The following is a 60,948-nucleotide window of genomic DNA, read 5'->3' on the forward strand; positions in this document are numbered from 1 at the left end:
TTTATTAACCAAACCCACCACAGCGTCCTCGCCTGTACCCGGGGGCTTGCAGCTCTTCGCCTGTCTCAAGGCTGCTGTGAGGGGCACGTGCTTGTGCTGTCCTGGCCCTGGGGCACGGCCCTGGAACTCCCCACTCAGGCCCTGGTGCTGCTCTTTCCTATGGGATGGGCTCAAGGCAGGAGGTGTTGTTTTGTTTAGCTTACCACTCCACGGTGTCTCTCTCCATGTTTGGGCTTCCACATCCTCAAGGCTGGTTTCATCCACTTGGATGGCCTCTGCCTTTTCATTGTTACATTTAGACCATTCATATAGGGGTGATTCTTGATGTTATAGAAAGAATTCATATCCACCCTGCTTTCTTTTAACTATAATTATTCTGTTTCTTTTTTCTTCTACTTTTCCTACCTTCCCAGGACTGCATTGAACATTTTATATGACTCTGTTTTATCTCCTCTCAGCATATCAATAATTCTTTTAAACCACTTTTGGGGTTGCCACAGGGTTTGCAGTGTGAATGTGTAACTAAGTTCACCTTTAATCAACCACTTGACACACAGTACTTTTACCTCAAGTAAAGTATACTCACAAGTACGGGCAATGCACAGGAAGCTTGCTTGACCTGAATCCAAGGCCTGAGCAGGGCAGAGTGTGTGTGGTTCCTAAGAACAGAGCGTGGAGTTAGGAGACTCATCACCAGAGCCAGGCCACCCAGGACACGCACACGCAGAGTATGCACATGCAGTGCATGTACATACAGAACACACACACGGCTCACACAGAGTATCTGCATGTCTTGCATGCACATACAGAGCATACACATTGAGAACACACATGCATGACATGCACACACAGTGCATGTGCACACAGGGCATGTACAAGATCACAAGACACACATAGAGCATGCACATGCAGAATACACGTGCAGGGCATGCACAGACAGTGCATGTGCATGCGGGCATGCACAAGAGAGCTCACAAACAGAAACACATGCATGGCACACACAGGGCATACACAAGAGAGCATGCACACACAGAAGACATATGCATGGCACACAGAGGAAGCATGTACATGCAGGGCATGCACACAGTGTATGTATACACAGGACATGCACAAAAGATCACACACAGGACACAGCACACACATGCAGAACACATGTGCAGGGCATGCACAGACAGTGCATGTGCACGCGGGCATGCACAAGAGAGCTCACAAACAGAAACACATGCATGGCACACACAGGGCATACACAAGAGAGCATGCACACACAGAAGACATATGCATGGCACACAGAGGAAGCATGTACATGCAGGGCATGCACACACAGTGTATGTATACACAGGACATGCACAAAAGATCACACACAGGACACAGCACGCACATGCAGAACACATGTGCAGGGCATGCACACACAGTACAGCACACACAGGGTATACACAAAAGAGCTCACAAACAACACACATGCATGGCACACACAGGGCATGCACAAGAGAACACACACACAAAGACACATGCAAGAGTCAGAGCATGCACACAGACATATGTGCATGACACACACAGAGCATGCACACACAGAGCATACAATGCAGAACACATGGAGGGCATGCACAGGGCATATATATGCAGAATACACACATGTAGAGGCACATATATGCAGAGCAAGAACTGGAGAGATGCAGGGGTCACGTGATCCCAGGTGGGAAGTGTTAATGTTGTTAGAAATCTCCATGTTTCTTTATGAAAGTGTGAATGCAATGTCACCTAAATGGAATCGTAAAGAAATCTTTCCTATCTCCTCTTTTGAAATTAGCAGGCATGTTTAAGCTCACAGAGAGAATAGCGTCTGAAGAGGGTTGAGATTTACTTCGTGTTTTTCTCTGAGAGTTCCGCTATGTAACCCAGGCTGGCCTTAGCCTTGTGACCCTCCTGCCCTGCCCCTGTGCCAGAAGTGACCTGCATCCAAGGGGCACTCAAGGCAGGTCAGCAGGGCCTGGCCACGGGTTTGACACGGTAGCTACCAGAACTTGCTCTGAACAGAGAAATGCAGTTCCTGTCAAAACTCCAATGGACAGAAGACTGAATGTAAAAATGTTAAGAGACAACACACGTGACCCCAGGGTACTGCCGATCACACAGTGAGGCCTGGGGACGCAGCACCTGGTAGGCAGAATGGGACCACGCCGTGCGGGTATAGACAAGGTTTATTACAACATCATACACGCATATACAGGATAGGGGCATCGAAAGTAAGTCTGTAGTCACGGGACAATCACAGGACAGAAAGTCAACCTTAAACAATAAAAGTTAACAACCTTTCATCAGTGAGCAGGAAAACTTGTCAACAAAAGTGGAGCAGTTCTATGTGATCAAAGGTAATAAAGAGAAAGCAAGGGGCAGGTGGACCCCATTAGGAAACACGAAAGGAATCTTGAGGTGTTGTTCTACGGAATTACTTGGAGGAGCACGAAGGGCACTTTCCCCATGTCCTCCACCAAGGTCGTGGCCAGGTATCCAGACCTTTGTCCAGATAGAGAAAGAGCTTCTGGAGGTTGCAGCTGGGTACCCTGACCTCTGGGAGGGTTATGGAGAAGCGTTCTCCTCGTTCACCAGCATACATAAGCCTCACTCACACAGCACACAAATCCTTGGGCGGGGTCACGTGGGTCTGTGTCTCCAACACCAGAGGACATGCGGGAGACACATGTGACCCTAGAGGACATGTCGGAGACACGGTATCTTTCTGGCTAATGATAAGTTTTCAGCTAAAGCAAAGAACATGGACTTCATTCAAGTTGAAATGCTCTGCTCTGTGGAAAACACTGCAAAGAGCAATGCTCACTTTCCTCACACTGAGATGGCAAGAGCTGAGCCATCAAGTCATGAAAGATGTGGAAGGATTTAAACGCGTAGACCTCCATTCCCGCGGCATCCTGGGCTAACGGCGGTAGCTGTCGGGTGTGGAAGCTGCGGCGTCCCGGCTCTTCCTCTGGGAACTTCCCAGCATGGAGCCAGCCCCTGCTCCTCCAGGAAGCTGGAGGCCGGTTCCCACCCCGGATGGCTTCCGTGGGGCCCAGGCGCTCCACCCCTGCGGCACTGGGCTCCACTCTGTGCCTGGGGGTTTCACCTGCCGTGGGCCTCTGGGAGCTGACCCCAGGACCATCCCCACCTTAGGGGAGGGTGGGGTGACCTCACCCAGCTCCTGCCGGTTTCTGTGCCGAGAGACCGCAGGCGCGCGTCTGGCTGGCTGCCTCACCGACCGGCACCTACACAGTGAGCGCCGTGCTTCCTATCCAGGGTGAAGGGAGGAGTCCTGGAAGTGGAGGGAATACACCAGTACGGAGAAGCAGGCTGCGGGAATGGTAGTGAGCACCGGGCAAGGACGGCTCCATGGCCGCCAGACCCTGACAGACACGGCCTTCGAGATGCAGCACACACACGCGTCCACAGCACCGACGCCAGGCTCTGAGGGCAGAATCCAGGCTTCCACACCGTGGGCACCAGGGGAACTCGGGGCACAGAGACATAAAGGGTCCCTGATGCCTAACAAAAGCTCCCTCCTTGAGACAAGAACCAGACGGCCTCATCTGACCTCTTCTGTACACTCAGCGCCACGTGGCCGTCCCCAGCCAACACCCAGCTCCTCCCCAGTCCCAGAGTGGAAACCTGGGTGGACGGGGCGGCACTCACCAGTGCCAGCATGGACCCCCCTCCCCCGGGGTCTCGGTGCCTCTGGCCTTCGCTGTGTCGAGAGCACGCAGGGCCTGCTCTCCAGTCTTCTGGTGCTAACTATGGAAGATGCCGGGCTCTGCTCTGTGTCTTGGGTTTAGTGCAAGAGTCACGACCTGCAGTTTTCCAAGAAAGCTGTGTGTTCCACTAGCATACTCGGCCCAGTACTCTGTACTGTGTCATCACAGCCCCTGGGCACTGGGGATCACTTCCTGCTCCCACTCCACAATGAACAAATCCCTAACACCACGCACCCCGCACCGGCCAGGCTCTGATCCAGGCGAGGTTTCTTCCTGTGCTCTGAGGTCTGAGCAGACAGAACCTAAGGGCTGTCCACTGCAGAGAGGAACCGCCCCCATCAGACTGGACCGGGAGCCTGGGGAGTCCGGGGAGCCTGGGGAGTCCGGGGAGCCTGGGGAGTCTGGGGAGCCCCAGCAGCACCCACCAGCTGCAGAGGCCACGCCGGTCACCCCTGGCTGCCTGAATTCCACATGGAACTGGTGTCCGGAAGGTTCATCCTGCTACCAAAACAACTGGACTCATATTTGAATTAAAACTGCAATCAGAGCACACGTCAGGTTTGGGATAGAATGGCATCTCTAGGGCTCATGGGAGCCCAGTGACACAAGGCTTGACCAAATCCCTGGGGCCTTCTGTCCCCAGCTCAGTGGCTAGCTATCTGCTTTGGGTCCTGGCTGTGCCAAGGATAGGACAGAAATCCAAAGTGGAAGTCAAGCTCATGAAGACATGGGATGTAGAAAGAGAAAACATGGCTAGGAGAGAGGATCCGCAGCTGAGAGCTGGTGGCTCACGCCCAGAGCCTATAACCCCAGCTAATCAAGAGTCTGAAATCTGAAGGAACATGGTTCAAAGCTGGCCTAGGCAGAAAAGCCCATGAGACTCTATCTCCAACCAACCAGCAAAAAATAGGCATGGTGGAATCAAGCATGAGCAAGAAAGCCAAGTGAGCATGCAGCCCTGAGTTCAAGCCTCATTCCCAGCAAAAATAAAAAAGGGGGATCTGTCCTACTTTTTCTTGGCCACGTGGAGCTGTATGTTAAGGTGGGCACAGAACTACCTCAGGCCACTCACCGCGTGAGGCTTCCAACACCAGACAGGTCATTCTGCAGTCTAACGTGCTCCCAGCATCTGCCACAGATGAGAAGCTGCTGTCAGATTTGGGGGTACAGAGCACATCCTGGCCAGGAGACTGTGGGACACCAAAGACCAGTGACAGAGACCTTGGCCAGGCAGGCAGGGCGGGCCTCCTCTCCAGGGCTCAGTGCCGTTGGCCTGGCTTCTCCGTCTCTGCCTTCCAGACGCGAGGCCAGCCACGAGCCCTGGGAGTGGGCCTCCCAGCGCCCCTGCCAGCAGACAGCCCGGCTGCGAGGAGGCAGACGCTGGGCTCCAGCAGGATGACTGCTGGTGCCCGGGACGAACCGCAGAGCTAACAGCCAGGCAGTGGCCCGAGCCCCTGCCCCGGAAGGCAGAGGCCAGCCCGGAACCCCGCACGCCCACCCACTGCCCGGTTCTCCCGAGGCCTGGCACGGATGGGCAGGTACTGCCGGGTACCGCCAGGGGTACAGGTGGTGGCACCACCTGAGAAGGAGCCACGGTTCTGCCACCCACTCTGTAGGTCGCTCTGGGCAAGAACAAGCGTTTGCTCGGCCGTGTTGGTCGTGTGCTAGTGACACTGTGAGGCCGGGCAAAGGGCCGGGGGCCAGTGGTGGCCACTGGACAGGGAGGAAGGAGAGGGGGTCAAGGCGGCTGAGTGTGACTGCACACACAGGACTTAGGTCCTGGCTGGACTCCTCGGCCCATCCCAGGGGTTTGGCAAAGACCCAACCAAGGGGACTTCGTCAATCACCAGGAACTAAATAAATGCCGGGTCTGTTATTATTCCTTATCAAATTAAGTACCCAGAGTCTCTAATTGCAAAGTGCCCTGTGAGGAGCAGATCAGGACACAGGGGCTCATTAGAAATTCCAGGCAACTCTGCATCTTTTGCTGACCTTTGCATTAATTCTTGCCTTTTCTCTCCTCATTAAATCTTATTCCTACAGCTGTTATTAGCTCCCCAGTCTCTCCCCTGGTTTAATAATGACCCAGGATCCCTCTCTGAGGCCTTCCCATTTTCACTGACTGCCAGCCCGCGGCACCTCCACTTTGGATGTGTCTTCCCTTGCTGGGGGCGCTGGCTCTCTGTGTGCTCCGAGTATGCCTCGCTCACCTCTTATTAAAAGCTTGCAGTTTTCAGGGGGTGGGGATTTGCACTTTTACCAATAATTAGGTTGGGATTTGATCTTCCCTGCAGTCAAAAGGCACTAATGAATCCCTTTCTATTACTGGAATTCTCATCTCGAAGTTTGGGGCAAGGCAAGGTGTTCTCCCTGCTGGCAGAGGGGGTCTCTCTCCCGGTATCTTCCTTAAACTGGCTGAGGCCACCTCATCCGCCCACAGCAGTCTCCACGCTAGTCTTTAACACAGCCCAAGAAGCGCTGCGCTCCACAGCCTCTGGCCCAGGCTTCGCATCTCTCCTGACCAAAATTACAAAGCAGGTGCAGATTTCTCGCGGGTGCTGCGCTGCTGAGCGTGTCTCAGAGCGAGCCTGAGCCTCAAAGTGGGTCAGCAAAAAATAAATAATAAAAACCCAACCAGTATGGGCCAAGGAGCTGGATGGAGCTGCTGCCAAAGGAGATAGGTGACAATACGACTCCCTGCCGAGGGTGATGAGCAGTGCGGTCCCCTGCGACTCCCTGCCGGGGGTGATGAGCAGTGCGGTCCCCTGCTGAGGGTGATGAGCAGTGCGGTCCCCTGCTGAGGGTGATGAGCAGTGCGGTCCCCTGCGACTCTCTGCCGAGGGGTGATGAGCAGTGCGGTCCCCTGCATCTCAGGTGAAAAGCCACCTCTCACCCCTCAAGCTGGCTACACCAAAGGGCAGAAAACAGCAACTGCTGGTGAGGATGTGGAAAAGCTGAAACCTCGGTGCTCGGCTGGTGGAAAAGCAAAATGATAAAGGCTCTGTGGAAAACCGTCGAGAAATGGAGGAGGAAGAGGAGGAGGACGAGGAGGAGGAGGAGGAGGAAGGAAGGAAGGAAGGAAGGAAGGAAGGAAGGAAGGAAGGAAGGAAGGAAGGAAGGAAGGAAGGATGGACATTACTATGTGATCCACCAGTTCCATTTCTGGGTGTACAGAATCCAGTTCTGACAAAGGAACTGGAGTCTGGATTTGGCCACATACTTGCAAACACAGGCTCATAACATCGTTATCCACAGAAGGTGGCATCCTGCACACGTCCTCTGACAGATGGATGTGTCACAAATGGATTACAAAGGGCAGAGATACCCTCAGGCTGTGGTAACAGAATGTCATAAATTAGGCAGCTCATAAGTAACCCATTTTTTACTCTCTGTTCCGGAGGCTGTGGAGTCCAAGATCAAGGTGTGTGATGGGGTCTGCGCTCTGCTCCTACCATGAGATCTGCCATGGCTGGAGCTTCGCTGGACTGGAGTGGGGGGAAAAGTCCTTCACCAGGCATGAGGGCAGGGACCTGCTAAACAAGATGGGCAACATCATTCTTTTTTTTTTTTTTTTTTGGTCCAGTCGTGGGGCCTGAACTCTGGGCCTGGGCGCTGTCCTTCAGCTCTTCAGCTCAAGGCTAGCGCTCTACCACTTGAGCCACAGTGCCACTTCCGGCTTTTTTCTTTGTGCTTATGTGGTGCTGAGGAATCGAACCCAGGGCCTCAGGCATGCAAGGCAAGTGCTCTACCACTGAGCCACCTTCCCAGCCCGGCCAACATCATTCTTAAACACTTGTTTCCAGGGCTGGGAAGGTGGCTCAGTGGTAGAGTGCTTGCCTTGCATGCATGAGGCCCTGGGTTCGATTCCTCAGCACCACATAAGCAAAAAGAAAAAAAGCCGGAAGTCGTGCTGTGGCTCAAGTGGTAGAGCGCTAGCCTTGAGGTGAAGAGCTGAGGGATAGCGCCCAGGCCCAGAGTTCAGGCCCCATGACCAGACCCCCCCCCAAAAAAAACAAACAAAAAAAAAAAAACACTTGTTTCCATGACCTGATCTCCTCCTAATGCCCCTCCTCTCAACACGATCGCACTGGGAGACATAAACACTCAATGTAACAGTGCTATACAATACACCAGGCTGTAACTCCACCATCATTAGGAATAAATTCCTTATCTGTCAGATTACCTACAATGTGAAGAAATGCAGAGGACATGGTGCCAGGCCCCAAAGGACAAATAGCGTGTGGTTCCACCTCTAAGAGGTCCCCAGAACACTGAGGTCCACAGAGACAGGAGGCAGAAAGGTGGAGAGAATGCTAAGAATGCTAGAACCCAAGACCATGAGAATTCTAGACATGATGGTGACAGTTGCACAACAGTGAAGCGCTGCTTAATACCAGGAGCTGAGGGCACGTAGCGATGTTCAATGTGCTCAGCTTCACGTCGTGTGTGCAACCATTGTTTTTAAAAGTGAAGATAAAAAGATGCACTGGGGGAAAACGTTCAAGGTGAGGCCTTGAATGTCTCTGGCCAGGCCCTGACTTGAGGCCCTTGAACACCCCTGGCCAAGCCTGGACATACGACAGCATAAGTGGCCAGACAAGGAGAACACGTGTCCCACCGCCCCCACCAGAGACTGGCCAAAGCGATGCTCCCTGTGCCAAAAGGCAAGAAGGTGAGCAAGGCCAGCTGAGGGCTCCATCAGGGCTTGAAGCTTTATATAATTTGTAGTTATATGAAATACACAAATGTAATACAAAATATAGTCATAGGGACTTGGGAGTGTGGCTTGGTAGAGTGCTTGCGTGCATGAAGCCCTGGGTTCCGTTCCTCAGTACCACATACACAGAAAAGGCTGGAAGTGGCGCTGTGGCTCAAGTGGTAGAGTGCTAGCCTTGAGCAAAAGAAACTCAAGGAACAGTGCCCAGTCCCTGAGTTCAAGCCCCAGGACTGGCTATATATATATATATATATATATACAGTTGTAATGTACAATTTAGTAACTTAGCTCTTAGTCTCAGAAGTTGCATTTCAAGCACTCAACAGGTGCATGTGGCTAGCAGACAAGGTATCTTAATAGGAAGATCTTTTCACGGAGCTCTCCTGAGTGCGATCATGAGTGCGATCACAGGGCCACGTGCTGTCCACATGGAGGTCAAGGTCATCTAGAAACCGGCAGTTTCAAGTTTTCTCAGTGGTCCCAAGCACGGGGCAGGCCCAGCAGCCAGAGGGGCAGGAAGAGCCCCTGCAGAGCTCACAGGCGCTGAGCGTGGGCACAGGGGTCCCTCTGTGTGTGCAGCAAAGCCAGCCCCCTGGGAGAATGGACGGCCAGCGGCAGAGGCTGTCCGGAAAGAATGCCACCATCCTCCGCTGGTGAGTGATCCCCCATGACATAAATCCACGCTCGCTAATTAAGCCTCCAGCATAAGTCACTGATGGCACAGAGCTGACTTTTCACCCCTGAAAGCCTTCATAATTGCCTTTATTATTGCACCAGAATTTTATCTCAATTGAAACTTCCTTTGTTGGACCTACATAAAAGTGCCAATAGGCAGTATTTAAGACCCTACCTCACAATTGTGTTGAGCAGACTAAATAAACACAAACTCTTGGCTCATATGAAGAGAAAAAAAAATCATCTGCTGTCTCTGGTGCTACAAGGATGTACAGGAAGGATTCTGAGGGAAGGCGCATTCAACCCACCACTGCCATAGCATAGGTAGGTAGGTAGATAGACATATTCCAGGGAAAGAGGGTAGGGTGTACACAAGAGCCACATTGCTGAATTTCCACCAACCAGAAATAAAACCTCAACGATGTGGTTTGGAGAAAAGGCAGCCACCAGTAAAAGGCTAGATAGACAGTGGCTAAGAAAAATTGGAAAAAATTAATACTGAGCCAAGCACCTGTGGCTCATACCTGTCATCCTAGCTACTCAGGAGGCTGAGATCTGAGGATGGCAGTTCAAAGCCAGCCTGGGCAGGAAAGTCCATGAAAGTCTTATCTCCAATTAAACACCAAAAAGCTAGACATAGAGCTATGGTTCAAGTGGTAGAGCACAAAAGCTCAGGGACAGTGCACAGACCCCGAGTTCAAGGCCCAAGACTAGTGCAAACACATGAGTGTGCATGTGCACACACACACACAATCAGCATAGGTACGTATGTATGCATACACACTGAACATTAGATACATAAAAGAAACAAGAGAAGCATCGCTCAAGCCCAGAACCACCTCACAGAAGTGAAACTGGATCTGCTCCATCTTTGCCACTGCAGAACAGTTTTGTTCTTGTTTTTGTTGTTTCTGACGCAAGCCGCCCACGTGCCACCCTGCAAGCTATACAGCTGAGCAGACGGCTGAGCACAGGCCGCTAGCCTTACCCCGTGCCCCAGTGCCAGAGCAAGGAGGCCCGGCAGACCTCCCTGTAACGGACCACACCTCTAGGAGCAGCACCCCCCAGCATGCGCGGTGCGTATGTGACCCCTCCTCCATGCGCGGTGCGTAGTGACCCCCCCTGCATGCGCGGTGCATAGTGACCCCCCCTCCCCTGCATGCGCGGTGCATAGTGACCCCCCCTGCATGCGCGGTGCATAGTGACCCCCCCTGCATGCGCGGTGCATAGTGACCCCCCCTGCATGCGCGGTGCGTAGTGACCCCCCCTGCATGCGCGGTGCATAGTGACCCCCCCTCCATGCGCGGTGCATAGTGACCCCCCCTGCATGCGCGGTGCATAGTGACCCCCCCTCCCCTGCATGCGCGGTGCATAGTGACCCCCCTGCATGCGCAGTGCGTAGTGACCCCCCCTGCATGCGCGGTGCATAGTGACCCCCCCTGCATGCGCGGTGCATAGTGACCCCCCCTGCATGCGCGGTGCATAGTGACCCCCCTGCATGCGCGGTGCATAGTGACCCCCCCTGCATGCGCGGTGCATAGTGACCCCCCCTCCATGCGCGGTGCATAGTGACCCCCCCTGCATGCGCGGTGCATAGTGACCCCCCTGCATGCGCAGTGCGTAGTGACCCCCCCGCATGTACGGTGCATAGTGACCCCCCCTCCATGCGCGGTGCATAGTGACCCCCCCGCATGTACGGTGCATAGTGACCCCCCCTGCATGCGCGGTGCATAGTGACCCCCCCTGCATGCGCGGTGCATAGTGACCCCCCCTGCATGCGCGGTGCATAGTGACCCCCCCGCATGTACGGTGCATAGTGACCCCCCCCGCATGTACGGTGCATAGTGACCCCCCCTCCATGCGCGGTGCATAGTGACCCCCCCTGCATGCACGGTGCATAGTGACCCCCCCTCCATGCGCGGTGCATAGTGACCCCCCCTGCATGTACGGTGGGTACAGTGACCCCCCCTCCCCTGCATGCGCGGTGCGTAGTGACCCCCCCTCCCCTGCATGCGCGGTGCATAGTGACCCCCCCTGCATGCGCGGTGCATAGTGACCCCCCCTGCATGCGCGGTGCATAGTGACCCCCCCTGCATGCGCGGTGCATAGTGACCCCCCCTGCATGCGCGGTGCATAGTGACCCCCCCTGCATGTGCGGTGCATAGTGACCCCCCCTCCCCTGCATGCGCGGTGCATAGTGACCCCCCCGCATGTACGGTGGGTACAGTGACCCCCCCTCCCCTGCATGCGCGGTGCATAGTGACCCCCCCTCCATGCGCGGTGCATAGTGACCCCCCCTGCATGCGCGGTGCATAGTGACCCCCCCTGCATGCGCGGTGCATAGTGACCCCCCCTGCATGCGCGGTGCATAGTGACCCCCCCTGCATGTGCGGTGCGTACAGTGACCCCCCCTGCATGCGCGGTGCATAGTGACCCCCCCTGCATGTGCGGTGCGTACAGTGACCCCCCCTGCATGTACGGTGGGTACAGTGATCCCTCCCAGCATGTGCGGTGCGTAGTGACCCCCCCAGCATGCGCGGTGCGTACAGTGACCCCGAGAGGCCCTCAGCAAGCAGGCCACACCGGGCTCCCACACCTGGCCCGCTCTGGCCGCCAGCTGAAGCCACCAGTGAATGCGACCTGGCCCAAGACCAGGGTAAGTGTGAAGTGAGCGATCTGTCTGGCTAACCTCTCTCCCCCAGGGGTCTATGTACACGCACAAGTGTCAAGAACGAGTCACCTTTCACTTTGCACATAAAACATTATACAAACACTGTCTGCAGACAAACCAGCGGAGGCCCTGCCTCCCTTGTGCAGGCGGGGCAGGCTTCAGAGTGGAGCACGTGGGCCAGTGCTCCCCGGCCCTTATCTGAGGTCAGAGGCCTCTCCACCCAGCAGCTGCTACTCCACCAGCCTGGAGCTCCCCCACCCCGATGAAAACCCAAGAAGAGCAGCTCCAGGCCTTGGGAATCCTGGCTAGTCCACAGGACGTGGCCTCCTCATTCTAGCAGCTGTCCCTGGTCCAGATCCTTAACTGTCCACAGAGCAACATATCCAGGGTGCACCCAGATAATAAAATGCATCCCAGAGGAGACACACAAGCAAACACTCAGAAAACTGCAGACCTCGAGCACTGAGGCCGGAGGCAGGAGGAGAGCACCAACTGTGCTGATGATAGCAAGAAATACTGACTCTTATTTTTTTTCTATTTCACTTTTATAAATCTTTCTCATGGTCATGTGACTTGTTTTAAAATAATTCTTAGTTTTTCTTATCCCTTGCAATCGATGGCATCACCCTTCTCAACCATAATTGAGCCACACTTCTGCACATTATTATTTTGTTTACCTTTAATCTATACACTTTACCTTCCTTTTTATTTTTTCCTCAGCACCCCCCTTATTTTTGCTAACTTTCCATTCTTGCACACATAATTTTTCTAGTCCTTAATGGTACCAGATAAGAATGTTAGTTGTTGTCATATGTAAAGAACATATACCTCCAGTGGTTTTCACTTCATACAAATATCTGTAGTGCTACGTGGATAAGTCTGTTACTGCTGAGTTGTAAGCCCAGCCCAGTGATGAAAAATACACACGGAAACCCTGCCACTCCCCGCCCACCAGAACACAGACACTTATCCAACTAAAAGATTTCAGGGGATTAAAACCTCCACCCAATTGCCCGAATTTGATTGGAAAATTTGAATGCAAAGGCACAAGAAGTATGAGAAGAAGTCACCAGGACACTCATTCAGTCAGAAACCACATGACAGAGAGAAGCAGATGAAATCTCAGATGTGAAGGGGTGACACTGACTAAAGGAAAATGTACTCATTAACTGACTTATGTAACTGTAATCCTTCTTTATATCACCTTTATAATAACAAAAATTGATTAAAAAAGACATCTCAGATACTGAGCTCAAAAGAAGGATGATAAGAATGACAAAGGAAAGGAAAGAGGAGGCGCATGCCATAGCCCACACCTGTAACCCTAACTACTCAGGAGGCAGAGATCTGAGGATCACGGTTCAAAGCCAGCCTGGGCAAGAAAGTCCGTGAGACTCTTATCTCCTATAAACTACTCAGAGAAAGCCAGAAGTGGTGTGGTGGCTCCAGTGGTAGAGCAGTAGCCTTGAACAAAAGAAGTTCAGGGATAGCACCAGGCCCAGAGTTCAAGCTCCAAGATCAACAACAACAACAAAAGAAAGCAGGCAGGAAAGCAGGCAGGCAGGCAGACAGACAGGAAGCAAGGAAGGTAGGAAGGTAGGAAGGAAGGGAGGGAGGGAGGGAGGGAGGGAGGGAGGGAGGGAGGGAGGAAGAAAGAGAAAGAAAGAAAGAAAGAAAGAAAGAAAGAAAGAAAGAAAGAAAGAAAGAAAGAAAGAAAGAAAGAAAGAAAGAAAGAAAGAGAAAGGGGGAAGGAAGGGAGGGAGGGAGGAAGGGAAGAAAAGAAGGAAAGAGAAAGGAGGGAAGGAAAGAAGAGAAAGGAAGGAAGGAAAGAAAGAAGGAAAAGGAAAAGGAAAGGAAAGAAATCAAGGAGACTACAAATAGTAAATAGCTAAATGAACTCATAGTATATACCAATAAATAGTGACATGAACTAAGGAAGACAAAGGCATGAAAAGGAAAATTCATACTGAAACTCTGGAAATGAAAAGCTCTGAAGGCAAATTTAAAATGGCAGTTCAAAGCTTCTCCAGCAGACTGGATCAAATGGAAGACAAACATTAGGGCTTGAAGGCAAGGTTGATCTAACAGAAAAGTTAGATGAACATGAAGGCACAATACTGAAGAAGTAAAACATAATATGCAAGGCTCTGGACTCCATGGCAAAGGGATGGACGCATGAATTCTGAGCATGGAAGAGGTGCAGACTAAATGTCTAGGAAGCATGTTTAGTAAAGTAATAGCAGGAAAGTACCTAGATCTTGAGAAAAAGGTGCCTAGCCAAATACAGGAGACGCCAAACACACTGGAAAATGACAGAACTACTCCTCACTCATCACATTATAGTTATACCATTAAGTAAAGGACAAGGAAAGAATATTGAAAGCAGTGAGTGAGAAGTGATTGTTGCTGATGTTTTAAGTGCTTGTGATCATCAGGTAATTTATTTGAAATTTCTCTGATTTTTTTTGCACTTTTGCCTATACTTTTCACTTGCCACCACCTTTGCCAGGCTCCAAAGGTTCTGGAAAGTTGTGTTTTCATTTCTCCTGGGAATTTTTTTACTTTGTCCCTTATTTCTACAATGACAGTCTAGTCTGATTCAGTCTTGCATGTTCTGCCTGTAAAGGCAGAACCATCAACAACACAGAAACCTTAACAAAACAACACAGAAACCTTAACAAAACAACATAGAAACCTTTAATGCAAGGAAGGCATGGAAGGAAACAGCCGACAACCTAAATCACTCTACCCAACAAATAACTGGAAAAAAAATTAAAACCAAAGTGATTCATGACCACTAAACCAGCACTGTAGAAAGCTCTCACAGAAACTCTAAACACAGAGCAGGATGATAAATGCAACCATGAAAATATGGGAAAAACTAACTTCACCATAATAGTAAGTATACAAATGAGAGTAGGGAAGAGCCAAGCACTATAAAGAATATTAGAAGAGAAGCAGTTACTACATGTCTTTCAATAGTAACTGAATGTTAGTGGTCTTGATTCTCCAAGCAAAAAAACAGATTGGTGACCAGATTGAAAAACAAGACCATTTGTTCCCTCTAAGAAACACACTCACTCACAAAGACAAATATAAGGGCAAAGTGAAAGGATAGGGAAAATAGTTCCCCCAAAATGCAGCTCCAAAACAAGCAAGCATAGTCATATTCATATCTGACTCATCTGATTTCAAACCAAAATTAGTCAGAAGACAGAGAGGTCATATTCTATTGATAAAGGGGACCTGTCTGTCAGAAAGACTTTTAACTACTGCAAATACACATGCACAGAATGCTGGTACACTCCGTTTTATAAAGGACACACTACTAGACATAAAAGCTCACACAGACTCTAACAAAATAATAGTACCTTTAATACTCCCTGTCACCAATACATAAGTCATCCTGAGCAAAAACAAAATGAACAAGGAAACATCACAATTAATTGACACTATAGACAAAATGGCTCAACATACATCTACAGAACAGCCAAAGCCTCCATATACACATGCTTCTCAGTGTTCTCCAAAACTGATCATATTTTAGGACATAAAGTCTTAACAAATTCAATAAAACTGAAATAATTGTTTTCCAGATCACAATGGGATAAAACTAAAAATCAGTAACAAGAGGAACTCTAGAAAATATTTTAACACATGCAAGACTGATCAGATTGTCATTGTAGAAATAAGGGACAAAGTAAAAAAACTTCCCAGAAGAAATGAAAACACAAGGAGCTGGGAATGTGGCTCAGTGGTAGAGCGCTTGCCTCGCATGCATGAGGCCCTGGGTCGATTCCTCAGCACCACATAAGCAGAAAAAGCTGGAAGTGGCGCTTTGGCTCAAGTGGTAGAGCGCTAGCCTTGAGCTGAAGAGCTGAGGGACAGTGCTCAGGCCCAGGGTTCAGGCCCCATGACCGACAAAAAAAAAAAAAAAGAAAGAAAGAAAACATGACTTTCCAGAACCTTTGGAGCCTAGCAAAGGTGGTGGCAAGTGAAAAGTATAGGCAAAAGTGCAAACACAAAAAATCAGAGAAATTTCAAATAAATTACCTGAGGATCACAAACACTTAAAAAATCAGCAACAAGCCAAACCTAAAGGCAGCAGATGGAAGAAATAATAAAGATCAAGGCAGAAATTAACAAAATGGGGCTGGGAAGGTGGCTCAGTGGTAGAGCGCTTGCCTTGGATGCCTGAGGCCCTGGGTTCGATTCCTCAGCACCACATAAGCAAAAAAAAAAAGCTGGAAGTGGCACTGTGGCTCAAGTGGTAGAGCGCTAGCCTTGAGCTGAAGAGCTGAGGGACAGCGCCCAGACCCAGAGTTCAGGCCCCCATGTCCGGACCCAAAAAAAAAAAAAAAAAAAAAAAAAAGAAATTAACAAAATGGAGGACAAAAGAATACAAAGAATCAATGAGACAAAGGGTTACTCCTATGAAAAAATAAACAAAATTGAAAACCTGTAGCCAAATTAACCAAAAGAAGAAACAGACAAGACTCATATTAGGAGCATTCAAGATGACAAAGAAGGAATACTTCTAATAAACTGGAAAATCTAGAATAAATGGCTACATTTCTAGATGAATATAACCTACCAAAATTGAGTCCAGGGTATACAGATAATGCAAGCACATCTGTAACAATGAAACAGAAGCAGTAATAATGACTTTCCCATCCAAGGAAAGCCCAGGACTACTAGGATCCATGCTGTACTTTATCAGACATTTGAAAAACCATCACCAACACTCCTCAAAACTAGTCCATGAAGTAGAAAAGGAGCACTACCAAACTCATTCTATGAAGCCATCATTCTCTTGATATCAACATTAATAAGAACAAGACAAAGAAGAGTATTATAGATCAATTTCCCTGATGAACACAGATGTAAAAATTATCAACAAATACTAGCAAATTGAATTCAAAAGCACATTAAAAAGAGCCTAGAGCCAGGCACCAGTGGCTCACATCCATAATCCTAGCTTCTCAGGAGGCTGAGATCTGAGGATCATGATTTCTGCTGAGGCAGGAAAATTCATGAGGCTCGTATCTCCAATTAACCACCAAAAAGTCTGGAATTGGCACTGTGGCTTAAGTGGTAGAGAGCTAGCCTTGAGCTAAAAAGCTCAGGGACAGTTGACAGGCCCTAAGTTCAAGGCCCAGGATTGGCACAAGAGAAAAAAAGACAGAAAAAAAAAAAAAAAACCTGGCGAAAGCTGTCATGGAGTAAGACAGATCAGTATTGCAGGAAGATGGGATGCTGGGAGTGAGGACAGTAGAGAGGAATGCGCATGCCGCGGGGTGGAGCCAGAGCTCTGAGCCAGTGAACACCTGGCCAAAAGCAAGGTTCCCCCAGCAGCCTCACTTCTCGCAGCCCAGCAGTGAGCTAGGGATGAGCGCTAGCAGCTTGGGCACACCCCCTCTGCCCTGTGTTTGTGCATCCGAAGTCAAACACCTCTGCTGCCAGCTGCCCTGCCTGAGGCCACGGGCGGGCCCCAGGCGACTCTTACACCCAGGCAGGCTGGAAACAGAGGGGCCACACACCAGGAACTCTGAAGTCCTGTGTTGAAGCTGGTGACAGAGAGTGGCTATACTCACAAAGATGTCTCCGCCCGAGGGGTGGCAGGGCCAGCACCGTGTGCATGTGTTCAGGGAGACCGGGCACTGATCAGTTCGCCTTCAGGCTACAAGCAGATGTGGACGTACAGAAATCTCTCAACTAAACAAAGTGACAGCAAGGGGGTTCAAGACCTAGGGAAGTTTTAAGACAGGAGTGACAGCCAGCCCCAGTGACTTACCCTGTAATCCTAGCTACTCGGGAGGCTGAGATCTGAGATGGAGATCAAAGCCAGCCCGGGAAGAAAACTCCGTGAGACTCTAATCTCCAATAACCACTCAGAAAACCAGAAGTGGTGCTGTGGGCCAAGTGGTAGAGCACCAGCCTTGAGCTGAAGAGCTAAGGGACAGTGCCCAGGCCAAGAGTTCAAGCCCCACAACCGACAAAAAAATAAAATAATATAATTTCTTTTTTTTTTTTTGGTTGGTCATGGGGCCTGAACGCTGGGCCTGGGCGCTGTCCCTCAGCTCTTCAGCTCAAGGCGAGTGCTCTACCACTTGAGCTACAGTGCCACTTCCGGCTTTCTGGTGGTTTATTGGAGATAGGAGTCTCATGGTCTTTCTTGCCCGGGCTGGCTTTGAACCGCGATCCTCAGATCTCAGCCTCCTGAGTAGCTAGGATTACAGGCGTGAGCCACCAGTGCCCGGCAAAATAATATAATTTCTTTAAAAAAAAAAAAAAAAAAAAAAACAGGAGTTGTAGCTCAACAATTTGCTCCAGGGATGTATTTTCTCTTTGGTCCCACACTTTTCCTTTATCTTGAAACTCTGTATGACCCTCGCTGTAAAACTGGGGTCAGAGAATGCCTCGGCATCTCCCTGTAGTGAGCCAACCGAGTGTACCCAGTGTATGCACATAGAATGCATGTTGGTATGGTCTACATGCACGCACACAGAGATTTAAGAAAATGGCTCATGTAACAACAGCAACTGACAAGTTCCAAGATCTCAGAGTGAACCATGAGGTTAGGTATTCACAGCTATTTTAACTAACAGGCCTGGCCAGCATGAGAGCATGAGACTCCTCATTATTCTAGAAGTGCACTGAGATTACCCATTTATTGTTATCTGTATTATTTATAGAGTCTCGTTTTCCCAAGTAAATTATTCTCCCGACTCTGATATGTTGGTCTGAAATGACAGGTGTTGAAGTACCGAACACAAAATGAGTTTCCAATCAAGGAGAAATAAGTCTTCAGATGTGGGGCAGAAACGTCCAGAAGCACATCTGAATCCGGGTACACAGGAGAAGTGTGCATAGCAACTTTCGAGTTCCAGAAGAAAGAACAAGACATCTGGCAAGCCTCCCACGCAGCCACTCCCTCCGTGGAGGCCAGAGGATCACCACCCAAGGCCAGTCCAGCAAAAGCACGAGACTCCACTGGAAAAACTAACTAAAAGGAGAAAGGGGTCGTGGTGCAAATGGCAGAGTGCTGGCCTAGCAAGTGTAAGGTCTGAGTTCAATCCCTCGCGCTGTCAAAGGAGGAGAAAAGGACATTCGTCCTGTAGCTCAGTAGAAGTTCGCCCAATCCTAAACCCGCCACGACCCGGGAAGCGCCACACCAACACCATCTCCAGTCGGCCAGGGCCCCAGGGAAGCCCTGGGGAGGCCTGCGGTCCCTGCCGTCCCTGGAGGCCGCCTGCACCCGGGCCCACCCCCACTCAGCTCCCTCCACCTTCTAAACCAAGTCCACCTGGCCACTGAGGCCCCGTGGTCGCACTTCCTGATTTATGTAACTATAACCCCTCCGTACATCACCTTTACAAGAAGAAAAGAAAACTGCAGCAGGACCCCTGGGACCAGGCCACCCCTGCAGCCCACCCGTGACTGGGCAAACCCCCTTCTCTAATTTAACTGGCTTGATTTCTTGCATCAATATGAAACAAAGGCCCAAGACCTCTGTGAAGACTCCCTCACAGAACTGTCCGTGCCTCAGAGCTCTGGAGAAAACCAAACCCACACCAACAAGGAGAGCAGAGGTGGAATGTTCCAGTAGCATTTCCTTAGGAGACCCAAACTGTGTTCCCGATGCATGAGAAATGGACATCTTATTTTTCTTTCTCTCAGAGGACAGGCAGGTGGCTCTGTCTCCTCAGCTCATCTCTGAAACCGCGCACTTTTGTCCTGTGTGTTTACTTTTTGTCCTTTGAAACAGTGAACGCTGGCACTAACACAGGAGAACGAAGGGCAGGAGCCAAGAAGGAAAAGAATACTCTTGGAAAAAAAATCTGAAAATCCAGTAAGTTCACCAAGGCCTTAATCTCATTTCATTGCGTCGTCTCTCTTATTTCCCAGACAAATCAGCAAAAGTGAAAATAAAAGTTACCTTGAAGAACTCCCCTTACATGAGGTACAAGACCGCCACCCTGTGGGAGGCTTTGCATCACGGGAAGTTCTGCTGGCCTAGGTACAAGAAAGGAGCCCTGTCTAGAGCCTGCTGGAGCCCCCCCTCCCCATCCCCCAGGAGGAAAGGCTGTAGAGGAGCAGAGTCACTTCCGGTGGGGTCCTGGGGGTCCCACAGGCCACTCCCTGGCCTTTCAACTGCAGTCGGGGCGGGGCGGGGAGGGGCTGCCCTTGGCTTTGGCCCGCTCTCTGTCTGAGGGGCAGGGTAGGACCAGTCTGCAGCTCCCAACTGAGCTGAAGCGGTCCCCATGATCCACAAGGCACCAGGGAGCCGGCCCGGCAGGGGCTTCCCCTCTCTGCTCCCACAAGGAGGGTCCCGGGAGGTAAGTTGCAAGCAGGCTCAGGAGTGGAGCTCAGGGCTGAGTGGTCCTCCGGCCTCTGTAGTCATCAGAAGCTCCAAGTCTCGGATAACTCCACCAGCCATCATTCTCTGCAGCCTCTACATTCTCCCAGATACTCAAGAGGCTGAGAGCTGACAATCCTGGTTCAAAGCCAGCCCAGGAGGAAAGTCCATGAGACTCTTATCTCCAAATAGCCACACACAAAGAAGCCAGAAGTGGAGCTGTGGCTCAAGTGGTAGAGCACTAGCTTTGAGCAAAAGGAACTCAGGGACAATGCCCAGGCACAGAGTTCAAGCTCCAGGTCAAAAAAAAAAAAAAAAAAAGCCATAAGATACAGATCCTAGGTCCAAAGTTCAAGTCCCGATGCCACCAAAAAAATCCCCAGTGGATCTAATCACAATCACAACAAGCTTACAAGCTAGGAGGTTACTGGTTACTGTGTAATGGTCAGCTGCTCTCTTCCCTGAGGGCCAGCCATGAACGGCTGGAAACAGATTTAAACACAGCAGCATGGCTCATGTTCCTAGCAAGCAGGAACCCTGGGTTCAATTTCTGTTTTAATTTAGAGACTCAGAAGATGTTGTTGAGTTCTTGTCTATAAAGCACAAGGCCCTGGGTTCAATCCGTTCCATCCCATAAATAAATCCCACAAACAAACACACTTACACAGCAAAGCCCTGTGGAATTGTTGAAGTAGGGAGGCCAGGTCTGGCTGGCACCACGTTGGCCACATGGTGGATGGAAGGGTCTGATATCTCTGTCTTCGTGGGGGGGGAGGTAGATAAAGCCCCCCCCTTCTCTGTGACATTCTCCTCTGACTCCTGTTAACAAGGACACTTGGGCTGGCATCTGGGGCCTGCCAGGCCAACCCAGGATGACGCCATCCCCTGGGGACCACATTGCAAACCTTCCCCTAAATAAAGTCACATTGGCAAGTTCTGGGAACAGAACAAGTCCTGGAGAGCCACTGCCAGCCGGCATTGGGAAGGGAGGAGCAAGGGGGCAGGCACAGCAGGGCTGGGGGCTTGGTTCTAAAGGTAAAGTGGCTGCCTAGCAAGTACGGGACTCTGAGTTCAAACCCCAGTACGGAAGAAAAATGGGGGGGGGTCTAGCGGCTAGCTGGCTAGCCTCAGTATTGGGGTGAAGCCTAGGGAGGAAGCAGCAAGGTTCCCGCCGAGCACAGCATGGCCACATACCCACTCAGGCTACCCAGCTCCCCTACACCAGTCCCTACGCCCTCTGCAAGATCCCCACCAGTCCCTATGCATGTCGCATGTCAGGCCCCTTCTCCCCTGGGTTCCTCCAGGTGCAAATGGCAGTTCGCATATGCAGAGGACATGGATGCACTTGGAAATTCCAGCAGCTTGAGCCACCTATGAAGTAAATCCTACCAGCAAAAAACGTGATCACACATCACACGTGCACATACAGCACATCTGTATGCGAGTGTGCACTGACAGGGCTTCACTTTATTCTGTTTCTTTACATTAGTGATTCAGAGAAGGACTTCACTGTTACCTTTCCACACACATTTACAATATATTCCAATCAACCTCACCCCCTCTACCCTGGCCCCTTCCTCTCTTCCCCACTTCCTAAAATAATGTATATGCTTTAACTTACGCTTCCTTGTGACTTTCTCAGTCTGCCTTCATTCCATGCTCTTGGGCACCTCGATCTTTGCCAACCTTGGCAACACCAAAGGGTATATCTGTTTCTTCCCATGCAAAAGGCTGCGGTGTGAGCCAGTTTCCCACTGTGGCTCCTGGAAGACAGTCTCAAGAAAGAGCTGCTGGTCAGCCAGAGGCCTGGCCACCACTGGAACAGTTCCTGGGGTCTCAGGAAAGAGCTGCTGGTCAGCCAGAGGCCTGGCCACCACTGGAACAGTTCCTGGGGTCTCAGGAAAGAGCTGCTGGCCAGCCAGAGGCCCGGTGGCCACCACTGGAACTGTTCCTGGGGTCTCAGGAAAGAGCTGCTGGTCAGCCAGAGGCCCGGTGGCCACCAGGACAGGGGCTTCCCTGACAAGTCTCAGCTCTGGACAGCCCAGACCCCAGGAGGGCACATAAGGATTCACTCGGTGTGAGCCTCCAGGCTGGCCAGGTCCAGACAAAAGCATCAAATCCCATCTGAAAAGGGACTAAAACAAAAGAGACTGGAGGTGTGGCTCAAGTGGTAGAACACCTACCTAGAAAGCACAAGTTCTTGAGTTCAAATCCCAGTACTGCCCCTACTCCCTCAAAAAAAAAAAAAAATCACAGGATTCTCCGGCCCAAGAGCCTCCACTTGGTGGCTGGAATGCCTCCCAGGCTAGAATGGCAGGTGCCCGAGGGCCAGCGATCTGCCTTGCAAGCTGTCCGCGGAGCGCAGAGGAGTCACAGGCATCTCCCTCCTCCCTTCTCATCCTTTCTCCTGCACTTAGCACCAGCAGACAAGGGTGAGGGTCAAGAGTCCTCTTCAAGGCCAGGTGCCAGGACACACCTGTTATCCAGGTGTGCCCTAACAGGCCACCCCCATTCCAAGGCCCGATGCAGGCTCCTGAACAGATAACCTGTGTCAGGTCCTGGGGTGCAGAGATGCCAGCACAGGTCAGGAGCAGGGCAGATGGCTGTAAAAGAAAATCCCCTCCCTGGCCCAGAGTCTCTTCCTGAACAAACTGAACTGCTGCGGGCATGGAGCTGCTTCCCCTGCCTCAGCCAGCAGAGGGCAGCAAAATCCAGGCAAGTGCGCACCCAGAGCCTACTCTGTGCAAGCCAGTCAGCTGTCATTGGGCAGTGAGGATGGCGGCCCACAGAATGATTTCCTACCTCGGAAGCTCAATATCATTTTCATTTGATTGCAGGAGCTTGTGTTTGGTTTTCTTTTGACCTCAAAATTCCTCCTGGATGGCTTTGAAAAATGAGAATAGTAAACTATTCCTGTCCATCAAGGAACAAGAAACAAACTCCAGGAGACAAGAAATGCCCTCAGGTCCGCTGGTTTGAAGAAGCAGAGGCCATGATTCTGGACCTTCTGTCCCACAGCACCTGCCTTTGGCCAGCGAGGAGTTGCGGCCTGTAGCAGGTAGAATAGAGCTGTTTAAGTTCTGGCCTGGGGGACGCCAGACTAGACGCACATTGATTAAAGTCCATGAAACTAAGGTGCTATTTTTGCAACCAAACTCCCCAACATGCTCAGCTTCTTCCTGGGGCTCCAAGGCCATGAGCTGCTGGTTCCCCAAGCTGTGAACCTGGGCCAAGTTGAGAAGGACATGTGCTCACCTTTCCTGTTGTTGCTACTCCTTTTAGTTTACTCACAAGAGACTCAGAAGCAACCTCATGTTACAACGAGTCACTGTCTTGGTGTGTCCTCTGCTCCTGACCTCTCTAAAGGTGATCCCTGGAACAGAGGTCAAGTACTAGTGAAGAGGATATCCCACAGGGCTGCCCATGGCACAGGCGGGTCTGAGCCGAGACTGGAGAGGGAGCAGGTGCAGGAGCATCTCACAGCGCTCTAAGCCAGCGCATCGATCAGGAGGACAGGTCTCCTCTGGGAAGATGAGATGTCACGTTGTTAAGGAGCTTTGATGTACAAAGAGCTTTTTTTCAATATACAGAATTCCTAAGTTACTAAGATAAATGAGGGTAGATTTGACATTTATTGTGCATAATTTAAATTCAAATTGGCTCCCGGTGAAGGAAAATCACAAGACGCTGAACTGGATCTGTGCCTTTCTGTAACAGGGCTCTACACTGCTTTGCATCTGCCTTAATTTTCATAATTTAGAGAACAAAAGCATGCTGTGGGATATTGCGACGCTGTATTTTTCACTTTTGAAATGAAGTTATCTCCATCCGTGAATTATTTCTGTTTTAAAGAAGCACTTAAAATGAGCAAATGTTTTCCTCACTTTTAAATATCTGACTTACAAATAAGAAACATCACATTACTGACAGTATTTCAAAAACAGAAAAATGCGCAGGTGTCAGTGTCAGGTCAGAGAGGACAGGCATCGCCAAAGCTGCCTGCAGACCAGGCTCACACCTGCTGACCATGGACACACGGGGGGGGGGGGGGGGGGGGGCGGGCGTAGGATCTGCTCCTCTGGCACAGGCAGCCTGGCTCCAGTGCTCACAGATGCAGAGCAGAGAGGCCTCCCATACTCCAGTGCATGCTGGGAGCTGAAGCTCCCTCTGGGCACAGTCCTAGGGGGCGGGGTAGCCACGCAGCCATGGCAGCTGGGACAGCAGGGAGCTGTCCTCTTCTCCTGCCATTTCCAGTTCTTCGGAAACGGAGGACATGGAACCACAGGCGACCAGAGGGAAGCGAGGAGGACCAGCACGCTCGTGGGACCAGTGGGGCCACACCTGCTGACTGCGGGTCTTCCTAAATCTTCAGTCCTGTGTGGAAGCTATGGGGTGCAGTGGGGGAGGTAAGGGGGGAGGGCTCTTCAGCGACCTGACCTGTCACAGACATGCAGCCATGAAAAATACTGATCGGGCCAAAATGGCACACCAGGGCCTGGACTCAGGGCCTCAGGCTCTTGCTTGGCTTTTCACTCATGGCTGGTGCTCTAACACTCAAGCCATACCTCCGCTTCCAGCTTTTTGCTAGTTATTGGAGATAAGAGTCTCATGGATTTGCCTGTCCTGGCTGTCTCTACCCTGCCACCCTCCCATCTCAGCCTCCAGAACAGCTTGGATTCTGGCTCCCTAAGCGGTGCTGGGGACCAGGCCTGGCAGTGTAAATACTCTGGGTGAGTTGCTGGCTTCTGAGCTACACCCCCAGATAGTGGGAGACTGCCCCTCAATCCTGCCACCACCTAGTCGCCCTTGAACACTGCCGATGCCCCAGGCCAGAGAGCACAGGAGATGAGAGCTGCAAGCCAAAGACTTGGCCCCAGATGTGCAAAGCCCTATGCAGAACCAAAGAAATACAAGAAAGAGACGCGGCACCTCCACCATTCACAGCTCCACAGTAACAGACTCGAAAGTGGATGAAATCCAATCATTTCAAAAAATGATTGTAAGATGTTTACAAACATCTAAGTGAATTACAAATACGAATAATTAGCTGAGTGAAGTGAGGGATACAATGCAGGGAAGGAAAAAGGAGTTCAACAAATTCTGAAAGCAAACAAAATTTAACTTTTGAAAATGAGGCGGGGCAAGGCTCCCACACCAGAGCACCCCATAGGATACACGAAGCCCTGAGTTCAATCCGTTCCAAAAATATGAAAATGGAAAGGAGAATCTTAGTTAACCAAATACAGAACTCCTTGGAAAGCCTCACCAATACAATGTGTCAAGTGCAAGACAGTAATTGGAGCGTGAACATAAAGTAGATGAATTAGAACATTCAGACAATACAGAAAAAAGCTAAGAAAGTAAAACAGAACTCCTAAGATCTTAGTGACACCACTTTAAATGACACTGGCACAGCAGGCAAAGAGGTACGAACGAAAGTCATAGGTAACATATCCAATAAAATAATTGCAGAAAATTTCCCATTAATCTTAGGAGAAATGAAAATCATATACTAGAGACATTCTAAGTGCCAAACAACAGGGTCAGAAAAGAACCCCCACACCCTATTACAGCTAAAACATCAAGTGAACAAGCCAAAGAACAAATATCAAAAGCTGCAAGAAAGAAGCAACAAGCCACATATAAAGACAGGTGTTTTGTTTTTTTCAACAGAAACTTCAATAACCAGGAGGCATTGAATGATGTCTTTCATCTCTTGAAAGAAAATATCAGCCAACCAAGATTATGGTATCCAGAAAAACTATCCTTCCTAATAACAAGAGAAAGAAAAACCTTTAAGGAAACACAGACTCAAGGAATTCGTGACCACTGATTAGGCACCACAGAAGATATTTAGGAATCCTAGACATGGAAAGGAAAATAAACAGTGAGAATACAATGAGGAATAAACCTCACTAAAAGATGAAGATTCCGAAATAATCAAATATTAGGAAATAACAAAATGACAGGAATTACTGCATACCTTTTGGTAATAACGTTGAATATTATCATCTCACTTCTCCAGTTAAAAGACACAAACTGGCAAGTCAGGTTCAATTTTTAAAAAAAGGCCCCACTGTTTGCTGCCTGTAAGATATGCACCTCAATAGCCAAAACAAATACAGCCCCCAAAACTGAAAGAACGGGAAAAAGGTCTTCCAAGCAAATGGGAACTCTGAGCAAGAATGAGTGGCTACACTCACAGACAGCAAGTCAGCATTACAGGAGACTTCATACTGATAAAGGGTGCAATCTATCAAAACGATGTATCCGTTATAAAGCTGGAATAGAGAATTTCCTAACACACACCCCACTGGATGAAAGGGCGCAGCAGGATCAAACACAGCGACAGGAGTGACTTCCACACTCCACCCTCACCAAGCAACAGATCGCCATACCAAAGGCGCCACCACCGCGGCTCCCAGCCGCGCTCCCAGCCGGGACGGAGCTCCCAGCCGCGCTCCCAGCCGGGACGGAGCTCCCAGCCGCGCTCCCAGCCGGGACGGAGCTCCCAGCCGGGACGGAGCTCCCAGCCGGGACCGAGCTCCCAGCCGCGCTCCCAGCCGGGACGGAGCTCCCAGCCGCGCTCCCAGCCGCGCTCCCAGCCGGGACCGAGCTCCCAGCCGCGCTCCCAGCCGGGACGGAGCTCCCAGCCGCGCTCCCAGCCGGGACGGAGCTCCCAGCCGCGCTCCCAGCCGGGACCGAGCTCCCAGCCGCACTCTAGCCGGGACCGAGCTCCCAGCCGCACTCCCAGCCGGGACGGAGCTCCCAGCCGCGCTCCCAGCCGGGACCGAGCTCCCAGCCGCGCTCCCAGCCGGGACGGAGCTCCCAGCCGCACTCCCAGCCCGGATGCGGAGGGGCTCGTTTTGACGCCAAGAAAAGTCCGCGCGACTACATTTCCAATAACGTCACAAATCGCCAGCGGAGTGAACGGTGGGACTGCGGCGGGTGAGAGCCCCTCGGGAGGGCGGCTGTCAGCGGGGCGGCGTCCGGCCACCCGTGCCTCCGCTGCTCCCGCCCGGCCCGGCCCCGCTCTCCCCAAAACGAGACCGAGTACAAGAACCCGGGTCGGGAAGTCAGACCTACGCGCAGGGCGGAGGGGAACCGAGAAGGGACAGAGCACGGACCCCGCAGAACTGTCTGCTGAGAGTTGCGTCCACGGGACGGGGGCCGCGCGTGGGCCGAGTGAGCGGGACCGGACGGGACGGGCTACGGGGCCGCGCTGGCAATGCCCCGCCAGCACTGCCCCGCCCGGGAGGGGCGGCTCGGGCCTGACCCCGGCGTCCGGCGCGCCGCCCACTCGAGTGGAGCCGCCACGCGGGGGGGGGACCGGCGCGGCCGCGTACGGGCCTGCGAGGCGCGCCGAGCCCGGAGCCGAGGCCCTAACGCCGAACGGACGCCAGGCTCGTTTTCGGGTCTGGCCCAACTGCGCAAAGCCCACGCAAAGCCGGAGGGTGGAAAAGGAGCGGGAGCCCGGGCCCCGCGCCGACGCACGCGCCTCGCCCGGACGGGCGCGTCCCGGGCCGCCGGCCCGCGGGGCTCGCTCCTGGGCCGCGTCCGCGCCGCGCCGCGCCGGCGGGGACTCCGCCAGGGAGGGTGCGGCCCCGCGCCGGCGGGGGAGGAAGCCCCCGCCAGCCTCGCTGCGCGCCGGGAGCGGGTGGGCGCGGACGCCGAGCGCGCGCCGGTGCGAGGCGCCACTCACACTCGCCGGGGGAGAGGTGGCCACGCTACCCCGGGGCTGCTTGGGGAACCCGGGCCCCGGTGGGCTCCCGCGCGGGGCTGCAGCCCCCCGAGGACCAGCGTCTCCGAGGCTCCCACCGGCGAGCGTGGGGTCCGGGGACGCGGCGCTCCCAGGCGCGGGCCGCCGACAGGTCCCGCCCTCCCGCCCGCCGAGCACACGCCACTGGCCACTCCGCAAAGGGATCACGCTCCCATTGGTTGTGAAGCGCTGGAAGGGGCGGGGCCTCCCCGCGGCAAAAAATTCGACGGCCTCGGAAGCTGGCCTGCAGCCTTCAGAGACGCGGGAACCACCGAGCGCACCACAGACTCGCGGCAGGCGGAGGACGGGGAAGCCGGCTCGCGCCCGCCGCCCCACCCACGCATCCCTGCTGGGACCCGGGTGACGGCGGGTGTGGGGCGGGCTGCTTGCGCAGGCGCACTGGGCTCGCGGGACGCCCCCGGCAGTCCCCGCGGCCCGGGCTGCCGGTGGAGGCGGAGGGAGATGACGTCATCCGACAGAGCGACGGGCATTGGGCGCCATTTTGAAAAGGGAAAAAAATCCCTCCCCGGCGGCGGCGGCGGCGGCGGCGGCGGCAGCGGCCGGGGCCGGGGCTGAGCGCTGCGGTCCCCTCCGGTCGGCCGCGCTCGGCTGGGCGGGCGCCGTCCCGCGCCGCGGCCATGGCAGGTGAGGCCTCGCGCGGGCCGGCGGGCGGGGCGGCGCGCGGGCGGGGCCGGCCTGACCGCCCGTTGTGTTGCAGGAGCCGGAGGCGGCGGCTGCCCGGCGGGCGGCAACGACTTGCAGTGGTGCTTCTCTCAGGTGAAGGGCGCCGTGGACGAGGACGTGGCGGAAGGTGAGGCCCGCCCGGCCGCCGGGCGCAAGGTCACGCGGGAGCCGCCGGCCGGGCCGCGGCCACGTCCGCCCGCGCCGTCCGCGGGGACACAGGCCGCGCCCGGCCGGCCGGCGGGGCGGGGGACGTCGGGCCCGGCCGGCCGGGCCGGGCCGGGGGTGACGAGGGCTGGGCCGGGCCGGCCCGGGGGTGGTCCCCGGATCCGGAGGACGGGCCGGGCCGGGCCGGGGGTGACGAGGGCTGGGCTGGGCCGGGCCGGCCTGGGGGTGGTCCCCGGATCCGGAGGACGGGCCGGGCCGGGGGTGACGAGGGCTGGGCCGGGCCGGCCCGGGGGTGGTCCCCGGATCCGGAGGACGGGCCGGGCCGGGCCGGCCCGGGGGTGAGGAGGGCTGGGCCGGGGGTGAGGAGGGCCGGGCCGGCCCGGGGGTGGTTCCCCGATCCGGAGGACGGGCCGGGCCGGGGGTGACGAGGGCTGGGCCGGGCCAGGCCGGGGGTGGTCCCCGGATCCGGAGGACGGGCTGGGCTGGGGGTGAGGAGGGCTGGGCCGGCCCGGGGGTGAGGAGGGCTGGGCCGGCCCGGGGGTGGTCCCCGGATCTGGAGGACGGGCCAAGCCGGCCCGGGAGTGAGGAGGGCTGGGCCGGGCCGGGCCGGGCCGGGCCGGGAGTGGTCCGAGGACGGGGACGGCCATCCCCGTTCCACCGACCCCTTCCCCCGCATGCTGTGGGTCCTGATCCCGGCTCCCCACACACACATCCTAGCAGCTCTGTTGACCACGAGGTCGAGCCGACAGGTCCCTGGATCTCTGGAGGCCCCAGAGCCGCAGCGCCTCGTGGGGATGGAGCTCCGTTCCTGTGCTCTGCAAGTCCCTCTCCAGATGTTGCTCCTAACCCCGCGGCATCTTTCCCACAGTGACAGCCATGTGTGCGCCAGGGCGTGAACTCGCGTTGTAAGGCGGTAGACAGGGAGAGCCCTGAGAGGAAGCGCCAGGGCACATGGAAACTTGTAGGTTAATATTTCTTCCTGTGCATTCGTGATTGCTTTTTTTTGTTGTTGTAGTTGTTCATCCATCTCCAAACACTAGACCTTTTGCTTTCTCCTAAGAATGGTCTGTCTGTGCACCATATACATCTTTCCTGGCCAAATACACAGCCTGTGTTGTCAGGGCCGCCTTGCGCCACCTCAGCGGCTCTTGACCCTTTGCCCCCTCCGTCAGTGATCCTGGACCTCTCCCTGGCTTGGCCTGCGACCCTGGAGAGCATCTGCAGTTCCTCAGCCAGCCAAGGTCATTATGAAATTAGACCCAGCTCTCCGAAGTCTACAGAGGTAGATGGTTTGAGATTGGGCAGGTGGCTTTTTACATAACCTAAATACCTCATGGATCTTCCACCCTGACTTAAAATACTGCACGGTTTAGTTTTCCACGTTCACATGAGTGGCAGTGGGTCCCCTCAAAGATTCGTGTGGCTCTGTTAGAGTGAGCAGGCAGGTCTCTCTTATTTTCTATTCTCAATTATACTTTTTGATAAGCTGAATGAATTGAAATTTAAATTACCTAGAATGATGTATTTAAGTGTGACTTTACACTTACAGAAATAGTATTCTCTCCCCCTCCCCCAAAGAAACATTGATCTAAATGCATAGTTTACAAACCTTACACTGGTTGGAGAGGAGAAAGTGTGTGTGTGTGTGTGTGTGTGTGTGTGTGTGTGTGTGTGTGTGTGTGTTCATGTATCTGTATTCTTGGGCTTGAACTCAAGGCCTGGGTGTTATCCCCGACCTTACTTAAGGCTAGCCCTCTACCACGTGAGCCACAGCTCCAATCCCAGATTTTGGGTAATGAACTGGAGAAAAGAGTTTCACTGACTTTCCTGCCCAGGCTGTCTTTGAGCCACAACTCTCACATCTCAGCTTCTTGAATAGTTAGGGTTACAGGTATGGGCCACCAGCACCTGGCTTTGGCCATTTATTTTTTTTTAATTGTATGTATTTGAAGCTTTCTGGTATAATTCCACATACACCGTGGGCATAGTCATTCATCAGAATTAATACATTATTTTGTCAAATGCTCATCATATTGTTCATTTGAATTGTGTTATTCCATTCAGTGGATCATGAGAGAGAGAGGAACAACTAACAAGAAGGTAGTCCTGAAGCCAGATGTGGTGGGGAACATGCCTATAATCCCACCTGCTTGGGAACTGCAGTTAGGAAGATTGACTTGGGCCTGGGCACTGTTCTAGATTTTTTTTTTTTTTTGTCGGTCCTGGGGCTTGAACTCTGAGCCTGAGCGCTCGCCGTCCCTCAGCTCAAGGCTAGTGCTCTACCACTTGAGCTACAGCGCCACTTCTGGTTTTCTGGTGGTTTAGTGGAGATAAGAGTTTCACAGACTTTCCTGCCCAGGCTGGCTTTGAACCTTGATCCTCAGATCTCAGCCTCTTGAGTAGCTTGGATTACAGGAGTGAGCCATCAGCACCCAGCTTGTTCTAGACCTTTTGTGCTCAAGGTTAGTGCTCTGTCACTTGAGCCATAGCTCCACTTCTGGCTCTTTTGGTAGTTAACCGGAGATAGGAGTCTCACAGACTTTACTAGGCTGGCTTTGAACCTCAATCCTCATATCTCAGCCTTCTGAGTAGCTAAGATTATTGGCATGAGCCACCAGTGCCCACTGGGAAGATTGAATTTTGAGACCAGCCTGGGCAAAGTTAGTCAGAGGCCTTATCTACAAAAACTAATGTCCCAAAGGGGCAGAGGTCTAGACCAATTGTAGAGAGCTTATTTAGAATGCTGAAAGCCATAAGTTCAAAATAGAGTTCCAAAGAAAAGGGTGGGGAGGGAGAAGGGGTCTACTTCTGGCGAAACTTGAAAGAGAAATGGTGATAAATAAGAGATGGATGCTCTCAGAGGTTGTTGATGCTTGGCCCATAGAGCCTAAGGCATTATGAAATTTTCCTGCTAAACTCATGCCATGTGAGACTTTTTCTTGGGTCTGAACCCAGCATTGAAGAGTTCCATGGAGCCCTGTGTGGTGGTTGGTCTTGGCTAGCACAGTCCTGGGGAGTCAGCGTGGCTTAGAGTTCAGGCCAAGGGGGTCCTCTTGGTGCCGTGGGGCTGCTGGGGACAGGGAAATGGGACCGGGCAGCACAGGCACATTGCAGAGGTTGTAGAGCTAGAAAATGAGAAGAGGTGGGGTTTTTTTTTTAAAAATTCTGGGGCTGGGAAGGTGGCCCAGTGGTAGAGCGCTTGCCTTACATGCCTGAGATCCTGGGTTCGATTCCTCAGAACCACATAAGCAAAAAGAAAAAAGCCAGAAGTGGCGCTATGGCTCAAGTGGTAGAGCACTAGCCTTGAGCTGAAGAGCTGAGGGACAGAGCCCAGGCCCAGAGTTCAGGCCCCACGACCAGACCCAAAAAAAAAATTCTTTGTTTTTAAAACATAATTTTTAACTGGTTATGATATCAGCTATAACTCCGAATGCACATACTAAACTTTATGCCATTTGATGCTTTTTGTTTTTTGATTGGGTTTTGCTGTGGGTCAGGTCAGCTGTCATGCTAAGAGTCACAGTGCTGTGAGAAATTTCCACCTTTCTGCCACTGAGAGTGAATTGGGTTCACAAAGAAATTAGTTAATTGTTCTACTGGTGGCCAGTGCAAGAGTGACTGACCACAGCAACTTGCTTTTCCTTTCCTGCCAGAGGGTGGACTAGGCGAGCAAGGATCAAAGCAGTGAGTCAGGGACCTCCAAAGAGAAGTGAGAAGCAGTGTCATTTGCTAACAGTGTCTCCCAAGACTCCAAGCAGACAGCAGTGGATGTCTGCATGCCTGGGAGTGCTCAGAGGACTCTGCCTGTGTCTGTGGAGTGAGTCCTCACACAGCCCTCAGAGGCAGGGGCTGCTCATGCCACCTTCACATACAGAAAACTAGACACAGGGGAGCCAGCGCTCTCCAGCTGTGCTTCCTGCTCTAGAGTCCATGTGTACTGCTGTGACTGGCCAGGGCTGATGGAGACCATTGTGGGGTCTCAGAACTGGGCCAAAATAAGCCTTTGAGCACAAAGGAAGAAGAGATGTGTAAAGGAGCGTTTACCAACATAATACTACGATATGCAGCTTCCGGGATAATGCTTTCTGAGAACTCTCAGCTGAGGAGAGTAGGCGTCTTGGTGGCAAGAAGTAACTGGGCCCTGCAAGGCAGACATAGGCTGCTTGTGTGAGTGTGTGCAAGTGTGTGTGCACACCAGTGGATTGAATTCAGGGCTTTATTGCTCTTTCTTAGCTTCCCCCATCCCCAAAGCGGGGGACATTCTACCACTGGAGCCACACTTCACTCTAGTTAACTCAAGATAAGAATTTCTTGGTTTGGTCTCCTTGAGCTGGCTTCGCACTGCAGTCCTCAGATCTCAGCCTCCAGAGTAGCTGGGATTACAGGTGTGAGCCACGGGTGCCTGAGTAGGGCTGTTTTTGTACATAATTTCAGTTGCTTACTTACAGGGAAGTAGCCAGTCTTAGCTTTTGTATGTTTATCACTTTCCAAGAGCAATTGGGAGAGGGCTGGGATGGAAAGAGTCCTCTGTTGAACCAGATTTTCTAAAGTTTGATTTATCTTGGTAATAACTAATCTTTTTTTTCCTAACTTAAAGAAATAGGAGCAGACAGAACTAAAGCTTTGTCTCCTTAACTCAAGGCTGAATCTTGATGAGGATGGTTTAGTAATCCTTTAGATTAAGTTTTCTTTAGAGTCAAAATAGTCTTTGGAAGAAAGAAATGGGAGAAAGTAACAAAATTAAGGAAACTTGGTTTCATCAAGAAGTTACACTGTTTCCCTGAATAGAAAATACATCTAAGTTTGAGGGTAGGAAGGGAGTGGGGAAACGGGGAAGAACAAAGGGAGGGGGACGCTGACCAAGCTGCGTTCTACTCATTACCTGACTCGAGGAATTGTAACCCTTTGTTCAACTACTTAATACCAGCCATAACAATGTAAACACAGAAAAGAAGATACATTAGTCTCAGAGATATTAAAATGTGAGAAAGGTACTTCTAAAGAGTTATCCAGTTATGGTATTGGGAATACAAACTTAGAGTCGTTACTTCATAGTACTGTGATTGGTTTCTTCTGTGTAAAGAAAATAAGGATTCAGAGAAAAGTGTTCCAAGCTACTCAAAAGGAACAGACAGTAGGATCTTGGTTCCAGAACAGCTCAGACAGTTAAGGAGAGATGCTACCTGAAAAACTAAAAGCATAAAGATGAGAGGAGGGCTTGGCTCAGGTGGTAGAGCCTTAAGGTCCTGAGTTTAATCCCTAGTGAAGGAAGGAAAGAAGAGAGGCCATTCAGTATTAAATACATTGGTTTTTCTACGTTTCAAACCTCAGTGGAGCATAGCATTTGATTATCTGAATTATTCTCAGTCTGACTTCTTAGATCAGAATTTCCACATAACATCTCTAACTGGGCCAATGAAAAAGGCCTTCTGGGAAGTGAAGATGTGGCTTAAGCAGTAGAACCTTAACCTTGAGTGAAAGAGCCAAAGGAGAGTATGAGGGAGAGGAGGAGAGGAGCAAGAAATGGGGGGTGGGGGGGAGGCATCTTTGGAAGATGGTCAGTCAAGCTATTTACAGTGATATGCCTGCAAAAATCATGCTTGGAAAAATAAGAGCTATGCATTCCTAAAAGCTGTGCATTTACCTTACTAAGCCCAGACTGATGAGACATCTTTGAAGTTAAGTCGATGGCTAAAAAGCTGGCCTGGTCACAGTTACACTGTCAGACTTAAGCTTCTAAGACTACCCATCATATTAAATGATGGCCGTGGCTCTCAGAGTGCAGTAGCAGTTCTAGATCCCCTGTGTGTCTGTCCTTACCTGTTCTGGACCTCAGTTTGTTTACCTAGAGGTTATAAGAAAGCTTTGCAGACCAAACAATGTACAAGGCCTTTGTAACCTGAAAGGGACCAGTCCTGTTAATTGAGTTTAAAGTATTTGGGTTCGGTTTTAGCTATATTGAACACAGAAGTGTTCCTGGATTTTCCTCACCCTTCTCTATACCTCTCCACATCTCACATCTCATCTGTTGGGCCTACGCTCTCGATTCTTCCATTACTCCATGACTCTCACCTTCCCTTCATCCTTGATTCTGTTTCTTTCCCATCCTAGAATATTCCCTTTGCTTTCTGTCTATTCTCTGCACCCCACTGATGCTTTATCTGTCACATTCCAACTTGTTCATAGCTCTCTACTCCAGCCACTCTTCATAGCTGGTGTTCTCTTTGGACTCTGGACCTTCCTTCCCCCAGGCTTCAGCATTGTTTGGCAGTTGGCTGCATCCTGCTCCTTGACTAGCCTCGTCCCTTCAGCTTTATCAGTCAGCGTGTAGACGGTTAAGAAACTTGGGAAGGCATTGTGTGAGAGGATGTGAATGCAAACCCCATTCCTACCCTCTTACTAGCTTTCTAACAGTTGACAAGGCACTCATCTGTTTCCCATGTGAAAACTGAGTACTGTTACCTGTGCCCATAGCAGAGCTGAGGCGGCCAGGAAAGCCCTGGTTAGCAAGAGCACAGGATCTGGTGACTGGATGCTTGCAGAATGAGGATGCGGGTAGAGGAGCGGGTGCTGTGCTGCGCCAGGGAACCAAGCCAAGAGAAGGGGAAGTGGTGAGGGGTGACCGCTCGGGACAGAGCTGGGTGTGAAAAGCACAGTCTACACAGACAGATGGAGGACGCTGCCACAGCTGAGGCCAGAGCGTGGTGCAACGGTGATGGGAGTGCCCACCACACAGACTTGAGTAGGGATGTGGCGGGGAGGAAGGTGTCCCAGGGGAAGAGGGGTCCAGGTAGCCAGCGAGAAAGCCAGGGTGCATTTGGGGGCGTGAGAGTGCTTAGTCTCTGGCAGAGGTGTTCTGGTAGGCCGCTGGCCCGGCCAGGGATGATGCTGAAGGCCTTGAATACCCCACCAAGGCCTTGAGTTGTGCTGTAAGCGATGAAGCCTGGAAGGCCCTGAGCAGAGGACTGACGGCAGCATTGTGACTCTAGGAAGGTCACTCTGGTGTCTGCAGAGGGTCTGGAGACAGGGTGAAGCAGAGGTCCCTCTGGGAATTTGTGGTAACAAAAGTTGAAAGTAAATCAGGGGACCACAAACTTTTTTTGTGAAGGGCCAACTAGTGTGTAGGTTAGGCTTTGCCAACCAGATTGTCTCTGGCACGGCCACTGAACTTCAGTCTGCCTTCCCAAAGACAAAGCAGCTAAGACCCACGTGGCAGATGGGCCTAGTGATGGAAGGGCTGTGGTCAAGGTACAGATAGACACAGCCTGGAAATAACACAGATCCTTTGTATCATTTCCCAAGGATTCTCCTGTCTTTACCATATTTTCATACTCTTAATAGTTACTGAAGACCTGGACATGACTCGTCTCTGTGGTTTATATTTACCAAGATTTACTTCTTTGAAATTAGAACAGCCTAAATTACTTACCTTTTTTCAATAATAGTAAGTCTACATGTTAACATGCTTAATAAAAATAACTTTTGCAAATTCAAATTCTCTTAGACAGAACTTCCAAGTCTGGTCTCTGCAGTTGCTTTGTTGAAGTGTGTAAAGAAAGTTTTGCCTCACACGTACATGTAGTGTTAACCACATGTAGTAGTTAACAGTCTTTACGGGTAATGGGGTATTCTAATACCACAACACCACGCCAAGGTGGGGCTTGTCCAAGTGTGGTTGTACTTCAGAGTCCAGAACCTTGTGATGGAACCTCTTACACCCTGTTAGGTTAGTCTTGTGCTTTCAGTGGCTTTCTTGCCACTGAATCGTGTGTGACTTGATAACATGATTGTTGGCCATTGGGAATTGTTGGTGCCTGGCTCTATTAAATGCTGGCATATTTTATTATGTTAGACCAAAGACAGTCGTGTTAGAGACTGTCACGGCACCTGGCGGGGAAGCAGTCCTTGTAGCTGCCGATGGTACAAAGTTCCCAGAATTCAGTTTGTTCCAGAGAGGCTAGATTTTTACTATTATTATCTATTTATTTTTGCTGGTCCTGGGGCTTAAGCTCAGGACCTGAGTGCTGCCCCTGAGCTCCTTTTGCTCAAGGCGAGCGCTCTGTCGCTGAACCACAGTGCCCCTTCTGGCTTTTTTCTTCTAGCTTATTGGAGTCTCACAGATTTTCTTGCCCAGGCTTGGCTTTGAACTGCAATCCTCAAATCTCAGCCTCCTGAGTAAAGAGCCTGGACTTTATTGTTGGCAACCATTTGGGTTACCGTCTGTGAAATGAGAATGTCATTTTGTTCATTTTCAAGGAAATTCTGCCACATACTGAAGTCTGAATGACCACAGTGAGTCAGTCCTTCTCTTAGATAAAACAAGCATCCTGTATGTGTTCCTGGGGTGGTTGAGCTTTCAGACAGCCGATTATGCAGGTACTTTCCTGGACATGTTCTTGGATGACAGCAGAAGCGCCTCATGTACCACAGCAAGCACAGAAGAGTACCACAGGGTTGAATTTCATGAAATTAATTATCTTAGCATCCATCAATGGCATTCCTAAGTAAGACTGGCTCTTTCTCTTTTCCTGTGTAACAAATGTCAGACACACCGTTCGGCCCCAGCTGTGCTGTGCCAAAGGCCCCAGTCTCACCACATGGCCTCTGCGATGCCAGGCGATGGCAGCACCACGATGGTAGGCCAGGCATTGCTGGTGTTAAGAATGTGGCTCTGTCACCTTGTGTCCTCCCAGATGTCCTTGGGACCCAGGATCCCATAGGGCACACCATGAGGACCGTTGCTCCTAGGCAGATTGTGAGCTGTGGGGATGACAGGGCCAAGGCAGACTTTCAAAAGCAGCTGGTGTGTAACTACTTGGAACGTAGAGGTTGGGAGGGTAACAGGCCTGCACCTGGTATACATGTGAGACCCCATCTCAAGGAAGAAAGCCGAGCAGGGTGAAGTGCACCTGGCCTCCCGTCTATGTAGAAAGTGCAGAGTGAAAGGAACACAGTCCTGGCTGGCTTTGCACGAAAAATTGAGACTGCAAGGAAGACAAGTGATGGGGGGGGGGGGGGGGGGGACTGGGCTCTCATGGAATAGTGGCTGCCCAGGAAGCATGAGGCCCTGTGTTCAGAACCCCAGTACTCAAAGCAGTGCCACTCTAGACCCTGCGTGATGGAGCTGTGTGAAGAATGCAGCCTGGAGTCCTCAGAGGACTTTCCTGACTAGGCTTCTTTTTAACCATTCTCTATGCGTTCATCTCCTTATGTGCATTTTACAGTTTAGTTAGTGTAGAAGCAGAGGCTGTTGAGCTGTTAACTCCAGCTACTAGGCTAGAGTCCTACTCACAAATACTATTTTGTGGCCTGCTTGCTTTATTAATAGTATGTTACCTTAGATCTTGACAGCAAACCCAGCTTTCTGTTAGGCCATATCTTTAGCTTCCTGGAGCCTGGCCACTGTCCATGAGCTGGAAGTGCTACAGTATTGCTGGCATTTTATACATGAGGAAATTAACTCCTAGGAAAGCTAGCCTTTTTGCCACAGCCACAGAGTAGCAGGGGCTGCAGTCAGGATTTCAGTTCCAGTGCTGTGTCTAGAGTTCATGTTCTCTAGGTTGCCTTGAAGTGTTTCACAATTTTTTTTTTTTTTGGGTCCGGTCGTGGGGCCTGAACTCTGGGCCTGGGCGCTGTCCCTCAGCTCTTCAGCTCAAGGCTAGCGCTCTACCACTTGAGCCACAGCGCCACTTCCGGCTTTTTTCTTTTTACTTATGTGGTGCTGAGGAATCGAATTCAGGGCCTCAGGCATGCAAGGCAAGCGCTCTACCACTGAGCCACCTTCCCAGCCCCGTGTTTCACAATTTGCTGGAACTGTTCAAGCATGTCTTTGGTCTACAAAACAAGTTGTAAAAGCGCTCCATGCATCATCAATGTTCATTTCTTTTTTTGGCAGCACTGGAGTTTGAACTCAAGACTTTTGGCTTGGTTTGCTTGCTTAGCTGGTGCTCCACCACTTGAACCTTACTGTTACTTTGGAGAGAGAGACAGAGAATCTTACGTCTGTGTGGGAGGGAGTTGTGGTTTTACATAGTCTCTTTCAGTGGATTTCTCTAGAACTCTGGGTCACTGCATAAGTCCCTGCTGTTTTATGAACACTTGACTCCACTGCTCGGCTCACATAAACAGAGTCTCAGGGAGGAGAGAAGATGGTTTTGGTGATAACTGACTCACGGAGCTCAGAGAGCCAGGAGGCGGGGGCTGGCCAGCCTCCCGTGGGAGGGGGCGTGAGGACCCATCTCGCAGAGGAGAGGTCAGCTGGCTTGCGGTTTACCGTAAGAGGCACGAGCGCGGTGTTTTTCTTTGGAGATCAGACGTCTAAGAGAAATGGGAGAAGGGCCAGATCTCTGAGGAGCAGATGATTTTGACTCCATTGCGGAGGGCAGAGAGGGGAAGTGTCTGCCTGAGGGAGTGCATGATGGTGGGAGGCATGGCTGTTGTCTTGGGTCGGCTTCTGCTATCGGTGCTTCCTTGGAGGTGCAGTGCAGGTCCGGGTGTGACAGATCATTCAGAGATAGGAGATGTGGCTGCTGGGTCCACTGCTGAGCTGGAAGGAGTCTGCAGGAAGTTGCTTCCAGACCCTGCCAGGTTTTAAAGCAAAAAGAATGCAGGGGGCCTTGGAGAGGAGGGCAGGCTACAGCATAGGGACTGAACGTGGTGTGGGGAAGTTCAGCCCAGGTGGAGATGAATGACTGGCATGGTCAGGACACCAGAAGACATGGCTGCTCAGGAGAGTAATGACAGACACACGCAGGGCTCTGTTCTCACGCCACATCGTAAAGCAGGACCGTCCATACACACAGCGACTCTGTTTGTGGCGCACCTCCCAGGACTTTGAGCCTCTCCCCTCCAAGATGGCTGCACCCAGCTCTGACCTCCTGGTTAGCTTGTCCTTTTTCAAACTAGATGTAGATGGAGTTGCGTGGTAAGTCACAGTGCTTCCTGGGTATAGACAGTACAGGTTGCTCATTTTGGTGTTACATGAAAATACCTAGCAAATTACTGTATTTTTCCCTGCCATTGGCAGGCATTTGAGTTGTTTTATGAACAAGGTAGGATTCAGTGAAGTGCAGACACAGTTCTGATGGTGGTGTGTCTGAGGGGAATTTCTGGATCCTAAGTTATACATGTTTAACTTTAATGGAAATTGCTACATATATTTGAGAGTGAGGGTGCCAGCCTTCTTGTGGGAGCAGAATATTGCCGGTCCTGATGCCAGCCAGCCAAGGGTGCACAGTGGAACTCTGTGTGGCTTTGACTTGCATCAGGCCTTGGACCTAACCATGGTGGTAGAAAACAGCTGAAGTGAGAGAGAGGGACAGGTAAAATGGCCAGATGGTTTGTCTTGACTTCATTCTGTTTTGACAGTGGCTCTGTAATGTTCAGTGATCAGTGCTGAGTCCTGCTTCTTACCTTGTTTGTGGGAGGCAGTATTGATGTGGAGGCAGGGGTTGGTGGTGTCTTTGTGCCACTAACCACACGAATCTTCCATCGCGTGGTAGAGACTGGTCCCAGGACATGTGGTTCCGGGCAGGTAGGAAGGCTGCTGTGGACCTGGAGCAGTGGCTGTGGAGTGAGAGAGGTAGAGATGGTCATACTGTGTGTGACACTGGACACCTAATAGTTTGGGAAAATGCCAGGCTAATATAACAGCTGCATAAGCAGCCCAGAATTTGCTCCAGAGCTGTTTGCCTGCATTCATCTGTGTCCTGTCAGGATCCAAGTGCCCCATGGTGACCTCCCTGTCCAGATGGCCTCGTGTGCCTCCTCTGAGGTTCAGATTGAGCCACACTCTCCACTGTGGCTCCTCCAGGGCCACTTCCTGTCACCACCCGTCCTGTGTTCTTTTCCCTGCACTCGGACCCCAGGACCAAGCGCTGTGAGGCAGGGTTCTCCCCAGTGGGGGATTCATGTTGTCACTCACAGGCTGACTTCCCTCCCTCTGTGTACGGCAACTTTCTGCCATGGGAAGACGCAACAAGAAGACCCTCTCCAGTGTGCCCCTACTTGGATCTTGGGCTTCAGCCCCACAGCTTTGAGAAATTTCTGTTCACTGTATGCAGATTGCCTGTCTGCCTAGGGTGTTGGTGACAGCCTCACAGATGGACTCCATTGGGTGGCCTCTGCTGTTACACCCCAACCTGCATTAACCAGCCATTAGCTTCTCCTAAGCAACCAGCCCAAGTCTGTACACTTTCCACTCTACCCACTCAAGGGGAAAGTCAAGGGAAGGAGGGATGTGCCTTACACGGTAAGCCCCCAGAGCTGCTCACGCCTTAGAACAGCAGAAGGCCAGCAATGCATTGAATTTCAGATGGGCACTGGCATTGGGAGACAGTTGGACTCCCATTTGTGTGGAATGGCTACTTCCTGTGTGTCTCCTGCCTACTACGCTCCTTCACTAACTCAGCACAGTGTCCTCTCACTCCTCATTGGAAAAAAAAGTTAGCCTGTGGAACTACGGTGCTGCCCCTGTGTTCCCAGCCTGCTCCTCCACCATACACCTGACTCTTCCACGCCTTGTCCCACCCACCTCTGCTAAAAGTCCCAAGGACATCCCTTCCCTGTGAGCCTTCGTCTCTCTGTCCTCCTTTTCCTGTCACCTGCTCTCCTGCCTGCCCTTCCTGGTTTTGAGCAGCACATGCTGCTTCCTGTCCCTGCACCTGATGAGTTAGTTTTTGACTAACACTGCCTGCAGTGTTAGTCAAGTAGGCCTTCCAGAAACAGATGGGAGAATGCTGTTGCAAGTGTTTATTACATGACCACTGTGTTAATGTGTGTTATTCACTACTAAGCCTGTACATTTTCTTTTTCAAATAACTTTATATTTTTCCTAGAACTAATGATTGCCCGATTTTTGTATGATTAGTTTTCCCTGTATTTAGCTCCATTTTTTATTTTTATTTATCTATTTATTTATTGCCAGTCATGGGGCTCGAACTCTGGGCCTGGGCTCTGTCCCTAAGCTTCTTTTGTTCAAGGCTAACACTCTTAACCACTTGAGCCACAGTGCCACTTCCTGCTTTTTCTGATTAGTTTATTGGTGATAAGAATCTCACAAACTTGGGCTGGGAAGGTGGCTCAGTGGTAGAGCGCTTGCCTTGCATGCATGAGGCCCTGGGTTTGATTCCTCAGCACCACATAAACAAAAAGAAAAAAAAAGCCAGGAAGTGGCGCTGTGGCTCAAGTGGTAGAGCGCTAGCCTTGAGCTGAAGAGCTGAGGGACAGCGCCCAGGCCCAGAGTTCAGGCCCCATGACCGGACCCAAAAAAAAAAAAAAAAAAATCTCACAAACTTCAAACTGAGATCCTTAGATCTCAGCCTCCTGAGTAGGATTACAGGCATGAGCCACTGGTGCCTGGCTTAGTTCCTTTTTTTTTTTTTTTTGGTCGGTCATGGGGCTTGAACTCTGGGCCTGGGCCTTGTCCCTCAGCTCTTCAGCTCAAAATAAATGCTGTACTACTTGAGCCACAGCACCACTTCCAATTTTCTGGTGGGTTATTGGAGATAGCGTCTCATGGGCTTTTCCTGCCTGGGCTGTCTTTGAACCATGATCCTCAGATCTCAGCCTCCTGAGTTGCTAGGATTACAGGTGTGAGCCACCTGCACCCAGCTAAAAACTGTTCTACAATTTATGTAAGTATTTATTATTTATTTTTTGTCGGTCATGGGGCTTGAACTCAGGGCCTGGGTGCTGTCCCTGAGCTCTTCAGCTCAAGGCTAGTGCTCTAGCACTTGAGCCACAGTGCCATTTCCTTAGTTCTATTTTTTTAAAACATCAGCTGATAATGTTAAAGACACTCCCCTGAGATGCTCTTGGACTCTTCATTTCCTCCTTTGCAGTTTGAAAGTATTCTTACTCCTCAGTCTTCATTAAAAACTTCATTAAAAACCAGCCAGGTGCTGGTGGCTTACTGTATGCAAATTACCTGTCTGCTTGGGGTGTTTGGTGACAGCCTCACAGATAGACTCAGATTGGGTGACCTGTTGTCACACCCCAGCCTGGATGAACCCACTATTATCCAATATTTTGTGATCCTAGCTACTCTGGAGGCAAAGATGTGAGGAACGCAGTTTGAAGCCAGCACAGGTGGGAAAGTCTGTCAGTGAAATGGTAGAGTGTCGGCCTTGAGTGGTAAAAGCCAAACAAGAGCCTTGAGTTAATCTTAGTACCAACCAATATACAAAGTTTTGGTTAGAGGACTGGACATGTGGTTCCACAATAGAACACCAGCCTAGCAACTACCACCAAAAATAAAAATAAAAAAGGCACAGAATCCTAAGTTGAAGGTGCTGTTTGTTTGCTTTTTGTTAGAATTTTGAGAGTGCCTGGTATTTTACCCACTCTTTCTGCAGCCTGTGTAGAGCCTTCAGACTCCCTCCTTTTGTGTTTCCCCTGGAAATAGTTGGACTCCTCTCTGTCCTTGGCCCATATCTGTGCCTCGGTTAGGCTGGCTCTGGTCAGCCCTTTGTGGTGAGCAGTGGGCCCAGAACCTCATCCTGATTGCCTCTTTCTTGTCTTGCCTCTTTCATGCTCTGACCTTTAGACGTGGTCTGGCAGTTTTTATTGTTGTTGCTCTGATTTGGATTTCATATCATTGAGTCCTCCTAGCAGGTTGTTTGTCTCTAAGGTCCCTGTTGTGTTGTACCTCCAATGCTGCCGCACTGACAGCCTCTTGGTCTGTCAGGCAGGGCTGTGAGCCAGCTCCCAGGTAAGCAGAGGTTGTACTTTCGGGAGTAGTTCAGCCATTCAGACACCATTAGAAGGTGCAGCCCCACGAGACATTGAGTGGCTGGAGTTGACTCTTGGATCATGTATATTCATTCTCTCTCCCTCCCTCCTTACCTCCCTCTCTTTCTCTCCTTCACTCTCTCCCCCGTCCCCTCCATCACCTTAGTTTCAGTGAGTTTTCACCATGTTTACAGATGCTGAGCTGTTGCATATGTTGAGAAGGGAGTCTCTGTGAAGCTGTTAGGCAGTCTGTGATGAGTGGTCTTACTAAGTGAAGCCTTCCCTCCTGGTCTGAGACATTGCAGAGCGGTCTGCGGAAGTGGCAGCCTGGCTGTGCACCTTTGTGGAACAAGTGGGAGTCACACCTGCCTGCCAGGGGCTGGGTGAGAGCATGTGCACCTGGTGGTTGTGGAGTGGATTTCCTGCATCTCCCTACCAGCATCAGGTGCAGAGCCATCCCTCCCTCCCCTCCTACCCCCCCCCCCCGCCCCCAGTGTCCTGGGGCCAGAAGGGTCTGGGCCCACCCTCTCAGGCGGCCTTCACACTCACTGCTGCCTTTCAGTTTCCTTCTGAGCCCTGTGTATGGGCAGGGAGGAGGTTGGGAGACCGGACACACACGCAGCCTAACACATTCAGTGTCTGAGCTCTCTGAGTATACCTGGGGTAGCCTCCCTTCTGAAGTGATTTAAACACCAGCCAGATGACGCCTCGGCGCACTGTAGAAAACAGTAGCTAGCACGTGGTGGTCTTGCCCTACCAACTCATCGTCCTAGGTTAGTTCCACATTTATGCCTCTAGCATCCATCAGTCACAATTAATGATGTTGATCATTGAAATTTGTTGCTTTTAGTTTTGTTCACATTCAGTTCAGATCCTGGTTTTGATTTTAAGAGCTTGTCTGGGCTCTAAAGAGAGTGTTTTGAATTTTAGGCCCATACATGTTGGCTTGGCTTAATGAAAATTATTTTTCAACACTTGTCAGTCTTGGGAATTTCTCTTTTAAAAGATTTAGTCCATTTTAATTAAGTTTGAAAATCACTGACAACTAAAATATCATTAATTATGCAATGCTGTATGTCCACTGGGTATAAATGGCATAGATTTGGTCTCTTTTAATCCAACACAGACCATTTTAGACTCATTTAAGCAAATTTGGTTATTTTGAGTAAGAATGGCAGGCTGGGGATATTGTTTAGTCGTTGGTTGCTTGCCTGGTGTGCATGAGGCCATGAGAGCAGTCCCAGTACCACAGAGGGTGGGACAGACTCTTCTAAAAAGCAGACCATCCCTGTCCCAGGTCTAACTGAAGACTTCCTTCAGGGGAATGCCCCGGGTTAGAGGCAGGTGTGTGATGTTCGTGAGCAGGTTTTAGGAACCTTGTTCATTACTATTTGTAGTTCGCTAGTACAGAAAGTTGGTGTCGACCTTTAACAATTGCATTCTAGAGTTTTTAGCTCTCCTTTCCTGCATAATTATTCTTCTTTTTTCTATTTTTCCCTACTTTATCTTGCTATACTAAAATCCTTGCTAAAACTGAAAGGAAAAAAAAAAAGCCACCTAGGGGCTGGGAAGATGGCTCAGTGGTAGAGCACATAAGCAAAATGAAAAAAGCCGGAAGTGGTGCTGTGGCTCAAGTGGTAGAGCTCTAGCCTTGAGCTGAAGAGCTGCCAGGCCCAGAGTTCAGGCCCCACGACTGGACCCCCCCCCCCCAAAAAAAAAAGCCACCTAAACCATTCTATTGCGGCCATCTGTGGAGGTTCTGCAAGTAAACTCAGCTTTTGGCTCTATCCTTACCAATGGCAGATGGTGATAGCCATGTCGTAGTTTGCCTTTACAGACTGCTCACCTAGCCGTGCTCCGAGATGTGGGTGTGCACCTCCCCTCAGCCAGTCATCATGCATTAGCCCCGATGCCCAGCTGCGGGGTGGGCATAGCCGGCCATCCGGTACCTCAGCACTGCTGGCTGAGAACAGCGTCCAGTTGTGGCCATGGGACAGGTCCAGACTGGCTCCCAGGACTCTCCCTAGACCTTGTCCTCCTCTATGCAGCAAGTGGCATATGTGGCTGGGCCACAGGAGACCAGCTTCTTCTGGAGCCCAGACTGGACCTTTTCTTTGAAAATGCCCCATCTTAGAGGGGCATGGAACCTCAGTAAGCTGAAGGAGGATCACCAGTTCAAGGCCAGCCTAGACTACATCAAGAGAATTTCTCAAAAAAGTGACACCTTTTTCCAAGGCAAAGATGAGACAGTTTTTGTAGTCTATAACCAGAGTGTCAGCTTGAGGGCACTGCACTGCTTTCCCAGTGCAGGCTTTTGTTCTTTGAAGTCTCATGTCCAAGATCTCCGAGTTGTGGTATCAGAAACCTCCACTGTCTCATGACTTTGTTTGATGCCACTATCTTTGAGACATTGACTTCATCCAGTCAATCAGAGCTTGGACTGTGGGTGTTGTTCTTTTGTCCAGGGGTATACAGAAATTTGTGTAGAGAATTAGGACATTTCTGTTACTGCTGTATAAAAATCTGATTCATTTAAAAAATTGGCATTAGGCATAGATCTTAAAATTGGACAACATTCTTCTATGACCAACCAAGTCTTCTTTTTTTTGTACTCCTTTAAAAAGTAAACTTTGTAAATTACTACCTTGTATCCGTAATAACTAGATAAATAGTGATGTGTCCTACACCAAGAAGTAGAGCCATGAAGTCAAACTCAAATGTGCTAGTGGGCTTGCTATTCCATAGCCGAGAAGCAGTCTTTTTGTTGGGGGGGGGGGGGAGGGCGGGCAGTCGTGGGCCTGAACTCTGGGCCTGGGCACTGTCCCTCGGCTCTTCAGTTCAAGGCTAGCACTCTACCACTTGAGCCACAGCACCACTTCTAGCTTTTTCTGTTTATGTGGTTCTGAGGAATCGAACCCAGGGCCTCATACATGCAAGGCAAGCACTCTACCACTGAGCCATCTTCCCAGCCCAGAGAAGCAGTCTTTTTTGTGGTTTTTGTTGGGGTTTTTTGTTTGCTTTTGTCAGTCCTGGGTCTTGAACTCAGGGTCTGTGCTTTGTCTCTGAGCTTCTTTTGTTCAAGACTAGAAATCTACCCCTTGAGCCACAGCACCACTTTTGGCTTTTTCTGAGTAGATTTTATTGGAGATAAAAATCTCAGACTTTTCTGCCCAGGCTGGCTTCGAACCACAATCCTCAGATCTCAGCGTAGCGAGGATTATAGGCTTGAGCCACTAGTGTCCAGCAGAAAGAAAGTTTTTATGTGTTCATCTTTCTTTGGTACTGGATATTCTCTGTGATTCCTCCCAAAAGCATTATGTTTAACTGCTTCTCTTTTATTAACAGCTGATATCATCTCAACCGTTGAGTTTAACTACTCTGGAGATCTTCTTGCAACAGGAGACAAGGGTGGCAGAGTGGTCATTTTTCAGCGGGAACAAGAGGTCAGTAACTTAAAATCCACAAACCAAATGGAATCATTCAACTTGCCTGTATGATTACAAAGAAAGGAAGCAAAATTATTTTCTCAGGACTGCATTTCCCTCACCTTTGGTTTTGGTTTTGTCTTGTTAACTATGGAGACTCCTCTTCCAGACATGATCTCAGAGGTGAGGGAGATGTGAGCTGCACTGCCTAGTCCCAGAGGACTGTCGCTTACCTGGAGTGGAGGCCAGTCCCCATCTGCTCACTGGTTAACAGACCAGATTGGGATGGGTGAAACGTGTGGGCCTTCATCTGAGGACAGGGGTAGCCAAAGGAGCTGCTCGTGGCCCCTTTCCTCCAGCTGTCCTGCTGTCCGCAGGCATGAGCACCTGGGCTGTCCTTGCTGCAACCTGGTAGACACAAGAATCCTAGAAATAAATGACCCTCACTGCTCCACCTCCAAAGACTTTCCTCAGAGCCCTTCCTTGAGCTGGGTAGGGTAGTCAGACCCAAACCTTAAGTTGTTGATGGTCCAGGCCTTACAATTTGGGTGGGGTGAGGACTGCTGTAATTGGATGGTGACTCTGCTCTGATTCCTGAGAGGGTGGCCAGATTGGCAGGTGATGCTGATTTATTTTGTCCTTTGTGACTTAGAACTGTCTGTTGGTGGATTTTAGGCTTCTGTAGCAAAGTGGGACATGGTGAGGGGAGAAAATATGTAAGAGAACTAAGTCCCTAGCGCACACACAGGAAATCATACAGTAAAGGAGCTCCCACCCCTTGTTCTTGGTGGTAAATGCTGGGCAGTAGGTAGAAACCAGCACAGTTGCAGAAGCTTCAAGTAGCATTTTGAATCTCCTCGGAATATTTGGTCTTAATTCAGAGATTAAAAAGGAGCACCTATCCAAACGTAACAACTTTTAGTTACCATACATATTAAAGCATTAGGATTTTAGATATTGACTATAGAGAATTAAATGGAAGAAAGCTGTAGGCGTACAGATCGCTGTGAGCCGCACTCTGCTGTGCACACGTCCTCCTTCCACTTTCCATCTTACTTAACCACCGCTGCCCTCCAGAGCTGCAGAGTAGTTGTGTGAGTGCTATAAATTTGCCTAGGCAGCACTTTGCCTGGAATGAGAGTTGAACTCAGCCCCACACTTTCTAGGTGGTCACTGTCCTGTCCTGTCTGCCCTCCCTCTCCCCCCCCCCCCCCCCCGCCACTCCCAAATCACAGAGTCATGCCTAGCCTTCCTGGATCTTTCTACTACAGCTTCTTTTTGTACTTGCAGGGTCTCGTACTTAAAGAGTGTGACCACATGGGGCCCTCCACTTAGCAGCTGCGCGGCTTGTATGCATCACTCTGCCACTGCCTGTGAATCGCCTCTGGTTGGCATGTGTGCAGTGTCTAGGTCACACTGCCACAGAAGCTGGTGTGGCACCACAGCTGCTCCACCTCCGCTCCCCGTGAGCTGCCCCGCCCAGCTCACAGCCTTGGCTTCTCTAGATCCCACATCTGCAAGTGGGGCAGAGGCCAGTGAGGGCGTGTCCGCAGGACAGGCCTGGCCTTAAAATAGCGGCGTCCCACAGACCTGGACACGCAGTAACAGGCCTGAGCGATACTAAAAATAAACAATAACCGAGTTTCATCTGTGAGAGGGGTTTTTTGTTTGGTTGGTTTTGTCCAGGATCTTTTTTAACTTTTTCTTGTCTCAGCAAGGCAAAATTTACTTCTGCATAAGAGTGCACCATCAGCCAAACTGTGGCAAGCAAGCACACAGCCGTTTCCTTTGTAAAAATACGTGTGCTTTTATAGTTAAGCTGCAGTACTGAAATTTCTCTGTATTGTGCTTATTTATTAACACAGCTGTCATGTTTCCTTGCAGAATAAAAGCCGTCCTCATTCTAGGGGAGAATATAATGTTTACAGTACTTTTCAAAGTCATGAACCAGAGTTTGACTATTTGAAAAGTCTAGAAATTGAGGAAAAAATTAATAAAATTAGGTGGTTGCCACAACAGAATGCTGCACATTTTCTACTCTCTACAAATGGTAAGAAATCTTTAAGTAGCTTTTTTATTTAATGTTTTATGTTTTATTTTCTATATATCATATTCTTATTTTTAAGTAACTCTAAAGGTTGTTTGTGTTTTAAACTTTGGGAGGGAATTAACACCAAGGATGAAAAGTGGTAGGTTAAAAATTCAAAGCACGCAAAAACCAAAAAAAAAAACCCAGTACTACACTCCACTACTGTGTAGTGTATATGTGCCTTTGTCCTTATTTATCGTATCGAAGAGATTGTCTGTCTGTAGTTGGAAATATTTGTGTCCACAACCTCCTGGCTTAAATCCCCAACAGAGAACCAGAGTTGTCTAGTACAGCATTCAAGTAATCGTGATGCATGTTACTGGTGGTTTTTCTTTTAATATGAAGAATGAGGTTTTTATTTTCAGATAAAACTATTAAATTATGGAAAATAAGTGAACGGGATAAAAGAGCAGAAGGTTATAACTTGAAAGATGAAGACGGACGGCTCCGAGACCCATTTAGAATTACCGCACTACGGGTATACACACATTTCCTTTAACCTTTTTTGAGCACTTTCCAAAAATGATCAGAAACCATGTTCCATCAGCTGTCTAGAGACAGAACCAGGCTTCGCCCTGGTGCCTGCTGAGCGCCATTCAGAACAGTCACACCAGCACTCATTTGTGTGTGTTAAAATGGGGTTCTTGTCTGTGGACTTGGCTCAGTGGGTAGAGCGCCTGCCTAGAAGCTTGAGACCCTGAATTCAAAACCCATTGCCACCAAAAGATAACTAAGGGAGCTGGGAAGGTGGCTTAGTAGTACAGTGCTTGCCCAGCAGTAATGAAGACCTGGGTTCAATTTCTCATTACCACATAAACAGGAAAAGCCAGAAGTGGAGCTGTGGCCCAAGTGGTAGGGTGCTAGCCTTGAGCAAAAGAAACTCGGGGACAGTGCCCAGGCCCAGAGTTCAAGCCTCAGGAGTGGCACAAAAAATCACCAACACAAAAAGTCATGCATTAGTCTGGGTATATAGTGGCACTGGGACCCGAGGTGGTGTTTCGTGCCACCCATGAGCTGCGCCTGGACAGGCTGGGGCGGGTGGGGTCAGGCCCACTTCTGGATGAGATAGTATAAGACACTAGAGTAAGGAAGGGACAGAGCTAATGGAATTTCTTTGGCAGGGAGGGCACGCCAGTCCTCCTGTTACCTTTTGTGATGAAATGTTTGCATTTCTCTTTGGGTACGGTATGAAGTGCCCTTATTTATTAAGATCTAGTAATATCTATGATGCCAGGTAAACTTGAAACCCCAGTCTCATAATTGGTACACACCATCAAAACAGTGTCTCTAGTGTAATGAAATACCACGTGGGGATTAGGCAAATTGGACTGTACCCAGATAATAAGTCTGGTGAGACATGAAAAATGCTGCCCAGGACAAGCTCAGCAGAAACCCCAGCACTGGGCAGGAGCAGCGCCGTGGGCACGCTGGTGCTGGAAATTTCCGGTGAAGTTTAAGCCCTTGTCACCCTGTGTGTCCCCCATTGAGGGTGCTGCAGGGAGGAGGTGGCCTGTCACAGGCGTCACCTGACCTGCTTCCCAAGAGGCCCAGCAGGCCTGCTGCACAGATCCTCCCACATCCTGGGCCTGCCAGCGGTTTAGGCTGAGGCCAGCCCTTCGTCCCCCGGAGACGGCCGTCGTGGAGTGGGTTCCTGGGGAAAGTGCTCCTCAGGCTCCAGACCGCCGCTCTCACCGTTTGCAGCGGCTGCCCTCAGGCCAGCGAAGGAGGTGCAGCGTTAGGCTTAGGTGTAGTTTGTAAGAACCAGGATGTTGTTGTCCTCTAACGCTGGTGGTTTCTGAAGTCCTCACTTTGAGAACTGCAGGTGCTAAGCTGTTGGCCTCATGGAAACAAGGAAGCTTGGTAGGGAGTGCTGCACTAAGTTCTACTTGGGACCCGTCCCTCGCCCTGTACCCAGCTCTCTCTCTCTCTCTCTCTCTCTCTCTCTCTCTCTCTCTCTCTCTCTCTCTCTCTCTTTCTCTCTCTCTCTCTCTCTCTGTGTGTTCACAGCCCCACTTAGGTCTTAGTGTGACTTTATTCCATCCCACTTATTTAATCTCCATCAAATCAGTCTGATCACTAAGTGAAGCCTGTGAGAAGTACAGGGTTATTTTGTTTTGTTTTTGCTCAGGGCTAGTGCTGGCTCCACTTTTGGCTTTTTTGGGGGGTGGGGGTAGTTATGGGAGATACCCCAGCCAGCTCAGATCTCAACCCTCAGATTTCAGCCTCCTGAGTAGCTGGGATTATAGGTGTGACCAACACCAACCTGAGAGAAGTGCAGTTTTGTATCGGCCTGGGGAGGGTATGGGGTCATATGTAGACTTAGTTTCCTATTTCTCTCACAATTCAGAGTGGATTATTTGTGTTACTTTACGTAGGCAAGTCAGAAATACTGCTGTTTTAATATTTTTTCCCAGATCTTTAATATTAGAAGGGGGGTTTAGTTGTAAGGATTCCTTATTCCTATTACAGCTACCACAGGCATTGATTGGTTAGACACATTAGTTAGGGGTCATACTGGTGTTTTTAATCCTGCATGTAGTAAAACTAGCCCTTTTTGTTTTAGGGAACCCCAGGGCATGGTCCCCACTGTCTGTGTTACAACGAGAGCAGAATCATGTCAAAACACACATTTCCCTAAGGTCATTTTTGCAGAATCTGGCCAGAGAAAACAGTTGAGATTCTCCATAGCCTTTGGGGCTCCCTTCTGGTTTAATAACAGAATAAGCAAGAATGTGAGTGCTCCCCTTCTAGTGCTTCCCTTGCAGAGGTTTGTAGGCCCTGGCCTTCCTTACCTCGTGTGGTGTGGACCCTGTCCCTCACGGCCAGTGCCTGTCAAGGTGCTCTGACCAGGCCTTGCTGTCTGTTGCCTTTTAGTGTACCCACCCATTTCCTGGGAGCCTCCCTGACCTCATACGGGGGCTGGGGAACGGGACTGCTTTTTTGTGCTGCTGTTACCTTTAATGAGGTAGGACTATGCACGTAGAGGTGTCTGTGGTCACTGCATAGATGTTACACCCATGTGGCCAGCTCCAGATCAACAAGTCCCTGCTGCCACAGTGCTGGCACGGAGACTGGGATCACTGATCTGTGAGAGGGTGTCTGAGCGCCAGATGTGAGGGCCAGGGGGCCCGGGTTCCCGGTCTTCCAAGAGCTTGCTGTCCAGCATCTCAGTCACGGCCACCGGGCACATCCAGCAAAGTGGAGCCTCAGTGCCACAGAAGCTGTTAGTGAGGGCAGCTGCCCTCCAATCCACCAGGGTGAGCAAACCTAAATGGGCACAGCCAGGGCAACCTGGAGGGAACAGCGCAGGCCATTTTGAACCTGTCATCCCTACCACTAATTGGTTAGCTGGATGCTGCCTATACAAAGCTTGTATTTGTTTTCTGCTCTGAATGTTCCAGTCTTAGGCTACCCTTGTATTGAATTACTATTTCCTTCCATTTTTAGGTTCCGATATTGAAGCCCATGGACCTTATGGTAGAAGCAAGTCCACGACGAATTTTTGCCAATGCTCACACGTATCATATCAATTCCATTTCAGTAAATAGTGATCATGAAACATATCTGTCTGCAGATGACCTGCGAATTAACCTATGGCATTTAGAAATCACAGATAGAAGCTTTAGTATCCTTCCACAGATGGCTGTCTCTCCGATTCTCTCTCCTGGGCATTGGCCTTCATGCACCACAGACTCTAAGCTTCCTAGTAGCCTGTAGTGTCAGTTTTCTGTGACTTAATGTCCCAAAGATGACCCATTTCTTTTGCCTCAGTGGAAGTTCTCTATAAGGGATCGACCTGAAACTCGCCGCCCACCACATGCAGTCAGGGTTTATTTGAAAAGTCCATGCTGGCGTGCTTTTTTCTTCCAACTTTACACATAGGTAATGAGGTAGAAAATGTGGCTTCGGGGCTGGGAAGGTGGCTCAGTGGTAGAGTGCTTGCCTTGCATGCCTGAGGCCCTGGGTTCGATTCCTCAGCACCACATAAACAAAAAGAAAAAAGCCAGGAAGTAGCGCTGTGGCTCAAGTGGTAAAGCGCTAGCCTTGAGCTGAAGAGCTGAGGGACAGCGCCCAGGTCCAGAGTTCAGGCCCCACAACTGGACCTCCCCCTCGCCCCTCCCCCCCCCAAAAAGAAAAGAAAATGTGGCTTCAGAGTTCTCGGCCAGTGGCATTACTGGAGCTCCTGTAGTTCCATGTCCTCCACCCGCCTGCTTGCCCTCCAGTGGACTGTCTAGTCCCTGCCTGACTGCATCTGAGGCTCTGGTGGGAGCTCCACGTGCTCTTGGCACCTCTGGTCACAGGTTCTCACCAAACCCAGGGCCTGCCTCTGTGCCTACAATGCTCAGTCCTGCACTGGTGTCCTGAGCAGTTTCCAGGTTCTGTCTTTGCGAAGCTTTTCCAGTTCTCCGAAACCCTGCAAACTCCCAGTGGTTTCAGCCTTTCAGGGGCCCAGCTTGGTTCCTTACCTTGGAGGCCATGGGCTCCTCCTGGCCCTTTCCCACTACAGCTTGCACTCAAGCAGAGCAGCCAGGAGCATCAGTGTGTCTCTGGTCTCTGGGCCCCGCCTCCCTCTGTGGGAGGGGGCTGTGACATGCGCTGTAGGGTCAAGTTTTTAGTTTACTCGGTGTCTTCCACTGGAAGCTAAGTCTGTTCCTGGCTTTTCCAGAGCTGGGCTCTGCTCTTGTTTTGAACGATTGATTCTTCTGCTTGACAGCCAGCTAAAGTCAGATATTAGAAAAGCAAAACCTTGTCAGAGCTCTCATTTGCCATCCCTTGTGGACACCAGTGTGGGTTTTGAGTGTGTGGTGCTCGTTTCCTTCCTTCACGTCATTCATGTGCACTGTTGAAGGTAGAGATCACAGGACAGTAGAAGCAACAGCATTGTGAAAGCAGGGCCGTCAGGCGGGCATGTCCCTGGTGTGATTCATGTCCACCTTAACATGCTGCTGTGGCACAGCCTGCGTGTGCGCAGCCTCCCAGAGTCCTGGGGGAAACTTGTCCACTGTTCCCCACCCTTGGATGGCATCCCAAGCCAGTCAGCTGCTAGCCCGGCCCCTGCACACCTCCTTAACCATGCTCTCCAGACATTGTGGACATCAAACCCGCCAACATGGAGGAGCTGACAGAGGTCATCACCGCAGCTGAGCTCCACCCACACCAGTGCAACGTGTTCGTCTACAGCAGCAGCAAAGGGACCATCCGGCTGTGTGACATGCGCTCCTCTGCCCTGTGTGACCGGCACTCCAAGTGTAAGTCCCCCCACAGACGACAGGCGTCCCAGTGTACGACAGGCACTCCCAAGAATAAGTCCCCCGCAGACAACAGGTATTCCTGGTGTAGGTCCCACACACAGACAGCAGGCATTCTGAGTGTAAGTCCCCCCACGGATGATAGGCACTCCTGGTGTACGTCCACACAGACAACAGGTATCCTGGTGTAAGTCCTCCACACAGACAGCAGGCACTCCGAGTGTAAGCCCCCCCCCCACACACACACACACAGGCACTCCAAATGTAAGTTCCCCACAAACGACAGGTACTCCGGGTGTAAGTCCCACACACAGACGACAGTCACTCCAAGTGACTCAGGTGGTAGAGCTCTAGCCTTGAACACAAAAGCTGAGGGAGAGTGTAAGGCTGAGTTCAAACCCCAGTACTGGCAGCAAATGAAAAGGTCCAGCCTTACAGAAAACCACAGTGTCGCGTACCAGGGCACGAGTCCTGGAAAACTTCCTATCTCCCTGTACCGCCCACCGCCACCGGGGGCGCAGTGCACCCTCAGCCTCCTGCCTCTGGGGCGGTGGGCTCCCTGCAGGCCCCGGGGCCCCGCAGACCTGTGGCGGCAGCGTTAGTGCTAGGTGTTGACGGCTGCCCTCAGGTTAGCCTCCTGGCAAATGTCACAGTGAGAAGAGAGGAGGCAAAGCCAGAGCACACCTTCCTCTGCGTGGGGTGCCAGGACACCTTGTGTGACAGCCACCGTGGTGACAGCGCCCAGCTGCAGCAGGGGCACGTCCCTCCAGCCCCAAAGGAGCAGTGGGAGCCCTTGCCTTTATTGCCACTGCTCACTGGAGAACAAACCCCCGGGCCGACAGCGTGGCTGTTGCTGATCAGCACTGCACTGCCCAGGGAGGCGGGTAGTCAGCCCAGCACATAGGAGAGAGCAGGCACTTTGAGAGAGACAGAGACGTGCCATTGTGTCACGTCTGCCTGCGCCGAGTGATGGGGCAGGTGCCATGCCCTGGTCTGGTGCCCAGAGAGCACAGTTTTTCACACTAAGAGTCTTGGGCTTGTGCCGAGGTCCTGCGCCCAAGTGCCCATCGGGACGCCCAGAGGCCTTGTCCCTGAGAGCGGTGGGGGATGGCGTCCTCCCCTCCTCCTTACTGGTGAGCGTCTGGTCTGCAGCGTCTCGGTGAAGGAGCTGCATTCTGCTGACCTGAAACAAGCTGGACATGTTTTGTTATGCAGTTTTTGAAGAGCCCGAAGACCCCAGCAGTAGGTCCTTCTTCTCAGAAATAATTTCATCTATATCCGACGTCAAGTTCAGCCACAGCGGTCGGTACATGATGACCAGAGACTACCTGTCGGTGAAGGTATGGGACCTCAACATGGAGAGCAGGCCTGTGGAGACCCACCAGGTGCACGAGTACCTGCGCAGCAAGCTCTGCGCCCTCTACGAGAACGACTGCATCTTTGACAAGTTCGAGTGCTGCTGGGACGGGTCGGACAGGTGAGCCCTCCTCCAGAGCCTGCATCCCGCGGGGCTCCCCGGGGCCCAGGGCAGGACAGTGTTCTCTGACCCTTTGGGGTGATGAGGCCTGGGGGGGGGGGTCGGGGTCGGAGCGGACTTTGCCCCTTATTTACCATCCAGGTGCGCTCAGGCAGAGGCGAAGCCTGTGTGCGTGCGTGCGTGTGGAAAGCTCAGTGAGTGCCCAAAGCCAGTGAGAAACGAGAGCGGACAGGACCAGGTCACTCCGGCCGGCACAGCCTCCCTCAGTTCCCCTCTGCATTTGGGGACGTGGTGCCCAGGCTCTCTGATTTGTTTTGTGCACGTTTCTTAAGGAGATTATTTCTGATGCTATTGGGAGCTAGGTCTTTAATATAACCAAGAAAATCAGATTGCCGAAGATGAAAGGAGACCATCTTACATCAGGATATAGAACTTTGTTCAGAACTTAAGTAAGCAGTTCTGCTTCTGGTCACCAGTGACTTGACATGCTAGGACACCCTTCAGCATCATACACGGAAGCGGGTGTGGTCATGCCCTGCTGCCATCCCAGTCCTTAGAAGATGAGAGCGGAGGATCATAAGCTTCAGGAACCCCTGTTCCATGTAGCCAAACCCTTTGACACCTAGAAGTGCCAGCTGATATACTGTCTCTTGAGATGCCAGTCGAGGTCACACACACACTAGGGAGGCTTCACAAGGCCCAGAACTGAAGGGAGAGCATTGAGCTCGGAAAGGAAAGCGAGCCCCGAGTGCTGGCTGATCTGAGCCTTGGTGTGCGCAGGGGTGGAGGCGGAGGCTGAACCTCCACAGGGCACAGAGCTGAGGCTGGGTAGCTTCTGTCCTTTCACCAGGTGAATTTTTTTGCCTGACACCTTGGATACCAGTGCCTGCCCTGAGTTGTGCTGAGCCTCGGGGCTGAGTCCGAGGTTCGTCAGTGTCTGTTTATCTCAGTGGCCTGTATCTGTCTGTCTCAGCCGCCTGTGTCTGTCTGTCTCAGCCGCCTGTGTCTGTCCGACTCCGCTGCCTGTGTCTGTCCGACTCCGCTGTCTGTGTCTGTCTGTCTCGGCCATCTATGTGTGAGGGACGAAGCTTCCCGGGCCTGTTTTCAGACCCATGTGCCGGCCTGGAGTGTTCTGTGGCATCAAGAGCATAGGAATGCTCAGTGCCACACTCAGCCTGGAGGCCCCTCTGCCTTTCAGCAAGCAGGAGACAAAGCCTTCGTTTCGCTCCCCGCTGCTCTAGGTAGAGCATTCTGTTCCCCAGTAGGGACCACTCACGAATCCTGTCTGACCTTGTGAGGACAGGTGGGCCCTAGTCCTGTGACGGACCTCCCTCCCCACTCAGGTCTCAGGACTCCCCAGGGTAAAGGAGATAAACAGCTCCTGGTAGCAGAATACAGAAACTCTAAGGATTTAAATGTGGAGATTTCAGATCACAGGATAGAAGGTAAGGGTCCCTAAAAGTTACAGAGTAAAGAAAAGAACCACACCCCGAACAAGAAGCCACAAGACTATTAAAAATGACTTCGGGAGATTGGAAAGAAATCAAAACTTCCAGGAGTGGAAGAGGCAGTGTGGATTTAGTCCAGTGTGGATTTAGAGTATATCTCAGGTTAGCTAAAGAGATCTTGAGTCACAGAACTGAAGAGCATCAGAACAGGCAGCCAGAGGAACAGAGAGCATGAAAGGCTGAGACCTGGGAAGGAGAGAAGCACCCAGGAATGCAGAGCTGTGGGGAGGTAGTAGGTGAAGTGATGACAAAACCCCTTGTTTTATCCCATTAATATGCACTAATGAAGTGCTAGGTCTAGGGATCTTCTGCAGCCTGACAGAAAAGACAGAAGCCCAGCTGGCTGAGGGCGGGGCACCTGTCATAGGAGATCGCAGGATGCCTAGAGCAGCCTGGAAGCCAGGGGCCGGTGACTTGTGCCTGTAATTCTAGTTACTTGGGAGGCTGAGACCTCAGGATCCATGGTTCAGAACCAGCCTGGGCAGGAAAGTCTATGACTCATTTCCAGTTAATCAACAAAAAGCTGGACGTTCCAGCTGTGGCTCAAGTGGTAGAACACCAGCCTTGAGTGAAAAAGCTGAGGAACAGCCCTGAAGCCCTGAGTTGAAGCCAAAGAAAAGAAAATAGAAGGAGGCCTGGGAAGGTAGCTCAGTGGTAGAGCGCTTGCCTTGCATGCATGAGGCCCTGGGTTCGATTCCTCAGCACCACATAAGCAGAAAAAGCTGGAAGTGGCGCTGTGGCTCAAGTGGTACAGCGCTAGCCTTGAGCTGAAGAGCTGAGGAACAGTGCCCAGGCCCAGAGTTCAGCCCCTACAACCAACAAAAGAAGAAAAAGAAAGAAAATAGAAGGTGTTGGAAGGGCAACATTTTGTGGAGAGTGGATACTGAGGCTGGGAATGCACTTCACAGGGCAGCCTGCCTCAGTCTCTTGTGTTGCCATGACAAAATGCCTGGGGCTGGTGATTTACAAAGACAGTTCATTGAACCTCCAGCTGAGTGCACTGTTGTGGAAGCTGAGTCCAAGATCCGAGCAGCCCGTCTGCTGAGCCTTCAGTGAGGGCCTCCGACCGCACCACATAGCAGGAGCCCGGGAGGGGGGAGCGCTTGATTACCTGGAAGTTAGATGAGAGAGGAAGCCGGGGCGGGGGGGGGGGGGGGGCTTGATGACAAGAGAGGAAAAGAAGAGAAAGGAAGCCAAAGAGCCAGCGCACAGCAGTCCACGGTCATGACCCCAACGGACTGTCCCATTCCAGAGGACCGACTCGTGGACAAGAAAACCTTGATCCTTCGTGGAGGCCAATCCCTCCTGACCCCAGCACTTGCCGACGCCACACCCCTCAGGACATGCAGCTCTGGAGTTGGCTCTCTGCTCTGCCCATCGCAGGGCTTCTCTGTGCCGAGAGAATGCCGAGAGCTTAGGTGGAGATGGCGGCCTGGTGGGGCCCGCCTGGCCCGAGCCTCGGGGTGTAAGTACCGCCGCCGCCGCCAGGCCTCCAGCGGGAGAGCCGGGCCACCCAGCAGAGCAGCTTGGCTGGGAGCAGGGCTGGTGCCTCGGCCGGCAGGACGGTGCTGGCAGGCCCCAGGGGACCCGGGCCGGCAGCCGAGGCCAAGAGCCCTCCCCGTCCCACGCGCAGACGAGCTGGGAGTGCTGAACGGCGAGTGAGCCAGCGCCTTTCACTCTGGGGACAAACCATGGTACACCCTATCGTCCCAGTCACTCAGGAGACACATCTGGAGGAGCACAGTTTGAGACCAGACCAGGCAGAACAGTCCAGGAAAAACCACCTCCAAATGACCAGCTAAGCAGGCCAGGTCAGGCCTCGTGCCCTGGGGTTGAAGTAAACCGGTGGGTGCACAGGGTCTTCTGAGTTGGTTTTCTGGTGTGAAGGTTTTGATGAGAGTAGGCAGGAAGAGCCCTGAGCATGCACAGCGACAAGGGAGGGCACAGATGCGAAGCCAGGAAGACGGCAGCCGCCCCCAAACACGGGTGCTCCGGGCCGGTGGGGCCAGGGAGGGCACGGCCCTGGTCACCTGCGGCAGCATTTGAGCCGCGTGGTGGGGGCGGGGCGTCTTGCGGGAGTTCTGGCTGGAGACACTTGCAGTCCCAGTCCCGTGCCACTGCCCTGTGAGGAGCGTAGGGAGCACTCGGGATTTGGCGCAAGGCGGCCACTGCGCGCGCGCGCCCGGCCTCCCTGAGGAACAGTGTGGCTGCAGCTTCATGGGAAAGTTCTGGTTTTTTAGAGGGGAGGGGTGTTGGAAGTCTGACTGGCTAGCCTGGAACTTGAGTTTAAAAGCTAAGGGATAGCACCCAGACCCTGAGTTCAAGTCCCAGTACTTGCACAAAAAAAAGTGGGGGAGAAGGAAGGAAAAGATGAGAAAGAAAATTCTAGGATCACAGGTGTGTGGTCATCTTGGCTTGAAAGAAGCGTCTCTCTAGCGTATACTAATTATAAGAAGAGAGAGTTCACCACGATGTCGGGTATACGTACCTGCTGCAGCCACACACAGCCCTCCCCTCTGCAGGGCTCCTGTGACCTGAGTTAGAAAGTGGAAGCCCCCTGCTGACAGCGCCCTCCGCTGACAGCGCCCGCCCGCCGCGCAGGTGTGCCGCTCGCCGCACACTCACCGTCTCGCTTCTTGTCTTGCACAGCGCGATCATGACGGGCTCCTACAACAACTTCTTTCGGATGTTTGATAGAAATTCTCGGAGGGATGTTACCCTGGAAGCTTCACGAGAGAACAGCAAACCCCGAAGCAGCCTGAAGCCCCGGAAGGTGTGCGCGGGTGGGAAGAGGAAGAAGGACGAGATCAGTGTGGACAGTCTGGACTTCAACAAGAAGATCCTCCACACAGCCTGGCACCCCACGGACAACATCATTGCTGTAGCCGCCACCAATAACTTGTATATATTCCAGGACAAAATCAACTAACCATGCCGACCACAGGACCCAGCCTTGTGCAAGGTGCAGGCCGTCATTCTGTGAGAGAAGAGGCGGCGGTGGCGGCCTCTCCATTAAGAACAGCTCCCCGCCGCCGCCCTTCACAAACACGGGAGAGCGGCGGCCTCCGCTGTGCTCTTCCGCCGAGAGCCTCTGCTGCAGTCCTGGCCCAGCGAGCGATCGGTGCTGCTGCTCAAGGGAAAACCCACTCAAAGAACTGGTGGACGTTGCTCGGTAATGGCCGTTATTCAAACAAAATAAATGTATTTATTTAAGTCTGAGCCTTCCTTTTCGGTTTATAGACCAAGAACCTAACATCACGAGAATGGGTCTCGTCAAGTCTCTTTCTCCACCACCCCTGGGCCTTCACTTGGACTTGCTGTGGACAAGGTCCAGGGCCCTCACTGGCCTTCCAGCCCGGGTGGGCGTGCGTGTGTGCGTGGACGGACACACCGAGCAGCCTGAGCTGACCCACCATTGTAGCTACACCATACCTCTGGTGTGACCACTAATAAACACAACACATTATTACGTGTTTTTAATCCAAGCGTAAGTATTGTGTTTATTTGCTTCAGTTGTGCGGAGTGACATTATGCAGAATTACTTTCTGAGCAAATTGAGAGGCTTGCATGCTCCCTTGACAGAACGGGGGCGTGTTCAGGACTCGAGGGGAGCAGTCCCAGGCGGCATTGGTTTCTTCAGGTCATAACCCTAGAGACAGAGTTGAGTCCACTTCTGAGAAAGAGCAACAAAGTTACT

At 51.4% G+C, this 60,948-nt stretch overlaps 1 protein-coding gene and 1 long non-coding RNA gene across 5 annotated transcripts; one reads left to right on the forward strand and one right to left on the reverse strand.

Moving 5' to 3' along the window:
* Positions 1–6,634: 6,634 nt before the first annotated feature.
* Positions 6,635–8,015, reverse strand: LOC138819865 (uncharacterized). The gene is made up of 3 exons (XR_011369657.1): positions 7,927–8,015; positions 6,964–7,075; positions 6,635–6,716 (listed from the first exon to the last, which is right to left on the reverse strand). It is a non-coding gene; the product is annotated as an uncharacterized lncRNA (long non-coding RNA).
* A 20,355-nt stretch (positions 8,016–28,370) lies between these two features.
* Positions 28,371–60,736, forward strand: Ppp2r2d (protein phosphatase 2 regulatory subunit Bdelta). 4 transcript variants are annotated; one of them, XM_070011457.1, is made up of 9 exons: positions 28,371–28,569; positions 28,643–28,735; positions 46,849–46,946; positions 48,813–48,978; positions 49,383–49,495; positions 52,465–52,642; positions 54,102–54,266; positions 55,482–55,743; positions 59,901–60,736. In XM_070011457.1, exons 1-9 carry the CDS (start codon positions 28,563–28,565, stop codon positions 60,178–60,180), a joined length of 1,362 nt encoding a protein of 453 aa, XP_069867558.1. In that variant the 5' UTR covers positions 28,371–28,562; the 3' UTR covers positions 60,181–60,736. The 4 variants fall into 4 exon arrangements, with proteins under 4 accessions (XP_069867558.1, XP_069867559.1, XP_069867561.1 ...); XM_070011458.1 differs by lacking the exons at positions 28,371–28,569; positions 28,643–28,735 and adding an exon at positions 29,639–29,734; XM_070011459.1 differs by lacking the exons at positions 28,371–28,569; positions 28,643–28,735; positions 46,849–46,946 and adding an exon at positions 51,581–51,749 and having other exon boundaries at positions 48,890–48,978.
* The last annotated feature ends 212 nt before the right edge of the window (positions 60,737–60,948 follow it).

The sequence above is a fragment of the Dipodomys merriami genome, unplaced genomic scaffold (assembly GCF_024711535.1).
Source record: "Dipodomys merriami isolate MVZ:Mamm:240054 unplaced genomic scaffold, mDipMer1.0.p SCAF_82, whole genome shotgun sequence".
Taxonomy (NCBI): Eukaryota; Metazoa; Chordata; class Mammalia; order Rodentia; family Heteromyidae; genus Dipodomys; species Dipodomys merriami.

What these genes read in the sequence shown, in the direction of transcription:
- Ppp2r2d (XM_070011457.1), top strand. An exon ending in AATCACAGATAGAAGCTTTA is followed by an intron (nt 52,643 to 54,101) that starts GTATCCTTCCAC and finishes CATGCTCTCCAG; the next exon opens with ACATTGTGGACATCAAACCC. An exon ending in TGCTGGGACGGGTCGGACAG is followed by an intron (nt 55,744 to 59,900) that starts GTGAGCCCTCCT and finishes TGTCTTGCACAG; the next exon opens with CGCGATCATGACGGGCTCCT.